The sequence below is a fragment of the Parasteatoda tepidariorum genome, chromosome 10 (genome assembly GCF_982258835.1).
Source record: "Parasteatoda tepidariorum strain Cologne lab strain chromosome 10, Ptep-v5.0, whole genome shotgun sequence".
NCBI lineage: Eukaryota > Metazoa > Arthropoda > Arachnida > Araneae > Theridiidae > Parasteatoda > Parasteatoda tepidariorum.
This window is the reverse complement of record NC_141764.1, coordinates 13,005,486-13,077,574: the sequence shown is the minus strand read 5'-3', so window position 1 is coordinate 13,077,574 and position 72,089 is coordinate 13,005,486. Positions and strand designations below refer to the sequence as shown.

The 72,089-nt window shown below is 37.2% G+C and overlaps 4 protein-coding genes across 4 annotated transcripts; 2 read left to right on the top strand and 2 right to left on the bottom strand.

The window, feature by feature from the left end:
* The first annotated feature begins 25,980 nt into the window (after positions 1-25,980).
* Positions 25,981-26,892, top strand: LOC147802163 (innexin inx4-like). The gene has a single exon (XM_087153834.1). It carries the CDS (start codon positions 25,981-25,983, stop codon positions 26,890-26,892), a length of 912 nt encoding a protein of 303 aa, XP_087009960.1.
* A 23,444-nt stretch (positions 26,893-50,336) lies between these two features.
* Positions 50,337-52,171, top strand: LOC147802162 (ribonucleoside-diphosphate reductase subunit M2 B-like). The gene has a single exon (XM_087153494.1). It carries the CDS (start codon positions 50,507-50,509, stop codon positions 52,169-52,171), a length of 1,665 nt encoding a protein of 554 aa, XP_087009620.1. The 5' UTR covers positions 50,337-50,506.
* Positions 52,172-69,596: 17,425 nt separating this feature from the next.
* Positions 69,597-70,091, bottom strand: LOC147802161 (uncharacterized). The gene has a single exon (XM_087153833.1). It carries the CDS (start codon positions 70,089-70,091, stop codon positions 69,597-69,599), a length of 495 nt encoding a protein of 164 aa, XP_087009959.1.
* Positions 70,092-70,357: 266 nt separating this feature from the next.
* Positions 70,358-70,882, bottom strand: LOC147802160 (uncharacterized). The gene has a single exon (XM_087153832.1). It carries the CDS (start codon positions 70,880-70,882, stop codon positions 70,358-70,360), a length of 525 nt encoding a protein of 174 aa, XP_087009958.1.
* Positions 70,883-72,089: the final 1,207 nt, after the last annotated feature.

Genomic DNA, 72,089 nt, shown 5'->3' with positions numbered 1-72,089 from the left:
GATGCTCGAGACAACAGTAAAAATGTGCTGTGGGACCATTTAAAAAACAAACCAGCGGAAAATATTGAAAATGCATACGAAACTTTGTCTGATGGAAAAACGTTACGTTTCCGATGCAAATGTGATTCTCCCGACGCCCGTGGGCACGCGATGGTAAACACTTTACCTTTTACGTGTTCAGTTGATTATTGCATTCAAGACATTCCAAATCCTTTACCCATGATGAAGTTTATCGGTAACAAATGCGAGTGCGGACCTTATTTACACGAAAAAGATGAAACATCTCGTTGTGTGGTGGAACGCTCGCGGGTGGAGCAAAACGTTTTTACCGGACGCGTCAATTGCATGACAAACTTTAGTTGGAAAAAGAAACCCATTTTTTGTCCATTTGATGAAGAGGCGTTGAGTTTTCGCGTACCCGTGAAATCTGGAAATTCTCCTCTAGATTTTGTGTCAATGGCCATTCAATAGACAAGGATAATTAAAGAACATGTCTTGTAAGCGTACCCAGCCTAGCGAGTATTACGATTTAAAAATGTTGAAAGCGCAAAACTTGCGTTTGGATCGCCTCGTAGATTCCGTTGCCGTGAGAAACGAGTATCGCATCAGCAAATTCAAAATCAAAAGCCACGTTTTAAAAGACTTTTACACAGTACCGAGAGAGTTGGTACGAGAGTTTAAACCAGAAGCCATTGCTCACGTAAAAAATATACAAACGGGACTGGTGGACTATGGTTTTCTATACAATATTATTGATGATCGCGATCGGTGCTCCCATGCAGTGTATATTAAATACAATGATTTTTCATTAATAGAGAAGAATGCATTGCCCGAAATTGAAGAGATTGCCAAAGAATTTTATCCAAAGGAAACGGATCACTTTGATGCCACGTGCTTGTATCTGCTGATATTTTATGCGTTGTTGGTCAATCGTCATGCCAACTGGCTCACAATTGATTATGTAACAAACTGCAACATGAATCACCAATATGCTGCTCATATGGATTGGTTAAACTACAACAAGACTCAATGCTCAGCGTGAAAAAAAAAAAAAAAAAAAAAAAAAAAAAAAAAAAAAAAAAAAAATTTTTTTTTTTTTTTTTTTTTTTTTTTTTTTTTTTTTTTTTTTTTTTTTTTTTACATTGTAGTTTAAAGCCAGGCGTTGAGTTTTGATAATCTCAGTCTCGTCAGAATTTCTTGGAGCCATCAACTCGCAACTTTAGAATTTATTGAATATATGACGTGTCACAAGCTCGATACAACTCAATAATACATAAAGCATAATTCTGTTAATATGCTATACACCATTCTACCTGGAGAATGCTTCATTTGCAGTGACCGAATATGTCTGCTGGATTATAACGTGAGCACTTGGAAGTGTTGTCGACATACGGTTCACCAAAGGTGTTATGATTTGTGGAATGTTATGTATAAGACATGTCCGCACTGCAAACCGGCCAATTCTTCAAATAATAGATTGATTCATCTCCGGAATGAACGCTTTCATGGACAAAAAATTAGTGCTTTTGAAATGATACGGGACTTGAGTCTAGATTCCATCGAAGTACAAAGAATAATTGATAAGGACTTGGTAAACAGGAGGATTTTAAATTGGATGCCTTCATTTGTTCGGTCGTACTTACTAGAAGCATACACCCAACGCTACTGGCATGATTTTTCAGAAAATTTTGAAACAATTTCTAAAAATTGGGATTCGAATATATGGGAATACAATTCTTCACTCGAGATGGACATGTTGGTCAAAAATTTGAAAACAAATTAAACACATTTTTCATAAGACTTGCAAAATTGTGTCAATAAATTCTTGTTAAAAAAAAAAAAAAAAAAAAAAAAAAAAAAAAAAAAAAAGTATGAAGCAATAATATAAATAATCTCATAGCATATAAATAATCTCATCGCATTGGAATTTTTTGAAGCTCTGACAACTTGATGAAGAATGATATCGACTGATGATGAAGACGATTGGATGGATGAAGACAATTTCGATAACAGATGGTCTTACTCCGACGATTGGATGAATGAAGACGATTTCGATAACAGTTGGTCTTCCTCCTCCGACGAAGACGACTCGGTTGAATTAGATTACGAACGTTCTCCTTCTGGAGACGAAAACGACTTGGACCTCGTGATCTTACCTCTGCCTACCAGACTCTTTCCCGCTAGGCAATTTACATCACATCCGATGCCATCACCCACGGCGAGCATTTTTCTAGCAATTAAAGCTGTAATAATGTATAAAGTAACGGAAAGCTACAAGAACAGATGTGAGTATCGGAGTTACACGCGAAGCTACTGGAATATTTTTTTTGAAAACTTGAGAACAATTTCTAAAGGTTTGGTTTCGATTATTTGGAAATGTAATTCTTTAATTGAGATTAAAAACACGTTGGTCGAAAATTTGAAAAAGGATTGTTCAATTTGCTTAGATACCATTAAACCATATGAGGTTGTAAATGAAACTGGATGCAAACACATCTTTCATAAGACTTGCTTACAAAAATGGATGTTGATAAAAAACTCTTGTCCATTTTGCCGAAGGAGATTAAAAACAAAACACATTTTTAAAAAAAAAAAAAAAAAAAAAAAAAAAAAAAAAAAAAAAAAAAAAATTTTTTTTTTTTTTTTTTTTTTTTTTTTTTTTTTTTTTTTTTTTTACAATGTAGTATTAAGCCAAACACTAAAACTATATAATCTCATCGCATTGGAATTTTTTGAAGCTCTGACAACTTGCTCTTTTTGCTTGATAATTTTAATGAAGAAAATCTGTGTCTGACGATTTGGATTACGGATGGTCCTCTGACAAATTGACTTGGTTGAATTGGATCTCGTGATATTTACCTCGGCATCATCTACCACACTCATTCCATTGGGTCTTCTCTTGTGGTAATCCGTATCACGTCCAATGCCATTATCCGCAACAAACATGTTTCAAGCAATGAAAAGAGTATTAAAATGTAAAACTAGGAAAAGTAACAGGTGCACATGTAACTATCAGAGTTACACCCAAAGCTACTGGTTTGATTTTTTTAAAAGCTTTGGAACAATTTCTAAAGATTGGGATTCGAATATGTGGAAATACAATTCTTCACTTGAGAAGAAAGACATGGCGGTCGAAAATTTGAAAACTGATTGTTCAATTTGTTTGGCTACCTATAAACCACATGACGTTGCAAATAAGACTGGATGCAATCACATTTTCCATAAGGCTTGTTTATACAATTGGATGCTGATAAATAATTTTTGTCCAATTTGCCGAAAAAGTTTGCAATCACCATACCTTTGAAAAAAAAAAAAAAAAAAAAAAAAAAAAAAAAAATTTTTTTTTTTTTTTTTTTTTTTTTTTTTTTTTTTTTTTTTTTTTTTTTTGACGTTGTAGTTTAAAGCTATACGTTTAGTCTTATGATCTCAGACTCGTCAGAATTTCTTGAAGCCCTCCAACTTGCAAGTTTAGAATTTCTGGGGCCTCGCAACTTTAGAATTTCTCGGAGCTCGCAACTTTAGAATTTCTTGGAACTCACAACTTTAGAATTTCTTGGAACTCACAACTTTAGAATTTCTTGGAACTCACAACTTTAGAATTTCATGGAGCTCGCAACTCTAGAATTTCATGAAGCTCGCAACTCTAGAATTTCATGAAGCTCGCAACTCTAGAATTTCATGAAGCTCGCAACTCTAGAATTTCATGGAGCTCGCAACTTTAGAATTTCTCGGAGCTCACTTACTCAAGTTCAAACGTCAATAGCTTTGCTAAAAAAAAAAAAAAAAAAAAAAAAAAAAAAAAAAAAAAAAAAAAAAAAATTTTTTTTTTTTTTTTTTTTTTTTTTTTTTTTTTTTTTTTTTTGACATTGTAGTCTTAAGCTATACGTTTAGTCTTATGATCTCAGACTCGTCAGAATTTCTTGAAGCCCTCCAACTTGCAAGTTTAGAATTTCTGGGGCCTCCCAACTTTAGAATTTCTCGGAGCTCGCAACTTTAGAATTTCTCGGAGCTCGCAACTTTAGAATTTCTTGGAACTCACAACTTTAGAATTTCTTGGAACTCACAACTTTAGAATTTCATGGAGCTCGCAACTCTAGAATTTCATGAAGCTCGCAACTCTAGAATTTCATGAAGCTCGCAACTCTAGAATTTCATGGAGCTCGCAACTCTAGAATTTCATGGAGCTCGCAACTTTAGAATTTCTCGGAGCTCACTTACTCAAGTTCAAACGTCAATAGCTTTGCTAAAAAAAAAAAAAAAAAAAAAAAAAAAAAAAAAAAAAAAAAAAAAAAAAAATTTTTTTTTTTTTTTTTTTTTTTTTTTTTTTTTTTTTTTTTTTTTTTTTTTTTTTTTGTAATCACCTTTTAAATGCTAGAGGCTCGAGGCTTGCTCACGTCAAAGAATGCTGTACTCGATCCGCTGGGAGAAGGTGGTTTCCGTCTTTAACAAGAAAAGCTATGAACCTCACATTATTCAAGTCAAAACCACGTTTTTGGATGAGTCTGGACAAATTAACCAAGTCACTCGAAAATATGAGGAATGGATAGGTGTTTGTACAAACCACATTGACAAGGTGGTGGAATCCATTCGAGAAAATTTTCCAAATTGTCCCGTCCGACATGTTAGTTTGGGATCTACTCGCAAGATTTTACCCTATTTTGAATCGCGATTGCATTCTGGAAAACTGGATTCTCCCACCAAACCCTTTTACAAGGTGTTTGTCAAAAATGTTTCGGTGGCTGATGTGGGAAGGCTCTTGTCCAAGTACAAATTGAGTTATTACGAAAAAGATGATTGGTTGGTTCGGCTGTACATTGATCTTTGCTTCAAATACAATTCTACCGGATTTTTTTACAAATGGTACACCGTGTCTCATCAGTCTGAGTGGTTATTGGAATCGTTTCAGATGCATCCGGAACAAACACAGTCTCCCGATTGGACCATTGGAGCGTTTGATTTGGAAACGGTGCCGATGGACGGGACCGATCATATTCCAAACGGAATGGACCCATCGGACGAAATTGTCATGATTAGCTTGTACAAATGGAATAAGCGGGACGGTGTGCGCAAATGGCTATTGTATCGTTTGCCTTGTGAGATGGAGGGCCTTTCCATGGAAGACACAATCGCCTACACCTCCGAACGACACATGCTGAACGATTTTCACGTGTTTATTCAAGACTGTCACGTTTTAACGGGTTACAACATTACTGGATTTGACATTCCGTGTGTGTTTGCACGCTTGCTGTGGCTAAAAATGTACAAAATCTTGAAACTGTACACTTCCCAACTCGTGGGCACGACCACCGTAGCCACGTTTCAAAACAAGTTGGTGTTGGATTTGTATCAGTATTTTCTCGTCTTTTCAAAATACGATTTACCAGGATTGAAATTGGATGATGTGGCGCGAGCAAAGCTCGGTGAAACCAAAGTACCCATCCATTCAACGGGTCTTTGGTCTTGGTATACCCATCCCAATGTGACTCCTTCCCTCGTTCTCTCCAATCAGGCGGAGGAGTGTTTCAAAATTTTACAACCGCGTCGTTTGCTCCAGCATCAATTTGGAACGTTCAAAGACTATGTGCGTTATTGTTTAAAGGATTCCTTTCTAGTGTACAAGCTCTTTACCAAAGAAATGGTCTTGTCGTTTCTAGTGGAACGAGCCAATTTCACGGCTTGGGATGCCGGGCGTGCGTTGTACATGGGTAATTCAAGCTTTTTGTTGGAACTGTTCAAAACGTATGGCTCACGATTGGGCTATTTTTTCAACAGCAAGTTTATGAAGAGTCCCATCGATCCCAAAAAATACAATGCGTTGATGGTAACCAACGCCAAAACCTATCAGGGAGCGTTAAATTATTGCATTCCTCAAACGGCTTACGAGGACGTGGCCGAAATGGATTTTGTGAGCATGTACCCGAGCGCCCTTCTCAATTGCAATCTCTGTTACAGCACCTGCACCATTTTGACGAGAGAAGAATGGTTGGCCTCCCCCAACACCCAAACCATGTTGGCCATTCCGTACAAGATTCATGGAGACGAGGATTTTGAAAAAAATGTAAACGTCGAGCATTTTCGATATCCATCTTACGAGTCGGAATCGTTCGTCATGGTCATCAACCCCCACACCAAGGGTTTCCTGCCTTGTATCGTGAAGCATTTTATCAATTTACGCAAATCACACCAGCGCCAATACAAGGAGACCAAGGATATTTATCATCACAATGTCCAACTGTGCATCAAAATTTTGATAAATTCCCTCTACGGCATCATGGGCAACAAACAGTCGTGTCTGTCGTACTTGCCCATTGCCATGATTATCGTCACACTCGCACGCTATCAATTGCTGGGGTCGTATCACTACTGCAAGCGTTTGGGATATCGCGTGTGTTATGCCGACACCGATAGCTTGATGGTGGAAAAATGGCCACACGACCATTGCGAAAGCATCAATGCTTTTTTAAACTTGCCTCACGTGGAGCTCAAATATGAGAAACGCATTAAACGCTTGCTGGTCTTATCCAGAAAACGCTACATTTACGAATCGGTGCAGGGACAAGTGGTGGCCAAATGTTTTCAGAAACGGGTGAATGAACTCGTTGAATTCATGACAGCCTTGGTGTTGGAAAATGTGTGGAATTTCATCTACTCGACCCGTTCAACTCCTATGGCCATACAAGATGTGCCAGAAAATGCCGTATCCAACGCTTGGTTGGAGAAGGGTCTCTCCTTGGAAAGTCGTGGATGGTTACTGTGGGTCGAATTGATTCAAAAGGCTTGTTACAAATGCAGAGATCCGACGAAATACTCCATCATCAAGAAAACAAAACACGTGAGCGAGTACAAATCCCAAAATTGCGCCGCTTACCGCATGTTGGAAAGGTACCCAGAAAAGGCAAACGATTACATTGAATACACGTATTCTCGAGCAGATGTGAGCGAAAAACATTGCCGATCGTTTATCATGGACGCGCGAGAATGTAAATGGGTGGATTATGCGCAAATGTTTATCAACACCAAAAAGACATTTTGCATTTTGTTAAACATGGCCTTTTGGAAAAGATCAAAGACGCCTATAGAAGAATGTGACATGGTCATGAATACATTGAAATGGAAACAATTGATGCATGCCGAATTGTTGTATTGGCACGCTCGAAAACAAAATATCGTCATGCTGGTGGAAAAGGGAATAAAATACACATTCAGTGTCAACAATCATGTGGTTGATAAAAAAGTGCGTATCACACGAAAATTGCAGCCGGACGAGTGGGATGATGGACCCACTACCAGCCACCCATCTAAAAACACATTACCCATCAAAAATAAAATTCTGGAGAAGAAACAATCTGCCACACTTTCAAAGAAAAGCAAATGTGAATCCAAACGTTCTGCCACACCCAAGAAAAAACGAGCACTGGAAGCATCTGCCACTCCCAAGGAAAAACGAAAATGTGAGAAATCTGAATCCACTGCTCCCAAGAAGAAAAAAAAATATCCAATGGATTCGACAAAGGCCACTGTTAAACACGCAAATTCAGAATCGAGCAAAAAAGATAAATAAAGATGAATTCACATAGACAATGCCTCATTAATATCGAAAAGGAAAAAGCATGTCGGGCCAGAGATAGGGCCGAGACAAGCATGAGATATCTCAAATATTTTTTGTCAAACTTGCTTGCAAAATTTAACAAAGATGAAATACAATATATCGTTTTGAAAAGAGAAATTGATGTCGTTCATTCATTAACCATGGAGTTTCACAATTCCATGGTCAACACGGAAATGCATGTATTTAATCACCCAATTATAAATAACCAATTGCCAATTGACAAAGAAAAATAAGTTTTTCTCTATGCACACATTATTGGAAAAAAAAAAAAAAAAAAAAAAAAAAAAAAAAAAAAAAAAAAAAAAATTTTTTTTTTTTTTTTTTTTTTTTTTTTTTTTTTTTTTTTTTTAAATCTGTATCTAGTCATGCCTTGAAATGACTTGTCTTGAGCTCTTGTTAGTTTTGATTAAACAAGATGAGTGAATTGATTGAAGACCACTTAGAATGTCAGATTAATGTGTACCGTGAAAGTATGTATCGTGACCGAAGACACCTCAGTAATGATGCAGTAAGCATTATGGATGATATTACACAGATTATAAATATGTTAGATCGGACTGATGTTCGTTTTAATATTTTGCAGAATCATCTGAAAAAATATAAAGAGTCATACACTGAGTTGAACAAAACTCTTGAAGCTATCGAAGTAGCATTGGCTCTACTCGAAGGAATTTCAAAATCATCCACTCCATGTGATGAAGTTGAACCGGCGAGAGATGACAGCGAACGAGAAAAAGAATAACTAGAAACAAGTTTAAAAAAAAAAAAAAAAAAAAAAAAAAAAAAAAAAAATTTTTTTTTTTTTTTTTTTTTTTTTTTTTTTTTTTTTTTTTTTTTTTTTTTTTTTTGACGTTGTTGGTTAAAGTCAGACGTTGAGTCTTCATGATCTCAGTCTCGTCAGAATTTCTTGAAGCCCTCCAACTCGCAACTTTAGAATTTCTAGAGCCTCGCAACTTTAGAATTTCTGGGGCCTCGCAACTTTAGAATTTCTGGGGCCTCGCAACTTTAGAATCTCTCGGAGCTCACAACTTTAGAATTTCTTGGAGCTCACAACTTTAGATAATATTGGTCCAAGTTCAAACGTCAATAACTTCGTTAAAAAAAAAAAAAAAAAAAAAAAAAAAAAAAAAAAAAAAAAAAAAAAAAAAAAAAATTTTTTTTTTTTTTTTTTTTTTTTTTTTTGACGTTGCAGGTTAAAGTCAGACGTTGAGTCTTGATGATCTCAGTCTTATCAGAATTTCTTGAAGCCCTCCAACTCGCAACTTTAGAATTTCTGGGGCCTCGCAACTTTAGATAATACTGGTCCAAGTTCAAACGTCAATAGCTTCGTAAAAAAAAAAAAAAAAAAAAAAAAAAAAAAAAATTTTTTTTTTTTTTTTTTTTTTTTTTTTTTTTTTTTTTTTTTTTTTTTTTTTTTTTTTTTAACGTTGTAGGTTAAGAGCAAGCGTTGAGTCTTGATGATCTCAGACTCGTCAGAATTTCTTAAAGCCCTCGACTTTAGAATCTCTTGAATCTTGGAACTCGCTACTTTAGAATTTGTTAAAGACCTCAACTTTAGAATTTCTTGCAGCTCTCAAACACTCTGAAATCTATGGATGACCTCACCAAAGAATTGTTGGCCGACTTGCCGACTGAATGCCCACCCGATGATTCGACTGAAAATGAAATGTTTGAAGCGTTTGATTTTTATGATTGGATGACCACACTCGTTTCCACAGTTTTGACGGAAAAGAAAACACCACCCGTTGAGATACGTGAAAGCTCGTTTGCTCGTGTCCTAGGCTCTCGCCTCCCACCCTCGTCACATTCCACAAGCTTTGTTCACAAACTCTTTTCTGGACACTATTGGTTTGAAATGATTTTGGAAATGGATAAAATTAGAACGAGGAAGCCAAACACTCGCGTAAAATATCCCGAACCCCCTCTTTGTCTCTTACACGATATTCGACCTTTTAGACTTGGAAACACGGGGAAACGAGATTTGGTGGCGGGATCATTTTCATTGCGTTTCCCCACATGATACAACAAAAGCAAGTTTACAATGTGGGTGACAGCATTAGCGCTAGTCATTTTTTTACTGTATTTCTATTACATGGCGCAATCTGACTCCTTATCCGTTTCTAAACCCTCGACTCCATACGTCCCTTCCAAACCAACGTTTACTCAACAACTCGAGTTGAATGGATCCACATTTCAATACTCGACCCACTCTACTGTCGATTGGAAAGTAGATTTGCCCAATGAATTCAAAATACAAGACGAAACCATTACTTTGGGAGATGTTTGCCACGGTCAACCCAACGGTTTTCGCGTGTTGGCTACTGGAAAACCCTTGTACGAGTACTTAAAAAGGGATAAAACTCTCGAAAATAATGTGCAATTTGAATCCAATGCCACTACCACGTTACGAGACAAACGAGTTTTTTACTTTACGTGCCAAGGTTCTCAAATCGATAAACTGCACATGTGCCCTCCTGGTCACCTGTTTACCAACCAACAATGTGAACCCATCCAACCTTGCTCGGGTGAAAAGGATGGAAAACGTTTTGCCAATCCTTATGAGTTAAATTTGTATTATGAATGCGAAAAGGGAACGAGAGCGGCTAAAAAATGCCCTTCCGATGAAATTTTCATGCACGACAAATGTGTCAACACGTCTGATGCGTCCGTCTATTGCCAGTTTCACAAGGAACCCAAAATTTTAAATTCCAAAACGCTACTCGTCTGTCGAGACAATCAAATGACGTACGACACGTGTCCAGAGGGGTTTCGATATTTCGACACAGCCGTATGTGAGTCGGATGCCTGTTTCAATATACCAGATGGAACGCTCATCCCTCTGCCCGAACAGCAAAATGGACCTTTCACATTTTCGCCAGGATATAGAGTGTGCATGGGTGGTAAAGTGGAACGCGTTAACATGTGTTCTCCAAATTGGGACCCCTATTTATCCGAAGGGGATGATTTGACTCATTTACCACTCGTGTTTGATGGCAAGAAATGCTCCGTCCCTTCCTTTGGTAAAAACGTCCACTCTACCGATCCAGAAATTGTGGTGCCAGCCTATCACTTTTTAAAACACGTACCCAACTGGAAGTACTCATCTCAAATGGATCGCGTCACAGGTTACGAGTTCAAAGAGACGCGAAAACGAGTTCACTTGGATCCAGGGCAACGGATAAACAAACGTTTTAAGCGAGAATCGGCTTGTGACAACACTGTTCAAAAAGTACCCATGGGTGGACAACCCGACGCGTATTATGATTGTCAGACGGAAACAGTTGAAAAATGCCCTGCGAACCATTATTTCGATACCAAATTGTGTCAGCCACGCCGAGAAAATGTTTTTTCGTTCGAAGGACTCGATTTCTTTTCCTTTGATTCGTTGAGCATCAGTAATTGGATAAAGCCGTGGAACTACAAGCTCCCCACCAAAACTTGCGAGGCGTCTGAGACATATTTGGAAGCGTTTAACGTGTGCAGTCATCCAGAGTGCGCAAAATATCCGTTTCTTTCCCTCATACCCTCGTTTAAACTATCGCTCGAAGACGGTTCGCAGTGCCTGATGGAAAATGAAAGGTTGATTAAAAAGGAATCGCTCGAAAAACGTTTGTATTGGTCCCAGAGGCCCGTGGAGAAGACGTACGACGATCCATGCGAGCCCGGGAATCGACTCCGGTCTGGAAATTTCGTCTGGGACTCTACCATTTACATGACGTGCGATGAAAACGAACCCTTTTTGTTTTGCCCATCCTCCAGCACGACGGGCATTGAACTGATACAAGGGAAAAAATTTGCTTGTATGGCGCCGAGCATGAGTTTTACCATGCCAAGCTACTCTACGGCCTATTTTACAAAAAACCAGGTCAAAAGAATAGTGTGGGGAGATCCCACACCAATTGTCAAGATTGACGGTTTAGACGTCCGCATTCCAGAAGAAGGATACGAGATTGATGACAAAAAATACCCCCAGGGTTTTAATTTGCAAACGTTTCGAAATAAAGTCGTTATAGAATACCAATACCAACTCACTTATCCACCTGACGTGGTGTTGACGGAAGACTTGCAAGGTCGAGTGTCTAGATTTGGGGGTGGATTTTTAATGAAGAGAGGAGACTTTACAACGAGATCTTTGGGATTTCCAACCTACACGTTGAATTATAAGGCGATTGACTTTGAAATGGAATGAGAAACAAGGATGGGTGACCGATCCATTATACACGGTGTATTGTTTTATACGACAGTTTATGTAAACTGTATATTGCTTTCTGTCGCTATTCTAACGGGGAGATGGATATTTTTACTATTGATATTGTTGACAATCGGTTTGACTGCTTACATGATGTACATGACGTCACACAATGATGAACACTTGAAATCGGTCGGAGTCTGGGTGGAGAATTTATTCTCCCAGGGAATGCAACGAGTAAAAGAAATGATACCAGCATAGTAAAAAAAAAAAAAAAAAAAAAAAAAAAAAAAAAAAAAAAAAAAAAAAAAAATTTTTTTTTTTTTTTTTTTTTTTTTTTTTTTTTTTTTTTTAACGTTGCAGGTTAAAGTCAGACGTTGAGTCTTGATGATCTCAGTCTTATCAGAATTTCTTGAAGCCCTCCAACTCGCAACTTTAGAATTTCTGGGGCCTCGCAACTTTAGAATTTCTGGGGCCTCGCAACTTTAGAATTTCTAGGGCCTCGCAACTTTAGAATTTCTCGGAGCTCACAACTTTAAAATTTCTCGGAGCTCACAACTTTAGAATTTCTTGGAGCTCACAACTTTAGATAATACTGGTCCAAGTTCAAACGTCAATAGCTTCGTTAAAAAAAAAAAAAAAAAAAAAAAAAAAAAAAAAAAAAAAAAAAAAAAAAAAAAAATTTTTTTTTTTTTTTTTTTTTTTTTTTTTTTTTTTTTTTTTTTTTTTTGACGTTGCAGGTTAAAGTCAGACGTTGAGTCTTGATGATCTCAGTCTTATCAGAATTTCTTGAAGCCCTCCAACTCGCAACTTTAGAATTTCTGGGGCCTCGCAACTTTAGAATTTCTAGAGCCTCGCAACTTTAGAACTTCTCGGAGCTCACAACTTTAAAATTTCTCGGAGCTCACAACTTTAGAAGAATTTCTTGGAGCTCACAATTTTAGATAATACTGGTCCAAACTCAAACGTCAATAGCTTCGTTAAAAAAAAAAAAAAAAAAAAAAAAAAAAAAAAAAAAAAAAAAAAAAAAAAAAAAAATTTTTTTTTTTTTTTTTTTTTTTTTTTTTTTTTTTTTTTTTTTTTTTGACGTTGCTGGTTAAAGTCAGACGTTGAGTCTTGATGGTCTCAGACTCGTCAGAATTTCTTGAAGCCCTCAACTCGCAACTGTAGAATTTTTTGGAACTCGCAACTGTAGAATTTTTTGGAACTCGCAACTGTAGAATTTTTTGGAACTCGCAACTGTAGAATTTCTTGGAACTCGCAACTGTAGAATTTCTTGGAATTAGCGACTGTAGAATTTCTTGGAATTAGCAACTTTTGAATTTGTTGAAGGTCTCAACACTATACTAGAGAAACAACCTATTGAAGCAAGTCATTCCATTCGCCATTTAAAATGGAATTGTTATTCTCTGATGAAACATCTAGTAAGTGGTTGAAAAGAAAACAGCGGCGTGATTGTTGCAAACAACCAGATTTCAACAATACCTTACGTCAAGATCGCGCTATAGATGAACCGCCGAGTTTATATCGCGTTTGTAAGAATTGCGGCTTTAGTATAAAAGTAAAAGCGTAAACATAACGATTAAAAAAAAAAAAAAAAAAAAAAAAAAAAAAAATTTTTTTTTTTTTTTTTTTTTTTTTTTTTTTTTTTTTTTTTTTGAAGTTGTATATTTAAGCTCTGCTTTGAGTGTCGATGCTAAAACTATTGGATTGAAATAAAGGTTATACATGGATCCTTCATACACGTCTGAAGAAATTTTACAAACGACATTTGCTGGGCTGGAAACATTTCTACAAAACACTTTGGATCCCAATTCATTTCAAGCTTTCCTTATTCAAAAGAATAACCTCTTCCCCACTTGGAATCACTTGTGGGAAAGACTCTACTTTTTTCTCGTCAATCATTCATTGAGTCGCCGGGAAGAAACAATTTCCAGTTTAGCTCATATGCTGTCAGCGGATGAATCTTTTCATAGAAATTTACAAAACTCTTTGACTTTCCACGAAACATTTTGGAATCAAGTGTATTTGAATTTGCTTGCAGCAAAGGAGCGAATACAATGTTGAGTGTCTCCATTTTGGAACCTTTTGGAATTTTATCTCTAGCAAGTGGTTTACTATACTCTATTGGTGTTTTGACATTGCAGACTCATGAAACTACATTTCGTTTGCATTTCATTGTGCTCACATTGATTATTTTTTTGGCACTCGTGTCAATCACCATGTTTAAATACTTGAAATATCGGTATACATGCGAGAAAATGGATGATATTGTAGCGTCTATGAAAATACGATAGCCAATTCTAAATCATCTCTATAAAACCCAACGACATCACCCTCTTTCCATCCAAACAGCTGAAAATATCCTAAAGGTATGGAAATGCAATCAGGACTGGCCTCTTTTCGTCGATAGTGAACATTTTGCAACGTGATTAAGAACATTCTACATGCCAAATCAAATTTTTCGGAAAGTATTTGACCATCCTCATATTCCACGCATACTGTATTTGAATTGAAACCGATGCTGCGTATTGGTTTGGTAGCGAGGTTTCTGATGACGCTTGCGTAAAATTCCATGATTTAAACAAGACGATGGAAACTCCTGATGTAGAAAAAATTGCAAAGGATCTTTTAACTAAAAACGCCGTCTTTCAAAAGATTTTCAACGAGAAACTGGAGTATGCCAATATTCAACCGGCTGAAAGTGAGCTGGCGGCAGCAGAGTTTAAAAGATTATATCCAGCTGTACTCGATGGGAATTACAAAATTTTTCACAGCCTGTGGTATGCTCAACAGGTGCAAGGGGATTTTTGTTCTCCAGAGGATCTACAATCAGAAAATTTCGAATCGGCTTGTTCGCAAAATATATACGATGCTTCAAAACGCAAGTATCTAACTCCAAAAGTTGTGCAAAATGGTAGACGCAAAAAAGTTGAAAAGTTTGACTTGTTTGGATTTATATCGAAAAAACGGGCAAGTCAAAGCTTTCACCAACTGGTGTTTGAAGATTCTGAATACACAGATGACATTTTGAAGGAAGTGCTACTCAACAATGAAAGAGAGAACAATCTCTTGGACGGTATTGCAGAGATGGCGTCAGCATTAAACAATTGCAGCACGTACAAGATTTTAAATTTGCATCCAGTGCCAAGCGTTAAGTAGAAGAGTTAAAAAAAAAAAAAAAAAAAAAAAAAAAAAAAAAAAAAAAAAAAAAAAAAAAATTTTTTTTTTTTTTTTTTTTTTTTTTTTTTTTTTTTTTTTTTTTTTTTTTCGAGAATATAAAAATTGTTGGTGATATCTGAATTCATCACATCATCATCAGCTGCATAGAACTGAGCGCAAACTATTTACCTATAGTCATGATTTTTTCTGGATATATAGCGTACAATACATTTAAGAAGCGATTGAAATATGCATTATTCAACATTTTGACGAAAGAAATGATCTATTTGAAAGTACTTGATAATGAAACAGACAGACAATCCAGTTTAGAACTTATTCCAAACAACGCCATTATTTTTGTAGATGGAATAAATCAACTCAAACTCTTTCAAAAAATCTTTGGTAATCACGATTCCATCAAAATAAAATGTTTAAATTCCATCAACTTTCGAAAATATCCAAAGGCTATGGATCCTCTGATTTCATCTGTAGAACATAAAATATATCCTAGAAAAATACATATTCAATGCAAAGCAAGATATTTGGCGAAAATGATTGAACCGACTGAGCTACGAAATTGCGATTCCAATGATATTAACACTTGTCCAAGCCTTTTCCAAATGTCTATGGCCGCAGTTTCGGATTCTATTGAAAATTATGATCACTTAAATGACTTAAAACTACCAAAGTGGTTTGAATATGATTTGAAATATAAATTTGTTCAAAGAAAAACGAAACCTCAACTGAGACCCATCAACTTTTTAATGGTTGCCATTTTGGAAAACAAAATTTTAAAAAAGTTCCGAGGAATAGATTTTATTAATCCAAACATGAGCTACGTTATAAAAAAGCAGTTCAAATTTTACAAGAGTTATGTTTTTTGTCATAGACGTAAGGGAAACCAACGTCTGAATTTTCGAATTTTAATGACTAAAGGATTTGATGGTTCGGTCTTTGGAATCAGGGATTTGTTTGTAAACAGACATTTTAGAGCTATTTTGGAAAACATACAAGGAGATTATAGAAGTATGGATATCGATAAGGGGCATTTGCCAAAGGTTAGAGAAATATATTTCGGTGACGTGAACGTAGTTGAATTTTATCTAAAAGTTCGAAGATATCGAAAGACACGAAAGATTGTAGTGTGCTTAGATGAAGATAAAGAACTTGTTGTTTATCCAACTTCAATCACTTGTATAGATTCATTTATACAGAACGTAACACCAGAATTACTTCTTGACGTTGCCTGTGATAAATATCATGATAATCGAGATTATCACCCGGAATCATCAGATGAAGAATACTCGGAATCGTCGGATGAAGAGCACTCGGAATCGTCAGATGAAGAGGACTCGGAATCGTCAGATGAAGAGGATATGACCAATTTGTTTCGTTTCTTTTATTAAACTTACGACAATTTATAAAACTCCCTGCAACCACGTGTTCCACGTGCCATGTCTCAATCTATGGGTGAATAAGCATCAGACTTGTCCCATATGTTACAACGAAATATCTAAACGTTTGCTGGAACAAATTAAATGTACGACGTCAACTAAACAAATTCAAATCGACGCTCATGTTAAACGCCTGGATATTGTGAATGAGCGGCAGCATATTTTTATTTTAAAAGTCATACGTGAAGTTGAGCTGTGGCGTTTACCAGTGCTCTTAAAATTGCGTCAGAGCTTGTGTCAGGATTTAAAAAAAAAAAAAAAAAAAAAAAAAAAAAAAAAAAAAAAAAAAAAAAAAAAATTTTTTTTTTTTTTTTTTTTTTTTTTTTTTTTTTTTTTTTTTTAAAGGCTACAAAAATCAAACGTTGAGTCTTGATGATCTCAGACTCGTCAGATTTTCTTGAAGCAGTCCACTCGCAACTTAAGAATTTCCTGGAACTCGCAAAGATGGAAATGGAAAGTGATCAAGATACATGTTCAATTTGTCTTAATTCTTTCAAGCAGCTTAAAATTTATAAAACGCCCTGCAACCACGTGTTCCACATGCAATGTCTCGATCAATGGATTAACAAACATGAAACCTGTCCTATGTGCCGCTTTGAAATATCAAAAGGTTCGTTGAAGCAAACACCAAAACAAATTAAAATTGACACTCATACTAAATACCTTGATTTTTGTCAACAGCGACTACATGTAATTATTTTACAAATCATATGTGAAATTGAGAATGTAACATTATTGCTTAAAGAAGAGGAATCCGTCTATCAATTGATAAATGAACAACGTAAACTGTTCATGGAGTCATCCGCTGTGGCGTTTACCAGTGCTCTTGAAATTGCATTAGCACTTAGACAACACTCAAATGTAGAATTGGAATAAAAAAAAAAAAAAAAAAATTTTTTTTTTTTTTTTTTTTTTTTTTTTTTTTTTTTTTTTTTCCAATATATCTTTGTGTGCAGAGACATGCATTTCATTTTCTGCATGACTGACATTCAGAGATGGAGAGGGATCAAGACAGATGTTCAATTTGTTTCGTTTCTTTTATTAAGCTTACGACCATTTATAAAACGCCCTGCAACCACGTGTTCCACGTGCCATGTCTCAATCTATGGATGAATAAGTATCAGACTTGTCCCATATGTTACAACGAAATATCTGAACGTTTGCTGGATCAAATTAAATGTACGAGGTTAACTAAACAAATTCAAATCGACGCTCATGTTCAACAACTGGATATTGTGAATGAGTGGCTGCATGTTTTTATTTTAAAAGTCATACGTGAAGTTGAGAATGTAGCTCCATTGCTTAAGAAAGAGGAATCCGTTCATCAATTGATAAATGAAAAAGGTAAACTGTTTAAGGAATCGTCCGCTGTGGCGTTTGCCAGTGCTCTTAAAATTGTGTCAGCACTTGAACAACATGAAGTAGTAGAATCAACAAGCCAGAATCAACATGGAGATGCAACAATGTAAAAAAAAAAAAAAAAAAAAAAAAAAAAAAAAAAAAAAAAAAAAAAAATAATTTTTTTTTTTTTTTTTTTTTTTTTTTTTTTTTTTTTTTTTTTTTTTAATTGATTATATCTCGATTGGCTGAAAAAAATCTCTTTGATGCGTTGCGATGGTGTAATAAAGACGTCAGCCGAGAGCAATGTCTATATATCTACATCGAGTCAATACTGTGGAAGAAGCTCCCGTCTCCGATGTATACCTCCTCTATAACATTACAGGTGGTATTTCCTATGTAAAAAAGCAAGATTATCTCCATTTTGCTCATCATTGGTGCTTACAAAATACATTTATAGCTTGCACGTTGGATTTGGCATCGGCCGAATGTCATTCCGTGGTTTTGGATTTGGATTTCCATGCGGATGGTCAAACGAGTGAATCCTTGTTCGATATCATTCTTCCTGAGATTCATTCCACCCTCAAAATGACATTTTTGACACACGTTAACCATTTTACATATATTATTGCTGCTCGATCCGACGGGCATGGTGTTCACGTTCATTTACCTGAATTTCTCATATCGCACGACGATTACATACTGTTGTGTGAATCTTTGAAACCCATCTTACGATATTCCATTGTAAACAGGGGAACCTATACGCTCGATATTTTGCAAAACATGACACTTGCGGGATCAGCCAAACCCGACACACAACCCTACATGGCGCTTCAAATACATTACGTGGACGAGAAAAATGAATACATGATTGATTTCAGTAAGCCGTTGGATGTTCAACTGGAAAAAATTAAAAAATCATTTAAACGCGTCAAATACAATCTAGAGTCGTATTTTCGCAAATTTCTGTTTGTCGAAAGGCAACAGATTCGACAACACATTTTGAATTTTATGATGCCCGTCGCAACACCCTTCCCTGCCTTGTATAAATTGTCCTACCCGACCCTGATTGGATGCATTCCAAATGAATCGAGTGATTTTCAAGCCATTTGTTCATTTTCATACAAGAGTTCTTCGGCCATGGGATACATTTTCAAAGGGAAAAAACTATTGTTTGACGGCACTCATTTTTTGAAAAGCCATCATTATTTACATTTCAATACATTTTTATTAAGCAATTTCGAAACCAATAACGCCGCCTTAAAGAGTTGGTACGAGCGCGGAGCACGTTTGACACCCAACTCTACCAATGTCAATCCCATTTTTCATAAAATGAATCAAGGATTGCGAGAAAATAACGACAGGTTTGTAAGAGATTCCAATCCCATCAAGACCATCATGGAGTTTAACGACGGTATTTACTTTTTACCCATGTTTTATGCATTGTGCAAATGCTTAAACACTTCCTCTGTGGTGATGGTGGCGCATTTAAAAGGAACCTTGGACAAGGATTTTTTTCCGCTCTTGGATCGCATGGAACTGGTGGATGTGGAACACACCAACGTTACCATGAAGGATTTCACAGAAGAAACCATCTATTTTTGTGGCAACAATTTGTGCAATCGCTACGTCCGCAACAAGGACAAGCTCAAGCAAATTGTGACCGATTCACAGCGGGCCATTCTGAGTGTGACGACGCCACAGCAAATGGTGGAGCTGTATCGACGCATCCAAGAGAGTCACTTTCCCATCAAGGTGTTGCGCATGCTCAATTCGTTGCGAAAACCATCGACGTACATTTGGAATTATTTGATTGAATCGTGGAAAGAAATTTCGAGCGAAAGTGAAAAGGAATCGCACCTGAGCAATTTGTGGCAATCCATCGTTTCGTGGTTGCAAGAGTACAAGAGGTGTGGCAAATTGGGTGGACCCGACGATGAAACGATTCAGAAATTTAACCTCAGGGCAGTGACGTCCACCATTACAAGTGATTCGAATCTGGAACAGAAATACATTCAAATGGATCGTCACAAGTGGTTTATCCGTTTACAGGACGGTTTACTAGACATCTTGACTGGACACATTGGAGCTACGGTACCCGAGTTGTTTTTATCCGATAAGCGTCTCGGCATTGACGTTTCCAGGCAAGAAATGATCAAATTGTATCACAACTCTCCCGATTTGGAAAAATTGTACGAATTGATGACTGACAAATTTTTCTTTTTAAAATATTTAAAAGCGTTGTTTACGGATCGGACGGACGATTTGTTTGACACGTTACACGAAATGATTCAAGAAGAAATGTCGCACATTGCTTACGATCCCTATGCCAAATCCATGATGCATTTTTACGTTCATTTGTGTAAGTACACTGCATTTGAACACGATTTGCTCATGTACTTGTGCGATGTGTTGGCGAGCATTTTCATTGCCACCAATTATGAGAGAAAATTTTTCGTGTGCAAAGGCAAAACATCCAACGGAAAGAGCAAACTCTTTGAGATTCTGGGCCGCGTGTTTGGAGGCTATTACCATTGTATCCAATCGGACAATTTGAAACCCAGCAATGCCGCGGGTAACGCGACTCCCGACTTGGCTTCGACCATTTTCAACTGTCGCATCGTGACATCCGAAGAACTGGAAGGTAAATTGAACGAAAATCGTGTCAAACAAATTACGGGAAATTCTTGCGTAACCTTTCGAAACATGTATGAGGCCAGTCAAGGCGGCATACCCACTGCCAAGCTGTTTACGTCGACCAACAACGTACCAGACTGTCAAGCCACTGAAGCATTTCAAGATCGCGTCACAGCCATTCCCTTTTTGTCGCGATTTGTCAACAAGCCACCGAAAACAACTTCGGAACAAGTCCAGCTGAATCGATATGGAAAAGATGAATATGCCGTCGAAAGATCATTTGTGGGATGTTTTTTAATACTCTTGTATCACTTGAAAAAACACATGAGTATTAAAGATGGGTTGCTGCATTATCGAGACGAGCCACCCAGTGTAGTGGAATATACTCAAATGTATTTGTTTAATACGGATGTTTACAATCAGTTTAAAACGCATATGGATGTGCAAATGAGCGATGATCACATTACCACCATGACGGATCTTCGATCAGCTGTGCGTCAATTTCTGAAAAATACCAAAAATAACACAACTCCAGAGGCAGATTTAATTGTAAAGTTTGAGGAGGAATTTAGCGAATACCGTAAATCTGATTTACAATTGGGATCGGTACGTCACAATAGTATATTGGATCAAGAGGATGAGCCCTTGACATTTGAAAACAGTATCTTGCAAGAAGAAAACAAAAGCAAAAGAAGCGCAACGTTTGAAGATTTGACAAACAAAAAACGAAAAGTAGAATCTGCAATTGTGTATTATGATCACATCATCATTAGAAACTTGCGTAGGACAATAGAATCCTAAAATCCAAAGGGGGTGAGAGTTTGAAACTGCTCAAGGGCACAAGACGACAATTCTGAAAAAAAAAAAAAAAAAAAAAAAAAAAAAAAAAATTTTTTTTTTTTTTTTTTTTTTTTTTTTTTTTTTTTGACATTGTGCTTTTAAGGCGAGTATCAATGTTCTCACCTCATCAGAATTTTTTGGAGCTGTCGCAACTTGCAAAATTTAAATGATGAAGAATTTGGATAATCTCTCGATGCCAAGACAACGTAAATATTAAACAACACATCGCAGGCAACAAGGGATTAAGGAGGGTTGAGATAACGTCAACCGGCATATGCAATCACACAACATTTCGAGACCTGCTGGCAACTCTGAACCACGTACATACACGCCGTTACCTGTAGAGTCTTTGCAATAGAGATACGGAGTATCATCTTTTACGTACTCTAGCAAAAAATTCCAAGGAATCATTGAAATACCTTTATGATTTTTTGCCAAATACGGCGTACCATCGCTTTTTCGCAATAAAAACGGTTTCCCTTCATGCAATAAGTAATACTCGTTACCGTGTTTGTCCACCGGATAACGTTGTGTGCCGTCATACATTTTTGCAATTTTGACACTTTGTCCTTGTTGTATTAAACAGCTTTTCTTGTTTCGAAGAGGATAATACTCGTTTCCATCAACGTCACTAGCGTAAAATTCTTCAAACCGCTTGTCACGAGCAAATATATAATCTTGACGGTCTGGATATATTTGGTTTCCGTACTTGTCACGGGCATACACCTCACCACCTAATCTCTTTAAAAAACCCTTCTTATCTTTGGAATAATACTCGGAACCATTTCTTCGTCGTCGATAACGTTCCATGGCGATTGATAATTACAAGATATCTCTCTTGTCTTTACAAGATTGTCCTATTCAATACCATCCTGAGGATGTAATTGAAATTTTAAAAGCATGGCGCAAGAGTCACACCAACGAAACCAAATGTTTAGTTTGCAAAGATACATTAAAATTTACAAAGGTGTCGTGGACAGTATGTTGTAAGCAGTTTTATTATGATGGTAGTATTCGGTCCTACCCCGTCCAATCGATTGCAGTCCCCACGCCTGGGTATACGTTTGCTTTACCCGTGTTGAAACGCACGTTGGACAAGTTTCGTATAGTATCGAATCAAGATTTTTTAATTCTTCCCGATCCCATTTATTGGCAAGTGAAATCCACACTCACGTATGAAAAAGTCATGAAATTTGTACAAGGTAAACCCATGACGCAACGCACCAAAGTGGTTCAACCCAAGGTAAAAGTAGACAAAATGTTGATGGATATCTTGGAAACGCCATTGAATTACGGGAGCATAGCACGCAGATCGGGTGGCAAATACACCATCATGAGATATCATGGATTCGGCAAGCGATGCACCTTGTCCATGCGGGGCATGATTGTTCCGGACGCCACGTTACGGCCCAACGAAATCCGATTACCTATCCACATTGTAAAATCATTCAACTTGCATAAGAAATGGATCATTTTGAATCGTATGCCCTCCCTACAACCCGGTAATTTTGTAGGGTTGTACGTTTCGTCTCCTGGATGGGAATATGATTGTTTTGGAATTCCATTAACTATTTTGCAAGCTATTAATGGTGATTTCGATGGGGATGAATGCAACTTGTACGTGATACCCAATGGTTTGTCGCAAGCCGAAGCCGCCACCATTTTAAATTCCGAATATTCTTTGGGTTGTTTTGTCATGCAGGGCCCAAAGCTGACGCCCAACCAGGACATGCTGGTGGTCTATTTCTTAAAGTATGAGGAGATTGATTTTTTACCTTTCAAGGCGAAAAATTTACATACTACGTTTAAAGTGTTGTACGACCATTATGGATCCCAGAAAACGTTTGAATACATTGACCGTCTGAGATTATTTTATTTGGAGGTGTTGCAAAACGAAATATGTTTCGGTTTGACGCTGAAAGAAATGGACATGTTGAGCGAGTTTGGAAGGGGATCCTTTGAAACGTTTAAGCAAAAAGCTGAAGAAACCAATGGATGTCTGGTGTCTATGGTTAAATCGGGTGCCAAAGGCAGTTATGAACACTTGTATCAAATGTTTGGGTGCATTGGTTATCAGGAAGACATGTACGTTAAAAGTTCGTTTTGGGATGGATTGGACGCAGTGCAAGCATTGGCACATGCCAAAACTTCAAACGATGCGCTCAGTAAAACGTGTAAAATTTGGGAACCCGGCTACAGTTATTCAAAGATGGTTTTCAATTTACAAGGGTTGTATGTAGATTACAAGGGACGCTTGATGGATGGCAAAACTGTTATTGAAATGGATGTATTGAACGCGTTACATTTTACAGATGTCATGAGTAGCGAAAGCTTCCAACATCTATTAAGCAAAACATTGAAATTGTAAAAAAAAAAAAAAAAAAAAAAAAAAAAAAAAAAAAAAAAAAAAAAAAAAAAAAAAAAAAAATTTTTTTTTTTTTTTTTTTTTTTTTTTTTTTTTTTTGTAAGCTCTGTTTAAAAGCTTGCGCGATCAACCCGGGATCCATATGCTATTCTCTCATCACTACTTGTTGGACATTCTCTCATCACTACTTGGAAGATGTCGGAACGTATATTACACTTGCTCAACGAGGAAAAGGATAAAGTGCAAAATCACACGACTGAACAAGAGTTAAACGGCCAAGCTGAGGTAGAAAATCAAATTCCCGAAGAAGAAACAGAGTTTTTATTGTGGTTCGATGAAGATCCATTGCATTTGCCAAATAGAGAAATCATTTTAAACCCTGGAAAAATTGAAACTGTAAAAATAGAAAGAATAATTAAACTGCGACCAAATGAAGCAGCTAAATTCTGCAACCAATTAAAAGGTGTTAAAGTACACAATGAATTCTTTCCCCTTGGATACGAAGGACAAATTGAATTGCAATTATCTACAGAGGGAAATGAGACTGTTGTGTTGCAAAAGTACCAAAGAATTGGATATTTGACAACAAGGACATATATGGTTGACGATGGAATAATACGTTTAAGAAGAAGCGTTACCATACCTACAGAGTCAGCTTTTCTGACTATGAAGAGTTTGCTACTCGATCACAAAGACGGATAGGATCTTGCTAAAAAAAAAAAAAAAAAAAAAAAAAAAAAAAAAAAAAAAAAAAAAAAAAAAAAAATTTTTTTTTTTTTTTTTTTTTTTTTTTTTTTTTTTTTTTTTTTTTTTTTTTTTTAAAAGCACTGTTTAAAAGCTTGCGCGATCAACCCAGGATTCATATGCTATTCTCTCATCACTACTACTTGTTGGAAATTCTCTCATCACTACTTGTTGGACATTCTCTCATCACTACTTGTTAAAAGATGGAACTACCGACTATTAGGTGGCCTACAAATATTGATTACGTTGCAAAGATTCAATGGATGCATTACAATGGAGAGTGTGTACCGTATTCTTTGTACTTTGCTGCCACCTATGAGGAAAACCACGATTACGCTGTGGTCGCAAAAAAGGATTCTCTAACGTCTTTCACGTTTAACGAAGTTTTGAAAAATTGGGCATTACCTCAATCACCCTTTAAGGACTGGCACAATTTACCACCCAAGCATTTCGAGATACCTATTACACAGATGAAACTATATTTGAAAACGGAATTTTACCACGAGCATTTGAATGAACCCGCAGAAAAAGTTCATGGATGGCAAGCAAAAATAGCGACTCTGGATATGGGCACATTTATGTATTTGAATGCATTACTACCTATGGATAGTGTGAGATATTGCGGACCAAAGCTTGATGTTATTAGTCTGGCTACTGATTATATGAGACAGTATGATTACAATGTTAGAGATGACGACGACAAAATTGATGACACAAATTAAAAAAAAAAAAAAAAAAAAAAAAAAAAAAAAAAAATTTTTTTTTTTTTTTTTTTTTTTTTTTTTTTTTTTTTTTTTTTTTAACAATGTGTTTTAAAGTTAAGCGCTGAGTCTTGATGATCTCAGTCTCGTCAGAATTTCTTGAAGCCCTCGACTTTAGAATTACTTCGAACTAGCATCATTAGAATTTCAACAAGCTCTCAACTTTAGACTATTTTTGTTAATAAGCTTTATCTCACAGTCATCATTTCTGAATTGAAGATATCCTCGACATCCTCTTACAAAAATCTCTTAAAGTCAAGACGAACGCCGAAAAAAAAAATAAAACATGTGTTCTGAAATTTATTGTATACGATGTCAAAAAGTCTTGGAGTTGTATTTGTGTAACAACGGTTGCAATAGACCCTTTCGCTCAATAAGGTTCTGCGATACGTGTTCAGACAAAATTCATAAAGAGCCGTCATAAATGCATCGAGATTTAAGACTCGAGACTAAGACAAAAAAAAAAAAAAAAAAAAAAAAAAAAAAAAAAAAAAAAATTTTTTTTTTTTTTTTTTTTTTTTTTTTTTTTTTTTTTTTCAAATGCTTACAAAAGTTTTACGTTTATCAAACTAGTCAGTTGTTGATGGACCATCCAGCTACAGCATCAAGGTCTCTTTTTACTCATCAGCGCTTTCTAGTATAAAACATTGTTGCACCCACACCAAACGATACGAGATATGTAATCAGTTGTATGATATAGTGCATTTGATGCGAACTGATCAAAGCCGCTCCCGTGGTTGCAGTTGCAGTACTGTAATACATTCCATACGCTGAATACGCAAAGGACAAAAATCCTATAAACACTACTACCAAGAGTGCACCAATCATCAGTATCTGTAGATTCATATTTTTACTTTATTACACATTCAAAACAAGCAATCATGTTTAATGTTACGCAACTGCTGAAATGGAAACGTTCCCAGGTGCCACAAAAAAGCTTTAGCGCATTGATTGACGTGCAGCAAATACATGTACGAAATGTTTTCTTGTTTTGCTTTGGACTTGCCATGACCAGACAATTTTTCGGTAGCAACATCATCTGTCAAGTTGATGGGCATCGTGTCCACCAAGAATTGTTGGACACCAAATGCTTCATTAATAGTACTTTTACAGAGTCTTCAAGTGGAATTTTATATCACAATTACTATCAATGGGTATCGGTGGTACTTTTATTGCTGGCGTTTATGTTTCATTATCCCTTTCGTATTTGGTCGAATCAAATGTCCAAATTTATGACAGAAATTACACACGAAATCAAAACCACAGATGATTCCGTGAGAGTTTTTAAAATTATTCAGGCATCTCAAGGAAACCGCTTGTTTTGGAAAGTGTTTGGATTAGAATGTGTTTACCTCGCGCAAAATGTTTTGATTCCGATAATTTTGAATATTTTTTTCAACTACGCTTGGTCGCAGTCTGATTGGCATTGGAATACCATATCCTTATTATTTCCCGAAATGGCTTCATGCAACTATGATTATTATTCTGGAGGAGGAATCACTACAGGAAAATTTAGATGTTTGCTGCCTTTGAATAGCGTGTACAGAAAAGTGTTTTGGATCGTGTATGGCATTTTCCCGACATTGATTGTATTTCACGTGTATATGTTGCTATATCGCCTTTACCAAGCTATACGTTTGGGAAAAGAGGGGATAAACGTTTGGTGGTGTCTAAACATTGCAAAAGCTGAAGCAAAAACTTGGCATGCAAAGCAGAACTTGAAAAACCAATGGCGAAATGCACATCTGAAGAATCCGTTGTATGTCAGCATGGAAGCTTTCATCGAAAGCTAACAACGAAAAAAAAAAAAAAAAAAAAAAAAAAAAAAAAAAAAAAAAATTTTTTTTTTTTTTTTTTTTTTTTTTTTTTTTTTTTTTTTTTTTTTTTTTTTTTTTCAAATTGTCTTTATAACTTTCAGAGCACATGGCGAGTGGATCCTTTCAAATCCTAAACCTCGATGAGCATTCAACGTAGAAATTCTGCTTTGAAGCATATATATTTAAAAAAAGCAATGTCTTTTCCCCGTGGGCAAGGCGTTGTGTTCATTGATGAAGAGATTATTTTTGAGAATGAAGATTTTTTGGTGGAAGCGGAACGAGTCGAATCATATGATGCAGTGTATGAAGATTTACCACCTCTAGATATGGAAGCGGGGCGAGCCGAATCACCTGATGCCTTGTATGAGGATTTACCTCCTCTAGATATGGAAGCGGAGCCACCTGATCCAACGCATCAAGATTTACCTGTTTCAAACGCTGAAGCAGTACAGTCTGATCCATCGCCTGACGAGTTATCCATGGAAGCAGAGTCTGTCGAATCACCTGATCCAACGCACGAGAATTTATCTGTTTTAAACGCTGAAGCGGTAGAGTCTGATCCAGCCCACGACGAGTTACCACGCATCATCTCTCCCGATGTGGAAAATTTACAATCCGAACCAGTGTCTCGAGAATTGCCACTCGATTCGATGGACACCCAACCACCCGTCGCCTCTTCCAACGAGAGACAAAACGCATCCACTGAATCATCAGAGGCCTCCAATCCTCCAAATGCCATTATAGTGTTGCCTGCTGGCCCAGAATTGGCTCAATATGATATCAGTCATGAAGTGCTGTCTGACGTTTTGTGCGTGAGTGGCAATCAACACAAAAGTTTTACTTTTCTCGCCGTGCGCTTCACGAATCCAGTTATTGTCTTGAAACACTTTGGAGGGGACTGCAATCCTATAGACATTCCTCGTAGTACTTGCATGTTGGTCGAGGCAAGCAATCGTCCACTCCAAGTACGATATGTTGGAACCCCTCTGATGTTTGTCATGCCTGCAAACTCAAACGCTACACCTACAGAGCACAGCATTCTCTTGTCGTTTTTCCCACGAACATCCGTAATATTTTCAGTGTTTGACAGAGAAACCCTGTACATTGTGACCACAAGGAATCCATTTAAAAAAATTTGGAAGCGTGCGAGAAAGACAAAGGCCTTTGAAGCATTAAAGACATTCTTAGAGTGTTGCGTTTTACACACATCCAAATGTATGTTTGACATAAATACAGCGGCACTGATGAGGCATTTTAAACGCAATACAAGAGATATCAACGTTATAAGTACGTGGTATGCCCTGGCTTTCGCGATGGTTCAAAGGGACACGGTAAGACATCATGGTCGCGATCCCTGCGCACTCTTTGGAAAAAGATTGTTTCAAATTGCAGAACGCACGGAACACTTTGTACCTCTTCCGCATCTCCCGCCACCAGACTTTTACACGTGTCAAATCACTTTCGGCAATGAGCACCCCGTGGGAATTGCCTTTCGATTGATAAACGGTAAAGTAGAATACGTATCTTTGATGATTATTAGCTACACCAAAGAATGGTACTTGGACGCGAATAATAAGGCTTGCTGTTTTGTACCCACTTCCAAATTAACCCTGTGCCGCAACTGGTTTCCACTCTTTAAAGATATCCTTACTTGGCGGACGTTTGGATGTCAGTTTTACGAGAGCAATTTGGAACGTTACAAAAGGATCTTGATGGCCTTATTGGATTGGTTGTCGATTCAAAAAACAGAACCGCATAGACACATTAAAAACGATTTGTTGCAAGTGTATCAACTTTTAAATGGATCCGTTGAAACAAGATGGTCTTTAAATCATTAGTGGCGGCGATTTTACAATCCCAAAGGAATCCGAACGACTTGGTGCATTTGCAGCACGTGCAAACGTTGAAAAGGAATGTGTCCCGTGACATTTCCGAGGCATTCGTCATGAGTCAACCTTTGGTGGAACGCCATCCCGAACTGTATCGACACAGCAAGAGTTTTTTGGATTTTTTGCTTCAGATGTGTCACGTGGACACATCCGAGGAGCCACGCGTATGCCAGGTGTCTGTCGAAACGTCAAACTGGGACGAAACTATAAAAAAATTGAAAGCGTCCAAGAATCATTTCAAAGACAGAGTCGACGCATTGGAAGGGGAGAAGCTGAATATTGAAAATCAACTCGAGTCATTACAAGACGAGGTCAAGTCTATGAAAGCCCAACTGAAATGCTATGAAAAGAGAAATGCAGAGCTAGAGAATCAAATGAAAGAAGAGGTCGAGTCTATGACAGCCAAACTGAAAGACCATGAAATGGAAAATTCGCGTCTACGGAATCAAATTGCCGGTGTTGGAGAGGAGAATAAAAAATTACGAGAAAATATGGAGCCTGAGCGTTTGACGGATATCCACAGGAGCGAATGGAAGACTGCTCTCAAGGAGATGTTGTTCAATTTTAAAGAGGAATGGTCGAAAGAGTTTTCGACATCCAAAGAACACGAGGAAAAAATGAATCTCTTGTTGTCGAAACTTGAAAAGGATAAAGATGAAAAATTTGACAATTTAATGTCAAGGTTGCCCACTTTCAACGTGCAACTCATTGGCGACGCGCTGTATCAAAAACTCGAAGGACTGATGAATCGTATCATTACACACGAAGAAATGACTGAAATGTTGGGCATGTTTAAAGTAGAGGCTCATTTCGAATCGCTCAAAACAAAATTGAAAACTTATGTCACAGCAGGTGTAGCCTACACTGAATTGGAAACTGAAATTAGTCGCAGCCAGCAAAATATTATGGGACTGGCGAGAGAATTGTTGCAAAAAGTATCTACGGGATTGGGTAATAATTTACCGGTCGTCCATTTGTCCAATCGCATCGACGAGTTGCAACAGCATCTCACAGAAAGCAATACTCAACTGGCTCGCATCGATAAGGATTCCAAAATTACTCAGTATTTAAAAATGCATTTTGCAGAGATTGGATACGGAGAGAATTGGCAAGAGCAACTGATTGAGCTGATTGAACGATACAAAAAATTCCAAACGGATATGATGGGTCAATATCACCGGGTTAGAAACAGTATGGCGCAACGGCTTCTAGTCGAAATACCCATGATAACGAGTGAGGAGACTGAACCTAGACTAGATTTAATGTTACTTTTTAAACCTTTGGTGGATGAAAATATGAATTTAGTAACGACCAATAATGCGTTGCGGCAAGACGTACAAGCGACGCTTTCGTCTATCCATGAACGCATGGGCACACTGAACCAAACTGACCATTTACAAAATTATATTCAATCACGTTTCATGGATCTACAGGCGCATTTGGAGACCCTGCAACTGCAATGGATTGAAAGACCCCAGATTGAGGAACCACCAGAAGCTCAGTCCAATTCTGATTCCATGTTTATTGAAAATGAATCGTCGGTGCAACAGGCCTTACCGAGTACCGCCCAATTGGCCATCGAAAGTGTACCAGAACAGAATGAAGACATACAAACGTTGAAAAATGTTTTGGAAGACGTTTTACACGAGACACTCCCTGAGGATCTGAACCAATGGGAGTCGCCAATCAGAGAAAAAGTTACAAATTTAAACAATCGATGCCAATCAGTGAATAACGAATTAAATCTCTATATTGACAATTTAGCAATATTGAAAGGTGTTTTGAAAAATGTCTATGGTGACACATTTCCTGACACCTTGAATCAATGGGGTGATCATATCCAAAACAAAATGTTTGAAATAAAAAATCAACACGAATCGATTGAAAATGAATTAAAGTACTATACAACCCATTTAGAAACATTGAGAGGTGTCTTGGAACATGTCCATAGCGAGGATTTTTCTAACCCTATGAGTGAGTGGGGGGCCAAAATCCAAACCAAAATGTTGGAAAAGAAAAAACAATTTGACAATCTGAATAAACAATTTACTCTGTACAGGTCTAATGTAAAAGTATTGAAAGATGCTTTGGAAAATATCTATGACACGCAATTTTCTAGTAATATATCTGAATGGGTGTCTAAACTCTATACATTGAAACAGTCTATAGAAGAAAAAGTAAAGCCGTACAAGGATAAAATTACTGAACTCGAAAACGCTAAAAACGCCAAGGAAAAGGAATTGAAAACACAATATGACGACTGTAGTAATGAAATTGAACAACTTAATAATAACATTGCGTCACTGAGAAACAATATCAGTCAATTGAATACCACTGTAAGCAATTTGAAAGCAGACAACATCAAACTATCGCAAGAATTGGAAACGGAAAAAATGCAAGTGTGTGAAGATTCCATAGTTGAATCTCTCTCTGCATTAAAAGAGGAAAATGAAATAAAACAAGAAAAAATTGTTGAACATTGGGCAACCATTGAAGCACAAGGTCGGAAAATACAGGGTTTGACTGAAACTGTAAATATTTTGACTGTAGAAAAGGAAGGGTTGACACAAGCAGTAGCATCATTGCAATCACAATTCGATGAGACTTTAAAACGAGAAAAGGAAAAACTCGAGAAAGAAGGAAGCGATCAACTGCAGAATTTGACCGATACTCATCTCCAAAAACTGAAAGAGTTGCAAGAGCAAATAGAAGCGAAAACCAAGGAAATTGAGAAATGTAATTTCGATCTCAAAACAAAAAATGACAAAACACAAAACTGGGCCCAAGAAAACGAAAAGCTAAAGGGGCAAATAAAAAAGAAAAATGATGAAATTAAAAAATATAATGACAATCTCAAAACAATGAATGAGGATATAAAAAATTTGACCCAAGAAAGGGAAAACGACAAAAAGTATTTAAAGGCAAAAGACATTGAATTTGACAATTGTAAAACCGCTCTCGAAAAATTGACTCAAGAAAACGTTACTCTCCAAGAAACGAATGAGAAAAACACTAGTGCGCAAAAAGCAATGTTTGAGGAATTGCAAAAATTACGTGACGTGGAAAAAACACTGACACAAAAAATAAACGAGAGATCAGTTTCCGAATCTGTTTCAAAATTGCGTCGGGATATCGATATGCTAAACGAAAACATCGACAAAAAGAACATGGAAATAAGAGCTCTACAAAGTGAAAAGGAACTTAACCACGAACAATTAAAAATTTATACGAGTGTACAGTATCCTGGTGCCAGCAAACTACAAGAACACATTAAAATAGTAGAGAAGGATAATGTTAATTTGCGACGCGAACATTCAAACTTGACGTTGGAAGTTAAAAACTTACGAAAAGAAATTACTCACTTAAATGAAAACTTTTCAAATTTAAAGCCAGAGGTAAAAGGAAAACGCAAGCGCATGGAAGCAGATGAGGAAATAAAAAATGAAAATTGGAGAATGGAATTTGAACGATTGCAAAAGAAATATGATGCTGTTGAAAATAGCAAAATTACCGTGGCTCAATTGACCCAATTGTTTATAATATTTTATCAAAACGTGTTTTCATTGTATTCACACTTTAAATGGAAACGCATTCCCTCAATTCCACAGGATTTATTGCTCGAAATACGAGAAAAATTGAAACGTTTAAGCGAAATAGATGTTAAATCAAGAGCAAGTGCAATTTTTCAACTTCTGCTTTACTACGTCCGATATGATTTAAAGACTATAATTGATGATGAAACTGACATAATGCAATTGATTAAGCGTGGCGATGACGTTTATCCAAATCTTGAAACTTTACTCGAACAAAATTTCAAGAAAACGGTTGAGTATATTGACCGTGTAGCAATGGAACATGGATTTGTCGAAACAGCCAGTAATGAATTGATGGAAGTTCAAACGACAAAGTAAAAAAAAAAAAAAAAAAAAAAAAAAAAAAAAAAAAAAAAAAAAAAAAAAAAAAAAATTTTTTTTTTTTTTTTTTTTTTTTTTTTTTTTTTTTTGACGTTGCAGGTTAAAGTCAGACGTTGAGTCTTGATGATCTCAGTCTTATCAGAATTTCTTGAAGCCCTCCAACTCGCAACTTTAGAATTTCTGGGGCCTCGCAACTTTTGAATTTCTGGGGTCTCGCAACTTTTGAATTTCTGGGGCCTCGCAACTTTTGAATTTCTTGGAGCTCACACGTTTAGATAATACTGGCTCAAGTTCAAACGTCAATAGCTTCGTTAAAAAAAAAAAAAAAAAAAAAAAAAAAAAAAAAAAAAAAAAAAATTTTTTTTTTTTTTTTTTTTTTTTTTTTTTTTTTAACGTTGCAGGTTAAAGTCAGACGTTGAGTCTTGATGATCTCAGTCTTATCAGAATTTCTTGAAGCCCTCCAACTCGCAACTTTTGAATTTCTGGGGCCTCGCAACTTTTGAATTTCTGGGGTCTCGCAACTTTTGAATTTCTGGGGCCTCGCAACTTTTGAATTTCTTGGAGCTCACACGTTTAGATAATACTGGCTCAAGTTCAAACGTCAATAGCTTCGTTAAAAAAAAAAAAAAAAAAAAAAAAAAAAAAAAAATTTTTTTTTTTTTTTTTTTTTTTTTTTTTTTTTTTTTTTTGACGTTGCAGGTTAAAGTCAGACGTTGAGTCTTGATGATCTCAGTCTTATCAGAATTTCTTGAAGCCCTCCAACTCGCAACTTTAGAATTTCTGGGGCCTCGCAACTTTTGAATTTCTGGGGTCTCGCAACTTTTGAATTTCTGGGGCCTCGCAACTTTTGAATTTCTTGGAGCTCACACGTTTAGATAATACTGGCTCAAGTTCAAACGTCAATAGCTTCGTTAAAAAAAAAAAAAAAAAAAAAAAAAAAAAAAAAAAAATTTTTTTTTTTTTTTTTTTTTTTTTTTTTTTTTTTTTTTTTTTTTTTAACGTTGCAGGTTAAAGTCAGACGTTGAGTCTTGATGATCTCAGTCTTATCAGAATTTCTTGAAGCCCTCCAACTCGCAACTTTAGAATTTCTGGGGCCTCGCAACTTTTGAATTTCTGGGGCCTCGCAACTTTTGAATTTCTGGGGTCTCGCAACTTTTGAATTTCTGGGGCCTCGCAACTTTTGAATTTCTGGGGCCTCGCAACTTTTGAATTTCTTGGAGCTCACAAGTTTAGATAATACTGGCTCAAGTTCAAACGTCAATAGCTTCGTTAAAAAAAAAAAAAAAAAAAAAAAAAAAAAAAAAAAAAAAAAAAAAAATTTTTTTTTTTTTTTTTTTTTTTTTTTTTTTTTTTTTTTTTTTTTGACGTTGCAGGTTAAAGTCAGACGTTGAGTCTTGATGATCTCAGTGTTATCAGAATTTCTTGAAGCCCTCCAACTCGCAACTTTAGAATTTCTGGGGCCTTGCAACTTTAGAATTTCTTGGGCCTCGCAATTTTAGAATTTCTGGGGCCTCGCAACTTTAGAATTTCTTGGAGCTCTCAATCTTATACAATATTGGCTCAAGCTCAAACGTCCATAGCCTTGTTTGGAACCTTCACAACTTGCGACAGTAGAGTCTTCAATATCTAGGCTCATCAAAACTTTCCAAAGCCCTTACAACTTACAAATGTTGTATCATGAATAATTTCAGTCAACCGTTGAGTCTCGATAATCTCAGCTCATCGAAATTTATGGAGCCCTCACTACTTGCTAGCGTCGAGTCTTAGATCATCTCAGCTCATCAAAATTTTCTTAATTCAGTCTACGAAAAAAATTTCTTAAGCTCATGAGAGTCCAGGAGTCTGCCACCATTGTCTCGCTTTGCAAAACCAATAACACAGATCAAATACATCACTAAACCATTCCAAAAACAACCACTTTTTGATGTAGCTGAAGAAGAAAAAAATAAATATTAATATATTTATGATAAAAAATAGCAATAAATACCACTTTCTTGTTATTAGCATGCATAACGTAATAACGCCTGTCGTATAAGCAGCTGTAGCCATCAACGTGCCGATGATTAAACGATCCATCCCAGAGGTTTTTCTTGAATCATATACAAGCGCCACTCTTTAGGCATAACGTTTTTGTATAATGTATACCATGAAAGGTTTATATAGGCTCTATAAAACCGATGATTCCAGCCAACAAAAACCATAATCACACATAACAGTATCACAATCATCTTTCTTAAACATAAATAAAGGTATGAATATTGGACGTGATCAAAGTCAACCCATTCTAAAGCGACGTCGAAAGGCTAGATTGGAGAGACTCGAGGCTGTCCCCAATGATTCCGAAATAGGTATGGTCGGAGGTAAAGTATGGTATGACGTTCCAAATTCAATCATTCCGGTGATGAATCCTGATATGGCTTTTGACAATGCGAAACATCGCCGTAGACCACTCATGATAGAACCTGATGAACTCGAAGTAAAAAGCGATGATTATTCCACTTTTGCGATTCCTGCTCCAAAAAAGCGTCGTTCAAATGGAGAAGATCCAATGGACGACACTGAAAACCCTTCTGAAGAACCACCAATGAATGACGCTGGAAACCCTTCTGAAGAACCACCAGCTAATGACGCTGGAAACCCTTCTGAAGAACCACCAATGAATGAAACTGCAAATTCTTCGGGAGAACCATTAGCAAATGACGCGCCAAATACTTCTGAGGAAGAACCAATGGATGAAACTGAAAATTCTTCCAAAGAACTACCGGCAAATGACTCCACAAATTCTTCCGAAAATCCACCAGCAAATCCTTCCGTCGAACCACCAGCCAGTGATACTGCAAATTCTTCTAAAGAACCACCTGCCGATGACACTGCAAATCCTTCCGAAAATCCACCAGCCAGTGATACTACTACAAATTCTTCTAAAGAACCACCAGCCGATGACACTGCAAATCCTTCCGAAAATCCACCAGCAAATTCTTTTAAAGATTTACCAGCCAGTGATACTACAAATTCTTCTAAAGAACCACCTGCCGATGACACTGCAAATCCTTCCGAAAATCCACCAGCAAATCCTTCCGTCGAACCACCAGCCAGTGATACTGCAAATTCTTCTAAAGAACCACCAGCCGAGGACACTGCAAATCCTTCCGTCGAACCACCAACCAGTGATACTGCAAATTCTTCTAAAGAACCAGCAGCCGAGGACACTGCAACTCCTTCCGTCGAACCACCAGCCAGTGATACTGCAAATCCTTCCGTCGAACCACCAGCCAGTGATACTGCAAATCCTTCCGTCGAACCACCAGCCAGTGATACTGCAACTCCTTTCGAAGAAACACCTGTCCCCCCAAACAAAATTGAAAATTCTTTGAATCCATCAAAAGATACACCTGCACTGCCCCCGATGGACACGGCGCATGAACCAGATGAACATTTTGAATCAACCATCATACCGATACTTGCGCATTACGCGACTATCGATACAGAAGGCATTTATTTCCCTAATCCCTTTCATCTCCCATTTTTAATTTCAAATGAAAAATTTAACTGTTATCCCTCCTATCAATCTATAGTCGATGGAATATTGCGTACAGTTGAATACATTCCAAAAAACGTAGATGGAACTCCGCAATATTTGTTTACCAAAGACGATTTAATCGTGTATCCATTCGACTTGACATCCAAACAACCCTTGTATCCTAAAGATGAAAATGGCGATGAAACTTACCTTGAAATCGGTGGTGTGGAACACTATGCGCGTGATGCTTTGGGAAATCCAATCTATGCCAAAGATTCTCATAATCTCGAAGTAGCGCCTAAAAATAACAATGAGTACTACTATGCGCGCAATTTGTCTGGAAAGGAGATTTATCCTAAAAAAGCCAACGGAAGCGAGTATTACATTTTTCGTGTTTGGAAAGAAGTACCCGCTAAAGACAATTTGAACGGTTATTATGCAGTCGATGAAAAAGGCGTAGCCATGTATCCAAGGTATTTTAAAGGTTTGAAACCTACAGGCGCGACTCTGCATTAATCTGATAAATCAAGTACAATGTACACGCAGCCTGACGTTCAAATGGGGGATTCCGACATGTCCGAAGATGACACAAACGACATTAGATATTTTATCGTGGATGCATTTGGCAACGAAAGCTATACAAAAAGCCTGGATGGACGTGAGCTTTATCCCACTAGTGATGATATTGATGAGACAAGTGAGAATTCTGTGTTTGCCAAGCGCGGAGGTGAAGCGTATTACGCGAAAACTGCTTCCAATGACGAATATTACCCGACGCCTGAAATACTCCTCAAAACGAGTACCGGATCGTTTAAATATGCTCGCGATCGCTTGGGAAATGAATTTTATCCAAAACTTCGTAATGGTGATCAGTATGTCTTTAGGGATAATAAACGTCCCGAATACGCCACAATGAGCACAGGAGCTCCATTTTATCCGAAATATAGAAAAGGGTGTCAATTTGTGGTCGACAATGAATGGATTATGGATATAAATCGTCTTATAATTTACCCTTTGTGTCACAACGGTAAACCCGTTTATCCAAAAAACAGCAACGGCGATGAATATTACATGGACAACATAGCAACAAACAAAAGAGGTGACGAGGTGTACGCCCGAAAGGCGAACGGAGATGAGTTTTACCCAACCATTATGTCGTTTGCAAGATTGAAAAATGGCAACTACATTTATGCCCTTACCAAACATGGAAAAGTTATATTTCCAAAAGACAAAGACGGGAACGAGTTTTACATTACAGATCCAACTACAGAGAGTGATGTCACACGTATGAATGGTAAAGACATTGACCGATACGCGAAACGGTCCGACGGCAAGGAAATTTACCCCCGGATCAAAACAGATGAGTTGTCTTTGGACAGAAAGGAAGTCATTTTAAACCAAACGTATGCTCGAGTATTTGGAGACGCTATCGGATATCCTGTAGATGAATACAATAACGAATATATTAAGGATTTCTCGACACCGGGTCCTACTATCCAAACACTTTTTCCATTGGGATATCCCGAAACGAACGATGGGTACGTGATCGTCCCATCTTTCGACAACAAACCCTATATAAATACAGGTATCAATCCCCAAGTGAATGAAGTTAATATCATTGGGAGATTATATCGCAAACACAAAGGATATGTCGATTATTTAACAAAGGTCCAACATACTAGTAGTCCAAGGGTACCCAAGAAAAAATATAATACAATACCTTTTATTAAAAATGCACAACTTCCAGTTCAAAACAACCCTCCTGCTCAAAACAACCCTCCTGCTCAAAACAACCCTCCTGCTCAAAACAACCCTCCTGCTCAAAACAACCCTCCTGCTCAAAACAACCCTCCCGTCATAAGAGGTCCTCCTGTGAAACCAACAACACCAGTTTCAACAAACAATTGGTTGGTGGTGACCCTACTCATTATAATGGGATTATTGATTGTAGGTCTTGGTCTGAGCATACGTATGTTTATGAATCGCAGTACGCAACCACCGCCATTTGGAGTTGTGAGGCAACAGGCAACAATCAGATAAAAAAAAAAAAAAAAAAAAAAAAAAAAAAAAAAAAATTTTTTTTTTTTTTTTTTTTTTTTTTTTTTTTTTTTTAACCTTGTTAAAAGGTAAAGACGAAACAAGAAATGTCCAGTACTACTCTAACACAGAGAATTGAAAACATATTGGCCGCGGATGATGCAGATCGTGTAAAGGAATCATTTGGTTCTAGTGAAAAACAACTGGCCCAGATTGTATTGGTTCTCGTTGCGGTTCCAGCAGTATCCATACCAGCAGTGCTTCATATCGTTTGGAAAAATATTTATTGGGGAGTATTCATTCTGATTTTGTACTTGGGAAGCATATATTTTGTTATTCAGCACCGATTGAATTGGCTGCTGTATCTTTCAGAACAATTCCACGCATTATACAATGCATGAATACGAATTTCGATTGGTCGTTCAAAACAGTTCTAGTCTCGACTATATTTTAAATCACATTGCGTCTGAATGGCTTGGCTCTGTCGTGACTCGCCCAGTCTATTATATAAAACCCCATTTTCGGTTTCGTGACAGAGCTCTTGAAATCAAAACAATTTTAAATACAAAAATGGTTTATCACGATCGTTTATGGTTCAGATGGATACATTCTAAGGAAATCCCATATGAAGAATGGAATATGGAGAATCACAAGACATTTCTGGATGCAGTGGGCAATTTTCAATGTCCGTTTCGGATCGAAAAGCGACGTGTTTTAAAATTGGATGATTGTGCCCAAATTTACACGTTTCAAGCAATCGATGGAATGTTTCGGTTAGTATTTGAATGGGAGTATGGTGTGTTTAAAAAATCCCTTGAATACATTCCCGGAGAGCAGTTGTTATCATGTTTAACAAAATATCAAAAAATCTATAATTATTTACGCGGTTTTCCACACCCAACCTACACATTAGATGAACACATGTCCCGAAAACCAGTGACGTGCATTCCTGATCTCATCTACTCTGATACCCATTTGGTGGCTCATAAATGGGATGGTACGTTTGGAATGGTATATAGCTATTCGGATCGCATTGTAGAAAAATGGGAAGGTGGATTGCAAAAACTCCGCAAGGGCATCACAATTGATGACGGAATTGTATTCTCTGCAGAAAACTTGGGTCACACAATTATTTTGCTGGATGTGTATCAAGTCCGTGGACATTTGGTAGCACCTTGGTGCAAGAGAAACATTTTTTTGGAGTATTTGCCAAGTATCTCTTTGCCTAAAGGGTATCACGCGCAAAAATATTATTTTTCAGCATTTGAGTTACCCGAACCAGATTTCAATACAGACGGCTATATTATCCATGATACGGAAAGCGATAATGTTTTTAAAGTTAAAGAAAACCATTCTTTGGATGTCATGTACAACGATGGATACTTTTACATTCCTCAGCATCGGTTCAAATCATTGGAAGAAGATGCATTGATAAACGGCCACATTTACGAGGTTTCTATATCGGATGGTCGTGTCTTGCGTGAGAGGACTGATCGTATGACGGGAAACACACAAGATCAAATACATAGTATATTGAATAAAAGAAAATGGGGAGGATCAACGATTGAAAAGATAATTCCTCCCGTGGAAAAATCAAGACCTGGAAGAAAAAAATTGAGTTTGTTTAAATGAAAAATAAATTCTCACGAGTTGAGATTATCGAGACCCGTTACCTGACCTACTTTAGAATTTGTCAAAGGTCTCAACTTTAGAATTTGTCGAAGGTCTCAACTTTAGAATTTGCCGAAGGTCTCAACTTTAGAATTTCCTTGAGCTGTCAACCTTAGACAATATTGGCTCGAGAGCTCAAACATACAAATATTGTAAAAAAAAAAAAAAAAAAAAAAAAAAAAAAAAAAAAAAAAAAAAAAAAAAAAAAAAAATTTTTTTTTTTTTTTTTTTTTTTTTTTTTTTTTTTGACGTTGCTGGTTAAAGTCAGACGTTGAGTCTTGATGATCTCAGTCTTATCAGAATTTCTTGAAGCCCTCCAACTCGCAACTTTAGAATTTCTAGAGCCTCGCAACTTTAGAATTTCTGGGGCCTCGCAACTTTAGAATTTCTGGGGCCTCGCAACTTTAGAATTTCTCGGAGCTCACAACTTTAAAATTTCTTGGAGCTCACAACTTTAGAATTTCTTGGAGCTCACAACTTTAGATAATACTGGCTCAAGTTCAAAAGTCAATAGCTTAGTTAAAAAAAAAAAAAAAAAAAAAAAAAAAAAAAAAAAAAAAAAAAAAAAAATTTTTTTTTTTTTTTTTTTTTTTTTTTTTTTTTTTTTTTTTTTTTTTTACGTTGTATGTGAAAGTCAAACGTCGCAGTAGAAATTTAAAAAGTGTTGAGACACAGTCTATCAAGAACGTATCTCGGACTCGTCAGAATTTCTTGAAGCCCTCCAACTCGCAACTTTAGAATTTCTTGGAACTCGCAACTTTAGAATTTGTTGAAGGTCCCAACTTTAGAATTTCTTGAAGCTCTCAACCTTATTCAATATTGGCTCAAGCTCAAACGTCAATGCCCTAGTAAAAAAAAAAAAAAAAAAAAAAAAAAAAAAAAAAAAAAAAAAAAAAAAAAAAAATTTTTTTTTTTTTTTTTTTTTTTTTTTTTTTTTTTTTTTTTTTTTTTTTTTTTTTTTACGATGTCGTGTTTAAAAGCTCGGTTGCCTCGAAACAATTTTCACTCACAACTAAAACCAACCAAATCAAGACATGGAAGATTACAGTTCTCTCATCGCTCGAGTTTTGAAAAATGAAACCCTGTCCGAGCAGATTAAGGAGTTGGCTGCCGAAGGCGATGCCTTAAATCTCGCAACACAAGACTGGAAGCAAGTATTGGAAAACGACTCATTTTACCAGAGATTACAAACCGATGCCAGATCTCTTTATGGTCCTGCAAAAGTTTCATACAACCAACAATTTCGCGTTCAAAACTTGAACAACGAATCCATTAAAGTGATTCTAGTTGGACAATGCTCAGTCTATCGTTCGTATGACAAGGATTCAAAACGCAGTGACAGCAAGTATTTCGCCATTAATTTAAAAGAGTGTCCCATTTTGAACGTATTGAGTGCAGCGATGAACAGCGATGTGGAAAATGTAAAGTTTTCAGACACGAGCAAATTAAATTTTGGTGCATGCAGCATGTTTTGCAAGTACTGCAATGATGCCAGAGAAGAAATGATTAGTAAAGGCGCACATTTAAAATTAAACAACTTTCATAGTTGTATCGTGAAAACAGCCATCTATGATGGGCGTAGGGTTCTGAATCGATTTGATACTCAAATATCGCAAATGTTTGAGGGAACATTTATCGCTATTCTCAAATTGGAATTTAATATCCGATATTTTTATACGTTAAAGGAAAGCCGGGATGAATGTGTTCGTCTTGGTGGCAACGTGTTGAAAATGATTGCCTTTCCAGAATCTAATTTAAAAGAATCGAAAGTATTTTTGGGAGACGTTTTTTGGGAACCTAAGCCTGACGTACCACAAGATGCTTCTCAGAAAAGAGCTTTGGACAACGATGATGACGACGGGATAATTGATGTGTACTCGTGCAAAATGATGAAAATGGAGAAACCTGAGTGCGTTGTCGTGGAAGAAGAAGTTATTGATTTCAACTAAAAAAACTGCCTATTGTTAAACGTACATATTTAAAAAAAAAAAAAAAAAAAAAAAAAAAAAAAAAAAAAAAAAAAAAAAAAAAAAAAAAAAAAAAATTTTTTTTTTTTTTTTTTTTTTTTTTTTTTTTTTTTTTTTTTTTTTTTTTTTTTTAATCGAGTATGTATTTAATAGGCACGTCCAGCAATTATTGTTCTACGCAATGCATTTTGTTGATTAATCATATTTTTCGAGACTTTTTGGTTTACAACTTCTTTGGGATACACGATAACATTTTCCGCATAGAATCCCAAGTCGGATGCTGCCCCTACTTCGTGAACTCCTCTGGAAGATCCGAAAATGACGAGCGGGGCACTACACTCAACATCATTGCTGGCCACAACACCAATACCTTCAATATACGCACAACTGTAGCTTGTATTGTCCACCTCCAACGTTTTTGAATTTAAATCCTGTACAATGTGTTGGGAGGTTTCAAATCTACTGAGAAAGTATTTAAGGCATAGAGACAAATCTTGTGCTTCCATGAGACTCATTCGTTTATCCGTGGTTAATACAATTCCATTCATATGCTCCTTGTTGGCATGATTTTCAATAAACGTTTCCGATACTGTCATTTTCGATCGGATATAACCAATGTTGACTGGATCCAGTTCACAAGCTGTGTTAGGGTTAAGGTTTACGTTTTTAGATACTTCGGATAAATTTCGAAGCATTTCGAATGTTTTCCGATCACTTTTAACGACTTGAGTCTTGTCAGTTGCTCTTCGCATAAATTTGTCCAATACGTGATTCATGGAATACGTTTTTTCCTTATTAGTCAGCGCTGGCGTATTTGCATCATTTTTATTTCGATACGTTTTATCGATGAAACTTTGCACGGGGATAATGACTTCGTTTCGTTTAAAAATGATTCCATCGCATGGCTTCAAAACCCAACCCGTAAAATTATAAGAAGTAGGCTTTTCTATGCAATGCGCATATATTTCGAGTCCGTAATATTCTTTCAAATGTTTGGCACACAAGAGGTTGTTCAAGTGACTGTTCTTACGTCCAGTGCAAAAGGTATTTCCTCCACTCAAAAGGCAAGCAGTTGATTCCATTTCCTTACTTTGTTTACTTTGAAAATCAAGCAATGGCCGCTTGGAAAAAATGGGTGTTTAAGCGCCCCAAAATAGGAAAAAGCTTCAAAGGGTTTAGGGGGACGGTAAAAAATGTAAAGCACTTACGATCTTTTGTGAGTAAGAATGATTCACTGCGTCGCGTCATTTCCAAAGTGTTTACCAAAAAAGGTTTGGTGGCGGTCACTGCTGTCACTGTGGTGGGTGTTGGCGTGTCGGCCATCAACGATTACATTCAATCCAATTCGGGTTGTTTTTTAAAATCCGAAAACTCTGTGTGTAAAGTGAAAGACCTCAGTTGTTGTCAACCGGATCCAGTGGATGAGCTTTCATTCTGCTCGCAAACCGTGCAAGGTGATCCTTGTTTAAATTTCGACGAAGACAAGGAAAAGTCGTGCTGTAAATTATGCGATTGTCAATTTTATAATTGTTTGCCTGGTCAAGAAATGGAATGCCGTCGACCCACGATTGGAGAAGCGTTGGCCCATTATGCTCAAGGTTTAACGTTGGGGGCTTGGAATTGGGTGGCTTATTTGGTACCGTTACTCTATTGGGCAGCGGGAATCACGACAGCGCTTATAGTGTTGTGGATAGCGTGGAAAATTTATAAAAAGACAAGAGCGATATGATTCCACAGCTGAGACAATTGGATTTACCAAACGATCAATTGATTCAGCTCATGCGCAAACGACACAGGATGGACATTGAGAAAGAAATCCCAACATGTAAAACAATGCAACCATTTACCAAAAGAATAACACTAGAGCTGGTCAAATGTCCTACGGTACAGCAAATGGCCAAGACGTATATCGAACATCTTTTGAAAAACAAAAATGATTGCGGATACTTGTATTTTTTAATTAATCAACCTCTTTTTGTCAAATTAGACATTCGATTTAATGGGGAAATGGCCATTCAATGTTCACGAAGGGATGAAATTGTCACAATCATTGAAGACTTGGCCAAAACCTGGGCGAGAGAAAATACAATGCTCTATGAAGTGACTCGATTGGAATTGTTATACTTTTTGGTTTTGCTAATCAACCCTCATTTGAATTGGGTGGCTGTGGATTTTTTGCTGAAAGGAACCAGGAATCATACCCATCTAATTGTTGCACCTCATCGTCTTTTGAAAAATAAAAAATTAACATTGTAAGAAAAAAAAAAAAAAAAAAAAAAAAAAAAAAAAAAAAAATTTTTTTTTTTTTTTTTTTTTTTTTTTTTTTTTTTTTTTTTTTTTTTTTTTTTTTAACGTTGTTTGTTAAAGCCACGCGTTGAGTCTTGATAATCTCAGAATCGTCACAATTTCTTCAAGCCCTCAAATCGCAACTTTGGAATTTCTCTAAACTCACAACTTTAGAATTTCGTCAAGACCTCAACTTTAGAATTTCTTGAAACTCGCTCGACTTGAAAATCAACTTATCACACATGTACTCTGTTCCTCCAAAGTCTTTTCATCTCCTCTAGATACACGATTACTGTTGATGTAATTTGTCTCGTTTTGACCCATCTGCAGCTCAATGTCGTCATCACTCAACATGTACACGTAACCCTCCTTTTTATGAGGGGTTGTAATTTTTGTTTGAAAGCAAACTTTGTGCTGAACTAATGTTAACGCCATTGGAACCATTTTGACATCGACAAAATTGCTTTTGCTGTGCCGAAACAAATTCAACCACTCCATCACCAACTTTGGCATTTGAACTTTGGAAGGAAGTACAGTGTCGGATTTTGTGAGGCACCACGATGGATACGCTACACCCTTTTGAATACCTTTGTTGACTGCGTGTACGTGATCAAATCGAAACGATTCCATCACTTGAAATTCATCCGTGAGTGTCGCAGTTTGAAAAATATATTGAATGCCTCGTTGCGATTCTAACGCAGGGCGTCCCTCCAAAATCGGGAAGCTAAAACAGAAAAATCCTCCATTGTACGCGTATCCCAGCACCGTCGAGTCTACGCTCACTTTTTCTGTATTGGGTGGTAATTTTAAAAATGTCGGGACATAATAAATGGGTGTCCACGCGGTGGTGGGAACTTCATGAAATTCTGTATACACGTCATATGGATATCGGACGTACAAAATACGTTTAGGCAATTGACCATTTACAGATAACGCCACAAATTCGTTGGGTTCCTGTGAATGGGCTCGCGTTCCTTCATACGTAATGCGAAATGGCCATTCCACAATAACGCCCAATCGCTGCAAAACGTCATCTGAAGGTTTTCCTTGGAGAGTGACGACATGATTACGGTGATACGAATTTAAAATGTCTTGTATGATAAGGTGGGGCCTGTTTATGGACAAGCGTTTTTGTATCGCCCCGGTTCCGACAGCCCTCTCTTCTGGTAAATAAGGTCTTTCAACAACTTGAAAGGGAATCAATTTTGCATCTGTAATTTTATCTTTGGTCAAATACAATCGAGTTTCAATACCCAGATTCTGTTTGCTGCGCCATTCTTCAGCAACTGACAATACGTGTTGGGATGGTTCCTTACTCAAAATGCAAATGCGATACATGGCATTTGTACACGGTCTGCAATTTCCAAAATAGTTTCCACCGGGATACGGTAAATCCTCCTTATCCAAATAGACAACGCAGTTTTTGTAAGAAAATATAATATCTGACGCTTGATGAGATATTCCTCGCATGTATTCGGCGACAAGAGCGGGATCGCTTACAAAGTAAGGGGTGGCATACATTTGAAATGTAGCAGATTCCTCGGGCATAGGCATAATGGTCTTGGAATTACCCAACAGAGCGCTCCAAGTATTATTTTGGCACACGACAGTGATGGGATCTTCTGTATTGAAAAACACTTTGAGTGCTTGAGCAAAAGGTTTTGTTGTATTTCTACAGATGGTATCGTATCGATACAAATGCAACACGGACCAAGGATCAAATTTCGCATCTGCAAAATTTAACACAATCAAATCTCCTTCATTTTTGGCTTCCGTATAACCATGAAAATTGCTATACAACGTGCTGTACCTCGGAAGATTCATCTTTGCTTTATTTCGTTTGGAGTAATGTAACAGAAATTTTAGAATCTGATTTTTTTGAAGCTCTCACAACTTGCAAAGTTGAATGATGAAAAAATTAAAAAACCTCTCAACACTTTAGACGAGCTACGTGTTACACAACAACGTAGGAAAAAAAAAAAAAAAAAAAAAAAAAAAAAAAAAAAAAATTAAACGTTGGATATTTAAGTCGAGCAAAAAAAATTTAGAGTATCGCTGAGAGTATCGACTCGATGCTCAACTTAAATGTCCAACGTTAAAAAAAAAAAAAAAAAAAAAAAAAAAAAAAAAAAAAAAAAAAAAATTTTTTTTTTTTTTTTTTTTTTTTTTTTTTTTTTTTTTTTTTTTTTTTTTTTTTTTTTTTTTGAGATTTGGCTTTAACTCACTGCTTGCCAATACAGTGAGGATCCCAGATCTCACCAGCGCTTTTAAAACCCAATCTCAAAAAAAAAAAAAAAAAAAAAAAAAAAAAAAAAAAAAAAAAAAAAAAATTTTTTTTTTTTTTTTTTTTTTTTTTTGCTTGAGCAGTATATAAGGTAGAGCCTTCTGAGCCTTCAGATCATTCAGAGCCAGTGCTTTGCCTTTGCCAGTTCTCTCTGCTCTTCTAACCATGGCTGACTCTTCGGACTTTGACTCGTCGTCTTCCTCCTCGTCTTCCTCCTCTGACGAAGACGATTTGACCGAATTGAATTTCCAGTCGGCGCCTCCTCCATCACCTCCGACACCCACTTCTATGGATATTGGCCAGATGAAGCTGATTTCTCCGTTGCCTCCCTCACCTGAGCCTCAGCTCTTTGAACCCATGTCGCCACCCATGCCTGTGGCCTCACCACCTGCTAACACACTGAAACCCACTCCACGCTCCATCGTCCAAGTGGCCCCCTCTCGTGCTCACCCTGCCAGAATACCCTTGGTCTCGGCCTCTGACTATCGATCCCGAGAGAAGCGAATCTCCACCTCTCCACCTCGCCTCTCCAATCCACCCAAAAGATTGAAATCACCCATCTCCAGGTCCAGGCTTCCCACCTGTCTCATCTCTGTTCCACCCGTAGACTCTAACACCTCGAGCCAGACACCCGTGGACTCTAAAGCCTCGAGGACTGTCAAAACGTCTGCCCCACCTGCCAAGTCCAGCACTTCGAGCCAGACACCCGTGGACCCGAGGACTGTCAAAACGTCTGCCCCACCTGCCAAGTCCAGCACCTCGAGCCAGACACCAGTGGACTCTAAGGCCTCGAAGACTGTCAAAACGTCTGCCCCACCTGCCAAGCCCAGCACCATCAACGACGTGCGTTCTCACTCTCCCCCGCCAGCCTTCGAGGAGACGAGTCATAACTATCGTCGAGACGGCTACGAACGTAGGCGAAAGACTCATTATACAGGGCGGCATTCACAGACCTTTGCCGTGCTGTGCATTCGAAAAGACGGACACACCCTGACCAACGGTTACGTATATGACGTCATGGATGGACCCATGCACCCTCAGCATCTGTTGGAGAAACTCTACGACATGCGGGTCCGTTTTTTGATCCACACGGACGCCATCACCAAATCAAAATGGGGTGAAGTATTGGCGAGGCTACCCCCCTATCATCCAGCCAGGGAACTAAAAGCGGTGGTATTGAAACCAGATGCCACCATAGACTCGAGCAGGTGTGTATATTGCTCGAGGGCAGAATGTCACAGGTGGATTGCCGTGACGAAAGGCATTTCAAAATTTTTGCATTTGGGAATGGAACCGATCCCACATCGAATGTGAGTGTTTATTTTTGTAGTATGCTCGCATTTAATATATATTATTATTATTATTATTATGAAAATAATTTTGTATTACGCTTGTGAAAAAAATAAAAAAATGTTTATAAATCCATGTTGTCATCTTTTCACACAAATTTAGAATTTGCAACTTTAGCTTAAACGTCAATAACCTTGTAAAAAAAAAAAAAAAAAAAAAAAAAAAAAAAAATTTTTTTTTTTTTTTTTTTTTTTTTTTTTTTTTTTTCTAAGTTGTCTGTTAAAGGCAGGCGGTGAGTCTTGATACTTTAAACGCATGAAAATTTTTCTAAAGCTCTGACAACTCATCAGCTTGCAGTATAGAACGATATTGAACGTTTCAACATTTCAAACGTTGCCCTTTGAACACCGTACCACTCGAGACATTTTCTACTCCATTGCTTCAAGTACCCTTGGTGTGTTTTAGGAAAGAGTCTGGGTGCACGAGCATAGTCGGCCATACACTCTGGATGCATTTTCAAAAATTCCATACGTTTAGTTTTATCCGTGTTGAACCACGTCAGCAAATCGTTCATTTTTAGTTTAGTTTCGAGCAATAAATACACCAATAGAGCCATTTCATCAACGTGTCTCAAGGTTTTTACTCTTTTTCGAATGTCATTGATTTGATCTACAGTAAATCTTCTACCACTACGCTGCATCATTGTCTTTTTTCATGGAAACATCATTTGATCAATGGCATAATGCAAAACTAGTAAATACAAGAGCTGACGTGTCTCCCGATGCTTGCAAATACGTCATTTTGATGAAGACGACCAAAAACTTTAACGTTGAACAAGACTTGCAACGCCATTTGTCTTTACGAAACAAACCATTGGTGTGGTTTATTAAACAATTTACCAGACTTTGTGTTCGAGTGGAATACGCAGATATTTTTGTTCAAAGAGAATTGAATCATTTCGGACGCATTGCCCAAGATGTCTCATCCAGAATCGTTCAAAAGCTCTTTCAAAAAACCTATGACACACAAACGGTTGTTGCGCCAACCTGGATTATCAACAAAATTTGGCCAGAGCACAAACCATTTAAAACAGTTTCACCAGAAACTTTTCGAGACTGGCTCCTCTCATAACGTTTTGAAGAGGTTGTTGCACCAAGAAGTGGCGCGTCACTGTTTCCTGGGACGGCAAACGATTCGAAAACATCGATGGGATGTGTTGAAGCAAGTCGCTAAATGGTTACATCTTGACAATGATTTGGAAGATTTTCACGATGGACTGGTTCGCGAAGAATTGGTGTCGATACTCTCAAAAGGCGTAAAGAGAAAAAATTTAAAGCTCTTGCCCTCTGATGAAGCGGATTGGTGCGTATTGTTCAAACAGTGGTTAAGTCAAAATACAACAAGTCATGACGTGGGCAACCGTGACATGTATCGTTTATTGGCAGTAGACGGGTTTGACGGACTTGAATCAAAAGATTTGAAAACTTACTTGTTGGCAATGATACATCCAAATAGCATGCGTCGCGACTATCGCTCACACGCTCGATCTGTACGCGAAATGTATAAATGGTTGGATAACAAACCCGAACTAAGTAGTTTGGGTGGAACGGATTCAGGCTGCGTCGTTTTTTTGGCATTGTTGCAACTGTACACTCGGGAATTGCAGAGCCTCATGCTCAACGATGAAATTGCGATGCAAACACATCGAGTCAAAGTGTGGGCCGAAACATTTTTACATAGAAATGCGGAATATTTTACCGACGTTAGAAAAGTAACGACAGAAATTTTAAATGAGTTGGGTCAAGTCTATGCGTCTTGTGAGGAAAATTGGCAACAAGTTGGACGAGAGCAATTGATGAAATTATTGAGTAGCAACAATGTATGAAAAAAAAAAAAAAAAAAAAAAAAAAAAAAAAAAAAAAAAAAAAAAAAATTTTTTTTTTTTTTTTTTTTTTTTTTTTTTTTTTTTTTTTTTTTTTTTTTTTTTTGTGACTACTTAAGTTGCTGCGACTTGCTTGAAGCTTCGCACTTTCAAATATCATCAAGAATCATAGCTCAAATATCATGATGAATTTAGTAACAGAATCACGTGTTGCAATCGAACATAAGCTGTTTTGTTCAGAGGATATAGTACTTGAACCTTTACAATCAAAATACGTAATCATAAAAGAAAACGTGGAATTCTTACCAAGATTTAGTTTTGTGATACCTCGTCCAAGTCCAGAACTATGGTTGGATCAAACAGTACGTGTGTTAGCTGACATTTTTAATGAATCAAGCAAGTATGTTCGGCCTTTAGACAGTCATAGTCGGCTTTTAGTGGTTTTAGTTAATTATTCAGATAAGGAGAAGGTAGAAATATCCAAAGGTGACTTATTAGCTGAACTGGAGTTTATACAGATGAGTGGAGATCGCAATAACGATAGCTGTTATTTTGAAATTCCATCCGAACACGCAATAAGCCTTAGATATGGTAATAGCCTTAGATATGGTAATAATGGAAAACAAGAATAATCAACGAAACAAATGCTCCAAGAAGACAAGAAAAATTTTAGTACAGTTATTTCTTCAAAAAAAAAAAAAAAAAAAAAAAAAAAAAAAAAAAAAAAAAAAAAAAAAAAAAAAAAAAAAAAAAATTTTTTTTTTTTTTTTTTTTTTTTTTTTTTTTTTTTTTTTTTGGATTATTTAAAATGTGGCTTCTTGCTTGAATCAAATTATTACTGCTGACGGACATGGTCAAAATACTTGTAGAGATTCAAGCCTCCTTTGTAGGTATCGGCAAAACTACCGTTATGAAAATTTTTTCTTATCCAACGGTTGATGGTTACATAGATGATTGTGTCGACATGATAGAGACTGACCCAGATTTCTTTCACGACTCAAACAATGACACGTTACGCAATTACTTGGTCTTGGAAAATTTTGCTGCTCGACTGCAAGCAAAGGTATCCACTCTGCAAAAAACCTGCGCATCCAACTGGACCATCATCACTTCCAGGTGTCCCTTGCTATCTTGTATTCAATTTTCAGACGGTCTATTGGATTGGAGACCTTTGGAAAGATATTACAGGAAGCGCTTGAAGCATTTGGGTGTAGATCACGTACTCATTTTGGATTATGGTTCATCCATTGCTGGATCACCGAAAGCTGTTGAAGCGGGATACAAAAGAATGAGAAAAAGAGGGCGCAAGTTTGAATTGGAGCGATACGATACACTCGAAACCTACAACAATTTTTTTCAAGAGGCTGAGCGCAAAAAGTTGGATGTGCTGAAGGATTTGGATCCAAATTTCTATCAATATCGAGACGTGGATTTTTGGGATACTGAAAATTTTAACGAATTCAACATTTCAGTGGCAACGGAAGTCATTAGAAAACACAAAGATTTTGTTTCTAATCTTTTAAAACTAGTCCCAAAGTCACGCAAACCTTTCTTGTATGTAGAACCGCTACTGGAACCCAATCCGGATCGCTTCGTGACATTCCCGATAGAATACCCAGACATTTGGGACATGTACAAAAAAGCTCAAGCCTCTTTTTGGACAGTAGGAGAGGTGGATTTATCCAAAGATTTAACAGATTGGGATAATTTAAAACCTGATGAGCGTCATTTCCTCTCACATGTGTTGGCTTTTTTTGCGGCAAGCGATGGTATCGTCGTGGAAAATTTGGTGGAGCGCTTTGCGACAGAAGTACAAATCACGGAAGCCAGATGTTTTTACGGATTTCAAATTGCCATGGAAAATATTCATTCAGAAATGTACAGCGAATTGATTGAGACACTCGTTCGGGATCCCAAAGAAAAAAATACATTATTTCACGCCATTGAAAAAATGCCCTGCGTGAAAGCAAAAGCCGATTGGGCATTAAACTGGATACAGCATCCCTCCTTTGCCCATCGTCTGGTAGCATTTGCGGCCGTGGAGGGAATTTTTTTCTCCGGGTCCTTTGCAGCCATCTTTTGGATAAAAAAGCGTGGTCTTTTACCTGGTTTATCCTTTAGCAACGAGCTCATCAGTCGAGACGAGGGATTGCACTGTGATTTTGCGTGCCTCTTGTTCAACAAGTATTTGCAAGAGAAACCCACACAAGAGGAAATTTTGCAAATCATAACAGATGCAGTGTCCATCGAGCAAAAGTTTTTAACAGAAGCTCTACCAGTCAGCCTCATTGGGATGAATTGCACATTGATGAATCAATACATTGAGTTTGTAGCAGATCGTTTGATGGTGGACTTGGGATGTGACAAGTTTTACAAAAAGGAAAATCCATTTGATTTTATGGAAAATATCAGTTTGGAGGGAAAGACCAATTTTTTTGAAAAGCGGGTGGGAGAGTATCAAAAGTGTGGAGTGCTCTCAAAGAGTCACGAGTTTTCTTTGGAAGAGGATTTTTAAGAGCAACACGTTATCCAAATTTTTTTTAGATTAAAAAAAAAAAAAAAAAAAAAAAAAAAAAAAAAAAAAAAAAAAATTTTTTTTTTTTTTTTTTTTTTTTTTTTTTTTTTTTTTTTTTTTTTTTTAACGTTGTAGGTTAAAACCGAGTGCCAGGTCTTGTGCAACTCAGCTCATCAGAATTTTTTGGAGCTCCCACGACTTGGAAAATATAACCTTGCTGCATACAACGGTATTGGACGTTTCAACATTTCCACCTAATCTTATTATGATGGAAAAAGATCGACGCATAATACTATACAAAGTGAAAGAACCATTCTTTGGGACGGAGCCAAAAGTTTTTGAAAATGTCGTACAGATTTTTCCTAATGGTAATTACACCCTTGGGGAAAAGAGCAAGGAAATAGTGTCTACTGATATCGAGATCAAAATACCACGAGATGCCAGAGGTTGGTTATATTCGTTAATTCCGGGGGTGAAAGTATATCAAATAATTCCTTCTGGTTCATATTGTAACCTTACTTTTCGTTTATTAAATAAAGAACGTGAACGAATTCATATTGATGAAAAAGAACCAGTGGTCAAATTGGTTTTAAAACGGGCCAATATTACTTTAAACCCATTTGGTAAGATATTGCTGCGAAGAATTGACAATTTCATACGGACTAGATCCTTTTCACGCTCTGAGATTGTGTGGGATTGTGCCGGAGAAAATTATGAAAAGATTGAAGAGTGGACATCACTGTTTTATGACCCATACAACAGTAATTGAAAAAAAAAAAAAAAAAAAAAAAAAAAAAAAAAAAAAAAAATTTTTTTTTTTTTTTTTTTTTTTTTTTTTTTTTTTTTTTTTTTTTTTTTTTTTGAAAAAAAATGTAATTGATTGGTAATTGAAAAACTTATGCTATAATTAAAACTTTAGCATTATTTAATACTGTGGAATATTAACCCTATTATTCAAAAGACTGAATTATTTATTTTTTTAAGAATTCTTTTTTTAATATTTGACAATTTTTTTGAACTCTTTTTTAATGTTTTACAATTTTATTTTCTTGAACATTGTTGTTTTAAGTATGTATTATTGAAAAATGGTAGAAAAATTATGTAATTGAGACTGTAAAAACATGCCGATTTCGAATTTTGAGTTTAAAAGTACCTCCCTTCTAGCTGCGACTTTTAAACGATTCAAGGTACCAATCCTTTTGGTACCATGAATCGTTTAAAAGTTAAAATTTATAATCAAACTTTTAAACTTAAAATCCTATTTTAATAGCTCTTAAATGTGATTTTTACATTAATTTTGAATAAGTTGTATAGTTTTTTTAATCAGTTTTTTTCATCTTTCAATAGCAAAACATAACATTTACAGACTCGAAAATGGAAATGTTTTGCGTTTTCCCCATTTTCCAAATTTCCAAATTTTCCTATGATAAATCAAACATTTGCCCGCTCAAGTACTTTTTCGTTCTGAGAAGTGCTTATATATTTTTGCAGTTTTCTGCTATACCCAGTTTCAAGCTGACGGTCTTCGAATATGGAATTACCATATGGACGAGAGTCGAAAAAATACTTGAGCAGAAAAAAATATATAAGCGCCGTCAATTTAAACCGTTTGTCCAAACATCGCCATTTGGCTTATCCCATGAAAAAACGTTACATAATAAAGGCGCTTTTTTAAAACATGAAAATTACATTGCTAGGTGCATATTGGGGGCTACCCTACTTGAATTACAACGTCAAGATCGGGACGTATGGAAACGTATATTGTAACACAGAATATGGAAGATTTCACATGGTTTGCGACAATCTTCCTCTCCATGAAGCATTTGAAAGCTTCCTGTTGAAGCATGGTGAAAAAAAGGAACATGAATGGATTATAGACCTGGCCGAAGCCGATTTAGCTGAAATTGTGGGTAGTTTTGCAACGTTGGTTGTTAAAATTGCTATGAGTGAAGTTTTGGATAATGTTTTCAAAACGATCTTTGTCGGCAATGGACAATGTGAAAAATGTAATGCCATTGGTCCTTTAATCAGTTTCAAGGAAATGAATGAAAAGAGCGTGATTTTAAATTGCAAGACGACCGGTATTCTCAAAGTGAATCTGAAGCAATGTGTGGGTAGTGATGGATTTTTGAGCGTGGAGACTAACGATGATGATTACATGAGCGTTATCTTTGTGAACCCACCCGATGATTTTAAAAATTTGTTGTATAATTGTAAGCGAGATCATTTCATTGTGTGTGAATGCTTTTCGAAGGATTTTGTCACGAAGCTTTTAAATTGGATTTGCAACGAAAATTTAAAATGGCTCACATTGTAAAAAAAAAAAAAAAAAAAAAAAAAAAAAAAAAAAAAAAAAAAAAAAAAAAAAACATTTTTTTTTTTTTTTTTTTTTTTTTTTTTTTTTTTTTAACGATGTTGCTGACGTTTGAACTTGGGCCAATATTGTCAAAGGTTGAGAGCCTCAAGAAATTCTAAAGTTGCGAGTTGAGTCCAAGTACCCACGCTAGAGTGTACCTAAAGATCCACGACGAGGCATTTCAAACTATACCATGTGAGGTCCCATCTCTGTTACTTCTGGCTCTGTAAAGAAATTACTCATAAACTTTTCTAAACAATGTGGTTTTCCGTTGACGGTGAACCTTTTGTATGGATTGGGGCAGAGACACAAAAAACTCTCTCGTCCATTGTATAAAAATGCTCCTTGTTCGCACACATCGGGATTGAGTGTATCGCATGCAGGTCCCGACCAAAAAGTTTCATCGGTACAGAGGCAAATCCATCGCGCCACGTCGTCATTTGTCAACATCAATCGACCGCCTTTTTCTTCATTGCATTCAATGGGTGTTCGACCATCTGTTACACACACGCCCCCCACGCATCGGGTAGATTTTTCCACGCACAGGAAACTACAATCGTCTACGCAAAACATGCGTTTGTCTGTACAATTTTGCTGGAAAATGGGTTCACGTACTTGAATTTTTGATTTTGTTTTAAAATCCTCTGGTATCCACCAGAAACACATCCAGATGATTAAAAAAAGGAGCCAGGCGGCCCACATAGTTGTCTTTTTTTTAAAAAAATCAAGATGCAACGATCGATTGATCACCACGATTCCCAAAGTTGTCGTCGCACCTCATCGAATCACGTCGGCACGTGGCAAGATGCTTGGACCATATGTCGGGACATTGCGGATAAGTACTCTGCTACAGAATTTCATCAAATTCATATGGTGTTGGCCGAGTGGATTCCCATGCTCAATGTCATATTTGGGCGTCCCATCAAGGACTTGGAAAATTATAATTTGACATTTTATTATCTTTTCGAACCCAATGGCCCAAAGGAAATTTTCACGTCGTACGCCGAAACTAATAAACGTAAAACGCCTGATGAGAGAAAAGGTTTTCATGTGGTTTTCAATCTTTATGAATTTAATGCGACGCTAAACAGTTATTGTGATAATGTGTGTCGAAACAATAACATGGTCGACGAGGCACGAGGCACCATAAACTTTACTTTGTTGGATGAGACTTGCCATAATCCAGCAGAATACTTTAGACACAACACCACGTGGCAAATGCTGTTTATCTACACGTGTCACTTTTTAGCGCACTGGGAAACTTTTCAAAATTATCATCATGCGCATTACGATAATCACGACAAAATGCAAAAGTCTCCCTTTTTTAACCTCTTTCACTACGGGGAGATTGTTTACAAATAAAGGATGCCACGTGCAAAAGGAAACAAGATTACCAAGAAAGCAAAGCCTCGTAAATATGTAAAACCTCCACCCTTTCCTCCTCGCAAAATTCCAGCGTTCTACGCGTACGAGTCAATGCTCGACTATTTTGCAGATTACAAGGACGATATGAAAAAAGTTTTTTCATTGTCACACATTGAACATCTGGGGAAAAATGGCTTGGTACCCCTTTCAAAATTGAAACCCTTCTTTAGAAGTTTTTCGGCCTACAAAAACTATGTGGACCAAAAAGCGACGGTGGTTCCAGAGGAGGCGTGGGAAAAGGCGTATCCGGATGCCACAAGCTATGTTCGCAAGTATTACAGACCCCAACCGGGTAATCGAAAACATTTGAAAATGAAAGCTTTTGTTGGATCTCCAGTCATGTCCGAGGTGTCTGATGACGAGTCTGTCTTTTCCATCGATGCATCCAACGACGAGAGTGACAACTCCAATGTCAATCTGCCGAAAGAAAGTGTTTGCGCGGGCGTTTACAAGGTGTGTCGTCATTACGATGCAAAACGAAGATACAAAAAATTCCCTCCGGATGGTAGCGAGAGAGATCGTTACATGTTTAGTCTAAAATACCAATAATGGGTTTTCGAGCGGATTGTAAACCAACGGAAAGAGTGTCTTGTGCAGAGGGCTGTAATGCATTAAATACGGATGTTTGAACTTTGTTGGAAAATCGTTATTTAACGATAAAATTTTTGCGTGGGAGGTGCAGGGGGACAATTTACCCCTCAGCACACGAACGGGAATCACACCTGTAGTTTCGGGAGGACCAAAACAAGTTTCGAGTCCTTTGGAAACTGGACATTTTTGAAAATTTTGCGCATCGTATTTGAAAACCCAAAGCTTGATAAATTTAGGTAACATCCGAGTGCAAGTGATAGTGTCCAAACCCAACAAAGGAGAGAGGGTTGGAATGTCAAAATTTAAAAGTGTTATAAAATGGTATAGCTCTTCTTCAAAGGTTTCACTCGTTTGATTTTGGATCACGTCCACATAATAGCGATTCAATTTGACTCGTTGACAGTGTAGCGGTAAGGACGTGGTGTCGAAATGATCCGTCTCATGCACATAAAACATGTTTTCGTTACCGACGAGATAGGAAAAGCGAAATGGATCCGCATGTTGTGACAACGTGTACATGGCGTCATGCGATCGTTTATCATATGCATGTACTACGTCAAAATCTGCATTTTCTGGCAGCAATTTGTAATGGATATCCATGACAACGATATCCTTCAGTATGGGATATTGCCTTTTGGAGAGTAAATGCAGTACAAGCGTCTTGTAATCTTCTGCCATGGTTGGCTTTATTAACTGTGCAAACACATTGCTCCGGAAAATGTTTGAGCTGGACGAGCAAAGATTAAAACCTGACTTTAAACTACAACGTCAAAAAAAAAAAAAAAAAAAAAAAAAAAAAAAAAAAAAAAAAAAAAAATTTTTTTTTTTTTTTTTTTTTTTTTTTTTTTTTTTTTTTTTTTTAACGGTGCTACTAACGTTTGAACTTGAGCCAGTATTATCTAAAGTCGCGAGCTCCAAGAAATTCTTCTAGAGTTGCGAGCTCCAAGAAATTCTAGAGTTGCGAGCTCCGAGAAATTCTAAAGTTGTGAGCTCCGAAAAATTCTAAAGTTGTGAGCTCCGAAAAATTCTAAAGTTGTGAGCTCCGAAAAATTCTAAAGTTGCAAGTTGGAGGGCTTCAAGAAATTCTGACGAGTCTGAGATCATAAGACTAAACGTCTGGCTTTAAACTACAACGTCAAAAAAAAAAAAAAAAAAAAAATTTTTTTTTTTTTTTTTTTTTTTTTTTTTTTTTTTTTTTTTTTTTTTTAACGATGCTACTAACGTTTGAACTTGAGCCAGTATTATCTAAAGTCGCGAGCTCCAAGAAATTCTAGAGTTGCGAGCTCTGAGAAATTCTAAAGTTGTGAGCTCCGAAAAATTCTAAAGTTGTGAGCTCCGAGAAATTCTAAAGTTGCGAGGCCCGAGAAATTCTAAAGTTGCAAGTTGGAGGGCTTCAAGAAATTCTGACGAGTCTGAGATCATAAGACTAAACGTCTGGCTTTAAACTACAACGTCAAAAAAAAAAAAAAAAAAAAAAAAAAAAAAAAAAAAAAAAAAAAAAAAAAAAAAAAAAATTTTTTTTTTTTTTTTTTTTTTTTTTTTTTTTTTTTTTAACGATGCTACTAACGTTTGAACTTGAGCCAGTATTATCTAAAGTCGCGAGCTCCAAGAAATTCTACAGTTGCGAGCTCCGAGAAATTCTAAAGTTGTGAGCTCCGAAAAATTCTAAAGTTGTGAGCTCCGAAAAATTCTAAGCTCCGAAAAATTCTAAAGTTGTGAGCTCCGAAAAATTCTAAAGTTGTGAGCTCCGAAAAATTCTAAAGTTGTGAGCTCCGAAAAATTCTAAAGTTGCAAGTTGGAGGGCTTCAAGAAATTCTGACGAGTCTGAGATCATAAGACTAAACGTCTGGCTTTAAACTACAACGTCAAAAAAAAAAAAAAAAAAAAAAAAAAAAAAAAAAAAAAAAAAAATTTTTTTTTTTTTTTTTTTTTTTTTTTTTTTTTTTTTTTTTTTTTTTTTTTTTTTTTTTTTTTTTACAATGCTTCTGACGTTTGAACTTGAGTTGAGGGCTTTTTTTTACGAGGTTACGAGTTGAGGGCTTTTTTTTACGTTGCGTTGTAGCCAAGTTTTTTGACCCATTCCAAAATGATATTTTCTCTCAAGTAAACGTCTGGCATCAAATGTGCAAAGTCTCGCAATACTTGAATTAGGCTCTTTTGATTACTTTGACACAAGAGCATATGCGTTTCCGTGTCAAATACCTCTTCAGTCTCGTTCAAAATGCATCGTTGACCCTTCTTTTTCTTTTGATTAAACATGGTCATAAATTCCAGTTTGAGATATCGAATGACATCTCGTATGGTTTTCTTTTCCATAAATCGTCTCCATTTTTTCTCATTAAAGTGAGGTGCGTTTCCTTTTAACCGAATACGATTCTCCACGTTATAACTTCCCATATCACACAAAACAGGATGCTTTTCCGTGTATAAAAACAAAAAATGTTTTAAATCTGGTACCGCGCCCCCCAATTGATGGCAGGCGGCACAAAACAATACAATGGTTGCGTAGGCACACTCTTTGAACGAAACACGCTGCAATTTACTGGGTGGATACAAATCAATAGCTTGTCGAAACATGCCGATCGTGTAACCGGATGATTCTCGAAGATGACCTGAAAACGGCAACACGTATTGACTCCCCAACCATTCTTTCATTTTCATCATTTCGTCAAAGTGTTCGGGTATATCGCAAGATTGATCTATCGTGTACGATTTCCAAACGGTGGATCGATTCGCGTACAGGCAGTGAAATCGCTCCGCGTTGAAATTATTCAACAGCAACATGCAAGGTTTTCTAGGATGAATGGGGCAATCTGCCGCCGTGAAATTTGAATTTGTGAGGTGCCGAATTATACTTTGAATACGATCTTCTGCTCGGATCGTGCATTTTGAGCTCATGTTCTTTGTTTACAGAGAAAAAAGCGACATGAGTCCAAAGTACGTTTGCGTACTGGATATGGATTTGACCCTGGGGTTTCACAGTGCCAGAAAATTCCACCCTCGCCCCAAATTGAAAACGTTATTGCAGTTTTTAAAATTGATCCAAGCAGACATTATCTTGTGGAGTCATGGCAAAGACGCCTACGTGAAAGACATGGTGAATGCGTATTTGCCGGACGTGGCCGAATGCGCCCACACACTCTTTGGACGAACAGAGTGCGAATATTCTAAAAAATTTTACAATTATCTCAAGGCATCGGAGCACGTGCGCGACATGTATCGAAAAAGGTACAGTCAAAACATACTCTTGATGGGGGTGGACGATAATGTCACCATCAACATGGACGACGGTTATGATTTGCGTATTTACGTCAAACCCTACGAGACTGTCAATTCTTGCGATAAAGAACTGATGGTGGTGGTGGAGAAGATGATTCAAGGTATTGTGGAGAGAACCCAATGAAACAAAAATGTATAGTGTGGATCAGTATTTAAAGTCTGTGCGAAATTTACAAACCAAATGTAAACTCTTGACTTGGTTGCGCCTACAGGATGCCGCCCATTCAAACATTGGGTTGTTTTACAGCGATAAAGCGTATCAAAAGGTTTACATTTATTAACAAAGCAATGCGTTTTTGGATTCTAATATTTTTGTATGCTGTAATCGTCATTTATTACGCCTCGCAAACGCCTCGTACTCCCTTTTCAAAGTGGCCTCTCCTCCCAAAACACGCCGAAACCTCTTCCCCCGACACATGCACACACACATCAGACTGTAAAAAACACGACATTTGCGTGAATAACTTATGCGTTCCTCAACTGTTGAGAGGCGAAGACTGTTATCCCGAAACTGGCACGTGGACGCTCGTTTCGCATCGTGGCAAGTCGTTTGCGGCCTGCATATGTTTAAATCCAAATCTCGTCACCCAAACCCATTTCGGAGGCAACTGCACCGTCGATGTGGCGTGTCGGCCCAACGGATATTTCAGTATACAATTGCAAAAATGCATTTGTGCGGAGGGTTTTGTACCCACGAAGAATTTCGAATGCCAAAAAATGTCAGTCGTGGATCGCATGAAATATTATCCGTGTGAACCCGACGAGCTGAACGGGCACCAGTTGAACGAGTCGGATGGGCTCGACAAAAATTACATACGTCGGCACTATGAGAAAAAATGCTTCAAGAGACCTTGCACGTTTGACGCCATTACAGGAAAACCGTTGAAAAAAGCTCGCTACAAATCTGGTTTTGGGTGTGTGTGTGATCCCACACTCGGTCAATTTGGAGTCAGGATAGAAGAATTGGACGACTACACCTATGGCAAGGGTTACAATGCGTGCGTCAGTGCGTTTAAAAACCCCCCGGAGGAACCTATGGACGTGCAACTCTATACCTATTTTTACTTGTTGGATCATAATCCCGTAACGTTTTTACACTACAGTAACGTGGATCCCAAAAAGGTGATTGCTCCCCTCCGAGACCAGGTGCGCGATGGATCCTTGCAAATTGGACAAGAATTTCCTTTCGATTACATGCAAGTGTTTTTTTTGGAAAAGGAATCGTTTAAAGCGAAAATTTACAATTATCGCGTGTCATCCTCTTGGTTTGGAAAATTAAAAATGGAATCGTCCCTTCAACCTAATCGTATGGAGTGGTGTCGGTGGATCACGCGTCACTGGCAACCCGGGTCGACGCCCCTCGTATGGAAAAATCAATTGATGTACGCATTTCCAGCCTGTTATATCGGTAAAAACGATCTCGGAGTACCTGAAAAATACCGAGGAACCATCGTTTCCAATCCCCATCACGTAACCCTTCCCGGATGGCCCGAATCGCCTCGTTCCAATGGATTGCTTTTGAAGCACGAGGGGGGTGATTGGACACTGGAACTGGCTCCAGATTACAAATTGGAAACATACTCGCAAGTCACCGACAATGTGCCGAAATGGGACGATCCTTTGGTGGAGGCGTTGAAAAATCGTAAAGTAACCCGACGAGCCGTAACAGCGGGTCACGAGGCGTATGAAAAGACAAAGTCTGATCGAGAAAAGGAGCCATTCTTTTAAACAAAGATGAAGCGTGCGCACGAAGAGGATGCGTCATCAGAAGACGAAGAACCCCCCACCAAACAGATTAAACCCTCGGACGTATTGCTTGATCTTGAAGCAGGTTTGACGGAAAGAGACGATATTAGTCAACAACTGATGAATGCCCAAAAGCAATATTTCACAACGTATATGGAAAAATTGATGAATCAACTCCCGATGGGAAAATCCGTCATCGAAGCGGTTCGCAAAACTGGTTCAGAAAACGATTTCATGTACATGTATACGGCAGCAAATACAATCATCCAATCCCTTTTAAGCGTGAAACAGGTTAAGGCTACAAACTCAATGGTGGATATGATTGCGGGGGTCATGTGTCGTTACATTCACGAAAAAGTGCTCACGCCCATGTTACAGCCTGTGGTTCACGATGAACATTTGAAGAGAGCATTCCAAGCCTATCAAGCCAGTGTGAAACAGGATGAAGATGCAATTGAATTGGAATTGCGGTGTGTAGTGCATACAATTAAACAAATGTTGGAAAAGGAAAAGGATACCTTGAAAATAAATCATCCCATCCGGGCTCAGGTGACTCAGCAGATGAAAGCCATAAGTGATTACGTCGTAACATTATTACTTTCCATCTCAACAAAGCCATCAGAAAGCAAAACGGAAGTTGTCGAGACTGAACTCGAAAGAGAAGAGGCGAATTTTGAAGTAGATATTTTAAAATAAAACATTTGTGAGTTGGCTGGATCAGTGGCAGAGGCCGTAGATGATTTTTACAATTTAAAACTGAAACAACGTTGAAAAGTTTTAGATGGGTATGTAGCGGCGTCAAGTTTAAATTGGCATGGTCACTGGAGAGAATTTAAAATTTTACAAGCTGTGAGAGCTTTGGAAAATTTTGATGAGCTGAGAGTATCGACCCGATGCAACAACATCTAAAGTTGCGAGCTCCAAGAAATTCCAAAGTTACGAGCTCAACGTCTGATTTTAACATACAACGTAAAAAAAAAAAAAAAAAAAAAAAAAAAAAAAAAAAAAAAAAAAAAAAAAAAAATTTTTTTTTTTTTTTTTTTTTTTTTTTTTTTTTTTTTTTTGACGAGGTTGTACACGTTTGACCTTGAGTCAATATGTTGAGTCAATATTGTATAAGGTTGAGAGCTTCGATAAATTTTAAAGTTGGGACCTTCAACAAATTCTAAAGTTAAGAGTTGGAGGGCTTCAAGAAATTCTACAGTTGCAAGTTGGAGGGCTTCGAGAAATTCCACAGTTGCAAGTTGGAGGGCTCCAAGAAATTCTAAAGTTGCGAGCTCCAGGAAATTCTAAAAGCTGGAGGGCCTTGCGAGCTGGAGGGCTTCAAGAAATTCTGACGAGTATGAGATCAACAATGCTTGACGTTTGACTTTGACATACAACGTTAAAAAAAAAAAAAAAAAAAAAAAAAAAAAAAAAATTTTTTTTTTTTTTTTTTTTTTTTTTTTTTTTTTTTTTTTGACGAGGTTGTAGACGTTTGAACTTGAACCAGTATTATCTAAGGTTGCGAGTTCCAAGAAATTCTAAAGTTGCGAGTTGGAGGGCTTCAAGAAATTCTACAGTTGCGAGTTGGAAGGGCTTCAAGAAATTCTACAGTTGCGAGTTGGAAGGGCTTCAAGAAATTCTAAAGTTGCGAGTTGGAGGGCTTCAAGAAATTCTACAGTTGCGAGTTGGAAGGGCTTCAAGAAATTCTACAGTTGCGAGTTGGAAGGGCTTCAAGAAATTCTACAGTTGCGAGTTGGAGGGCTTCGAGAAATTCCACAGTTGCAAGTTGGAGGGCTCCAAGAAATTCTAAAGTTGCGAGCTCCAGGAAATTCTAAAAGCTGGAGGGCCTTGCGAGCTGGAGGGCTTCAAGAAATTCTGACGAGTATGAGATCAACAATGCTTGACGTTTGACTTTCACATACAACGTTAAAAAAAAAAAAAAAAAAAAAAAAAAAAAAAAAAAAATTTTTTTTTTTTTTTTTTTTTTTTTTTTTTTTTTTTTTTTTTTTTTTTTTTTTTTTTTTTTTTTACAATGTTCTATTGACGTTTGAACTTGAGCCAGTATTATCTAAAGTTGCGAGTTCCAAGAAATTCTAAAGTTGCGAGTTGGAGGGCTTCAAGAAATTCTGACGAGTCTGAGATACGTTCTTGATAGACTGTGTCTCAACACTTTTTAAATTTCTACTGCGACAATTTGATTCATGCTCCTGACTCTGCTCAATGCCGTATATACCAAATTCAAATCACGACTTCCGTTAAAGTTGATGGCTATTGCGGCATCGTCCATTGTATCCCCTTGAAACTTGTGTATAGTACCCGCATACCCAACCATAATTGGAAAATCTCCTTTGGAGTTTCTTTGAATTATTACCGTGCTGTTGTCTGCGACATTTTTACATTCGATGCAATCCTTTTCTTCATTGAAGCGCTCAAATATCAGAGACGTACCATTTGAAACTGTGGAAACTCCATTTTGGAGAAGGAAAACATGACATCCTGACTTTACGTCCACGTATGCGTTACCCGAATGGGTTTTAGATTTTCGCCACAAGCGCAGTCGTGGACCTTTTACCAACTGCGTCAAATAAAAATTGTTGTACGTTTCTACGGAGGATTTCAAGTAGGCCAGAGCTCGTGTGCATTTCGCCAATAGTGTCGTGTCGATATTTTCCACCACTGGATAATGAGTCACTAGAAATGTAAAGAGTCCAGTCTCATCCTCTTTGTCTACAAATGACCTCAAATTTTCAATAATTTCCTCATACTCTTTTTCAAAACGCTTGCTTTGCATTAAATCGATGCGTTTGGTTTCAGATTTGACACCCGCCGTAAACATGTTGTGTATAGACCTTACGGGTCGCAGTTGATTGGGGTCACCCATCATGATGCACAACACGGGATCCGGGCGCTTAAAAAAGTACTCAAATATCCATTCCACCAACCAAAATGCAACCATACCCACTTCATCAATCACCACAATTTTCGGCTCGAATGGACAGTTGAATTCCTCGAGGAGGCAAGCGCTTTTCTTTAAACACTCTTCTGTATCAGCTTCCTCAACCAATTCCTTCTCCAAATTGTTCAAGACGGATCCTTTGCCCCAATTTAATCTCATGGCGGAATGAATCGTGCTTCCATTCATTCGACTCGCCACTCTTGCCGTAGGAGCCATGCGTAATTGAGGAATTTTGATAAAATCCAAACAAGTCATGACGGTATAGGATTTCCCTGTGCCCGGTCCACCCGCCACAATGACTTTTAAATTTTTAGGTTTTTTAAGCCATGCATCCACCAACAAAGGAAACTCTTGTTGGCTTTCAGTGAGCGTTTCAACATGTTTGTGATACCCGACTCCATAAGCGGGGTGGTTCCATTGGTCAGTCATGGATGCCCCGATTGCAATTTGAAATGCGCGACACTCGTCTTGATGGATTCTGAAACACGAGAAGAATATTTAATGCTAGCTTGTGAAAGAGTTGCAGTTTCGTACTTGATGGACTTGTATGCTTTGTACGTGGCCAAAGATGCTGTACGCGTTCCGTCGGTTCCAATCAAATCAGTGGTGACACTCGGTGTGGAAAAGGTGATCCCTCCAGACAAATGGTTAAAATGTATTTTGTGGTCGCGCTACCAACGACAAGGTCCGCAGGCAAGTTTGGAATGGTGCGTTTCTAGACCAGGCACGGCTGCGTTTTACTACTCGGTGGGAGAAGAAGGATCGTTGCTGATGCCTCGTAACGGTGATTTAAATACGATACAAATTCACCCAGACACTGTCAAAACAGTATCGGGACAGTCTGACCGTTTTTGCAAAAATCCAGTGCTGTTACTGTTGAACAAGGAATCGCAAAGACATGAATGATTTGGCATGAACAAGATTTTTCTTTTAAAGGCATCAGCGTAAAAAAAAAAAAAAAAAAAAAAAAAAAAAAAAAAAAAAAAAAAAAAAAAAAAATTTTTTTTTTTTTTTTTTTTTTTTTTTTTTTTTTTTTTTACGTAATGTTTTGTATTTCTTCTTCCATGTGTGCATCATCGGAAGGAAATTCAATAGCTGGTGTGATTGGATCCAAAAACACCATATTGGGGCATGGTTTTATTGCAGATTCTTGAAATACAATCATGTTTTGGATTGTACCACCAATTTTGTATTTATCATCTCCAAAAGTTGTTCTGCTCCTAATAGTAATTTGACAAATGGCTAAAAAAGATCCCATCTTTGTTAAACTCGCTTCCAGAGGTTTTTTGAACGCGTGTTTTAAATCTTTACCATTAAAAACTCTCAATTTAGTCACACACCAATTTCGTTCAAAGTCTAACGGTACGTTTCTCGACAAATGCGCTTCATAACACGTGTGACACAATGCTGGATCGCAGTAATCCATAAATAATCGAGCACCATCATGTAATTTTTGAGTTGGATTTTCTCTCATGGCATCTCCAATGACTTGTAATGGGTAACAGTCGCGAGCCACAAAAGACGTGTGTCCTTCCGATTCTTTTGTTTTATCATATGTAAAACATCCCACGAGAATAACCTTATGCATCATACATGGTTTGATAATGTTGCGAGTAAATGTCTTTTCATTACTGCTGGTATGACCCTTGGAAAATAAAACGCCGTTTTCTTTATGAAGTTTATACGCCTCATTTTCATTTAGCTTATTTTCCCAATCAGGTGTTATGAGGTTTAACGCTCCGCTGTCTGTTTCGAGATCCTGAATGGCTTTGGCGAGTGCAGGAACTGCGAGTGTATGTTTAACAATGTAAGAATATTCCATCTTGATTAAAGACGATTCAAAAGATCCATTTTGAAAACTCTCTAAACTCTCTGATTTGAAAACTCTCTGAAACTCTCTGATTGAAAAACTCTCTAAAACTCAACTACCAACGACAAGGTCCGCAGGCAAGTTTGGAATGGTGCGTTTCTAGACCAGGCACGGCTGCGTTTTACTACTCGGTGGGAGAAGAAGGATCGTTGCTGATGCCTCGTAACGGTGATTTAAATACGATACAAATTCACCCAGACACTGTCAAAACAGTATCGGGACAGTCTGACCGTTTTTGCAAAAATCCAGTGCTTTTACTGTTGAACAAGGAATCTCAATGACATGAATGATTTGGCATGAACAAGGTTTTTCTTTTAAAGGCATCAGAGTAAAAAAAAAAAAAAAAAAAAAAAAAAAAAAAAAAAAAAAAAAAAAAAAAAAAAAAAAAAAAAAAATTTTTTTTTTTTTTTTTTTTTTTTTTTTTTCTTTTTTTTTTTTTTTTTTTTTTTTACGTATCCATTGCTTCTTCGACAGGCTTATCGTTACTGGTAGAGGGTTTAGAGGTGCCAGGTCTAGTCGGCTCTGAGAAATAGCCAATTTTCCCCATGTCTGGATGTTCTTTTCCAGTCATTAGTTCAAACGTTAACGCAGACAACCGCCGTTTAATCACATCATCATAAGGCAAACTTTCGATGAATTTGTTATTTTCCAAATCGCCCGTCGCTCTGTTTGCCAATAAAACCTTTTTACCATTAGCCAATTCTATATAATTTCCATAACGCCGTACCACAGACAACCAGTGTCGATAACGCAAATAAATTGCAGCTTTAGAGTCGGGAAATTGTACTTCTACTCCTTTCATCGTATCATTTTTACTAATTTGGATTCGTTTATTTGGAAGTTGATTATTTTCATTTTCAGTGCCTTCTAAGGTTCGTTTCTTGGCTAGACGCAAAGCTTCCCAAACTTCATTACTCGTATGCCAAAGGCTGTCCTGGCCAAATAGGAACATTTTTCCGTCAGTGTTGATTTTAACTTGACCATCTTGTGTTGTAATTTGTATACCCTCTGCTACATTCTTCACCTCACCTCTTATTTTCTCACCAATAGCCATGTAGGCTTGATCATCCATATCGTCTTTATTTGATTCAATTTCTTCAAATATCGGAGACAATACCTCCGATGAATATGGACTTGAAACAGGGGCATCCTGGGGACAAATTGGAACAATCAATTCAGTATCACTGTCCACATCCATTTGACGCAAACTGTTGACAAAAGGATCGGCCCAATCGTTTAGCAACTCTCCACTAGGGTTTGAATTTTTGTCCGAGTCTGAATAATCTTCCTCATTCATTTCTTGATTGTTTCATTTAAAAAAACAAAGAATATGTCGAGTCTAAACGCAATTTTACATCAAACACCTTGGATACCCTACAATGACACCTTTTATCACTCTCGAATGATTTTAACCTTTCCAAAAAATGTCATTTTCACAGCACAATTGCTGTCCTACGTTCAATCCTTGCCCGTTTATAAACAGTATCCCCATGCCGAACGTTTCGAAGCGAAATGGTTGCAAAATGTGGATTGGAAGCAGAGCATGATTGTCTTTGATGACAATTCTCACGTAGTGATGGCTCCAGAGCCAGTGATGGATTTAATTCAATTGGATCGTCGTTTGCAATACAAGGAGGCTGCTGACGGTATATTTGGTTCTTTTCGACCCATGTTTCTTAAGAAGCAATGGCTTTGGATTCTCGGATTGGTATTGGGTTGGATTCTGGTCAATGTATTCTCGACTGTCGCGAAACGGACCCCTTATCGCTTGGTGCTGTCGAATCCACCTACACGTTCGTAGAGGACTTTTTCAACCGCAAGGAAATGCACGATCTGTGGTTGGGTTGGATCCATAGACCTTGCAAGAAATCCACCTCGTTTGTAAATACTGCCCGCTCCGCTTCTTTGTAGCCGGCTGGAACTGTGACGGTGTTTTGGTAGAGTGTTTGCGCTCGCTCAAAAGACTCTAGAGAATATCGGGGTGTCGATAGTGCCGTCAACAGACGATTGCGATCAAAATTGTCAAAAATTGTATTTTGAATGTACTTTTGAGGAAATGTGTGTTTTGTGTAATAATCCTTTAACCAGAAAAAGGTCACCCAAAACGAATCAATCAAATCTGAATCTCCGTGCGTCACCTCCTGATAACGTAAATATTTTTTCATTTTTATAATAAAACTAGCTATTGCAAAGGGTGGATCTTGATCCTCGTCGGAAATCAAAGCCTGCGTTATATAAGGTGCGTTGATGGGAGTAATACCCACCAGAGCGGGGATAAAATCATTTCCAAACAAAAAAGAGCACGTTTCCAGCTGTTTTGGAGAGTAGGGTAACCATTCATGAACGAGTTGTGTGAAGGGGTAGTATTTACCATACCGATAAATTTGAATCGTTTCGTAGCGATTCAAACGCATTAAAGCAATGACAAATACATCTTGGTCTTCGCTCGCAACGATTGGATTTTTGCAGTGTAGCGCTTCGGCCATGTGAAACAATTTATGCTCTCCCTCGCCGGGAACGTTGCATCCACTGAGGACGACGTGAAGCTCACGCGCTTTGAAAAACTCAAAGTGTTTCAAACGCTCTTTGAAGAAATCCTGAATTTGTAGAGAGATTTTGTTGGTTCCAAACAAGGCGGCTCGGTATTTGGCTTTTCCGCTAGCGATTGAATGGTTATCCTTTCTGGTTCTCCGTGCACGTTGAGTGGGCCATTTCATGGGTACGCCATCTCCATCAAACGAAAGTATCAACGTAATTTTGTCTGTAGAGCCATAATACAGAAATTCATTTAAATGCGTGACCAATTTGTGCCACGCTAAACGACACATTTCTTTAAATAATTTCTCTTCATCAGTCTCCAAGGCCAACGAGATGGCCACATGTAATAGGGATTGCACATCATATAAAATGGAATCGAAATACTTTGGTTGAGTGGGTGGCTCTTGATCAGGTTCGTGCAGCTTGTTGATTAACGCACAAAAGTTGTTGATGCCCATCATACAAAAACGTGTGTTGGCGAGAGGCTCGCTTTTAAAAGACAACCTCAAAAAAAAAAAAAAAAAAAAAAAAAAAAAAAAAAAAAAAAAAAAAAAAAAAAAATTTTTTTTTTTTTTTTTTTTTTTTTTTTTTTTTTTTTTTTTTTTTTTTTTTTTACAATGTTCTAACTTAGAGCGAGAGCAAGTGTTGTAGTATAATGTTTACAATGTCCTAGCTAATCTTAATCTCCATATTCATCCACCTCGTTTAGCGATTCTTGGTATTCTTGCTCGTTACATTTTTCGTAATGAGAAACATATTCATTTGAATCCGTTTTAAATCCTTTGGTAGATATCATCATCACTCTTCGTAGGTTTGGCCTTTCGCTACACAATAAAATCATTTGCGCAATGGGTTCGCCAGTTTTGATATGCGCCGATTCATTACCAACATTTCGCAAAACAACTTTAACGCTTCCTCTGTATCCAGTATCAATAACACCAGCATCCACTTTTAATTTTCGTTTGGTCACCACAGATGACTTATCCTTCAACAATCCAATTTTGAATTTGGGTAGAGAAAAAACCACAAAAGTATCAATAATTACTTGCTGACCTGGCTCAATATCGACATCCATTGGAGAATACAAATCAACACCGGGTGACAATTCATCAGACGTTGTTGGCAATACTGCTGATTCATTCAGCAAGAGGAAATCTAAATTTAAATGAGCCATGTTCTAATCTATGTGTGATTTGGAAAAGTTGTAGGAGTTTATGATTTGGAAAAACTCAACCGCTGCTTTTAAAGACAAGGTTTAAAAAAAAAAAAAAAAAAAAAAAAAAAAAAAAAAAAAAAAATTTTTTTTTTTTTTTTTTTTTTTTTTTTTTTTTTTTTTTTTTTTTTTTTTTTTTTTTTTTTTTGAGGTGGGGGGGGTATCTAGATTCTTCATTTAGGACTCCAGAACAATTTTAAGGAGCTCATTGAATCATTGAATCTTGTCTAGGCTATATAATCTACTACATTATGCAAATTTTGATAATATCCTTCGAAATGGGAAGCAAAATCTTCCATATAAGGTTGTTTGCCCGATTTCTCATAATAATAGCCGAATCCATTCATACCTCGTTCTGTTTCGGTGGAAATCCTTTTTACTCTTTGTAAGATTGGTCTTTGACAAAAGAGTAAAATCATTTGCGCAATGGGCTCACCAGTTTTGATATGCGCCGATTCATCCCCGACATTTCGCAATGCAATTTTAACGCTTCCTCTGTATGCAGTATCAATAACGCCACTATCCACTTTTAATTTTCGTTTGGTCACCACAGATCGCTTATCCTTCAATAATCCAATTTTCGAATCGAGTATGGCAAAAATTACACCAGTATCAATAATTACTTGTTCACCTGGCTCAATATCGACATCCACTGGAGAATACAAATCAACTCCGGGGGACGATTCGTCAGACGTTGTTGGCATTATAGCTGATTCAGTCAACAAGAAAAATTCCAAATCTAAATGAGCCATGTTTCAATGTATGTGCGATTGGAGTTGTGAACCCGGTAAGACTCAACGACTGCTTTTAAACAAACTTATTAAAAAAAAAAAAAAAAAAAAAAAAAAAAAAAAAAAAAAAAAAATTTTTTTTTTTTTTTTTTTTTTTTTTTTTTTTTTTTTTTTTTTTTTTTTTGAAATAACAATTTGGTGAACCAAGAATCTGAAGCCATGTTGATTCTATATATAATGTTATTTTTCGCCATGTATACATTCCATTGTTTAATGGCACGCAATTTTCTTGAATATTACACGGCTCGCGCTCATCCATTTCATTGGAATTTGCATCGTTGGAATCAAGATGTCACATTCCTCGTTGATAAATTGGTTTAAACAACTCTTGTTTGGGTGCAACCATGGAAAAGAAATCCCTCCACCCTGTGAACTCGCCGAATTAATCTTTCTATTGGAAGAGGATGGAATTTATTGGGAAGACATGCTTCACAGGGGTGGGCTCACAAACTATCGTTATCAAATACAAGGTGATTTAGATCTGTTACTGGATTCACTCGAAAAGAATCCGGATGCTTTGCCAGTATTTCGTACTAGGGCCGTCACCTCGTTTTTCAATCATTTGATGTGTCTCTTGTCTCGCCCTCGCCAAAATACTGTAAAAGACGACAATTTGAATCTCAAAGCCATTCTTGAAGGATCTTCGGGACCCTTTCACTTTGAATCTGCTGAATTTTGGGGAAATTTGGTTCAACAGTACTTATCTCGCAACCGACTTCCACAAGAGTTGCAACCCTTGCCCGCAGCCCGGGATCTGGACTTGAAACGCAACGAACGGTTGTATCAACTCACTTGCGAAACTCGTGGCGAGCGTTTGAATCCATTTTCCACGTTTATCGTTCCGTCCCACGAATATGTGAATGCCGTGCATTGGCAATCGGAAAACACGTTGGAAAGCTTTATGAAATTGCGACCCGACCACGCACTCTCCCAATCCATTCAACAATTGGTGTTGAGAGCATTGAATCAATTTTTAGATGGAAATTATCCATCCTGTTTGGACTCGAACCATTCCAAAGCGTTTGAATTTTTACAAAACGTTTCTGTGGTGCACGACTCCATTTCAGAAGTGACATTGCTCTCACCACCGCCACGGGTCATTGATGTGTTTCAACGTTTACTCTCCTATGCTCGACTGGATGACTTGTGGCAATCGTGTTCCAACGTT

What these genes read in the sequence shown, in the direction of transcription:
- LOC147802161 (XM_087153833.1), bottom strand. Translation starts at nt 70,091, where the DNA reads ATGGCTCATTTAAATTTAGATTTCCTCTTGCTGAATGAATCAGCAGTA.
- LOC147802162 (XM_087153494.1), top strand. Translation starts at nt 50,507, where the DNA reads ATGGTCAAAATACTTGTAGAGATTCAAGCCTCCTTTGTAGGTATCGGC.
- LOC147802160 (XM_087153832.1), bottom strand. Translation starts at nt 70,882, where the DNA reads ATGGCTCATTTAGATTTGGAATTTTTCTTGTTGACTGAATCAGCTATA.
- LOC147802163 (XM_087153834.1), top strand. Translation starts at nt 25,981, where the DNA reads ATGTTTAATGTTACGCAACTGCTGAAATGGAAACGTTCCCAGGTGCCA.